The following is a 72089-nucleotide window of genomic DNA, read 5'->3' on the forward strand; positions in this document are numbered from 1 at the left end:
TGTGTGTGTGTGTGTGTGTGTGTGTGTGTGTGTGTGTGTGTGTGTGTGTGTGTGTGTGTTACGTGTTACATTCCCTCCACACTCCACACCTCACTTCATGTGAATTTCATATTTCTTTAGCTTGTGTAGTGAATTAGACATAACCTCTGTTGCCAGATTGAGCATTTAACTTCATGTATTTCATGATTATGCTTTTTTAAAATATCTGTTTTGTTAATGCTACTTAATTATAATGTAAGATTTTCCATATAGACTTTCGTTGACTTCCCAGAAATATGCTCCTTGTGTTAACCTCTCCATGTGATGTCCCTGTTTTCATAGCCAATAAAGTTTTATAATCCAAAGCTTGACATTCTTCATATTCTCCTCCTTCTTCTCCTGTTCTGCACCTGAAGTGTTTCACTCTTCTTTCACCACGTTGCACCACAATGATCCGACTCCCTGGTCAGTGCCCTGAATACTGAATTAGGGAGCTGACTGAGACTGAGACGCACCTGTAGAAAATCCATCAGAATCTGATTGGTGCATGTTTGTGAAAATATGTAATTTATTTAGAAACAACAAATAAATTATTTGCCACCCATTTTCCATTTTTCTTTCTTCTCTTTTTTTGTTATTATAATCTTAGATTATGTTCACGCTTGATGATTTATATAATAGACACAAGTGTAATTACTAAGATATAAGGTGAATATCTGTCTGAAGTAGTTTAAGTCTTTGGTACTTTTAATTGTGATGATTCTGTCTCACATTTATCAAAAACCCACCAATTCTCTATCTCAGAAAATTAGAATATGGTGACATGCAAATCGGCTAATCAACTCAAAACACCTGGAAAGGTTTTCTGAGCCATCAAAATAGTCTCTCAATTTGGTTCACTAGGCTACACAATCATGGGGAAGACTGCTAATCTGACAGTTGTGAACTTCACAAGGAATGGACTGAGGCTGGGGTCAATGCATCAAGAGCCGCCGCACACAGACGTGTCAAGGACTTTGGCTACAGCTGTCGTATTCCTCTTGTTATGCCACTCCTGAACCACAGACAATGTCAGAGGCGTCTTAGCTGGGCTAAGGTGAAGAGGAACTGGACTGTTGCCCAATGGTCCAAAGTCCTCTTTTCAGATGCAAGCAAGTTTTGTATTTCATTTGTTAATCAAGGACCTAGAGTCTGGAGGAAGGGTGGCGAAGCTCATAGCCCAAGTTGCTTGAAGTCTAGTGTTATGTTTCCACAGTCTGTGATGATTTGGTGTACAATGTCATCTGCTGGTCCACTGTGTATTTTGAAAACCAACGTCACTCAACCCTTTAAACAAGAAAAAATTTAGAGCACTTCATGCTTTCTTCTGAAGAGCAGCTTTTTAAAGATGTTGATTTTATTTCCCAGCAGGATTTGGCACCTGCCCAGACTGTCAAATGCACCAAAAGGTGGTTAAATGACCATGGTGTCGGTGTGCTTGACTGGCCATCAAACTCATCAGACCTGAACCCCATAGAGAATCTATAAGCTATTATCAAAAGGAAAATGAGAAACAAGAGACCAAAACATGCAGATGAGCTGAAGGCCATTGTCAAATAAACCTGGGCTTTCGTACCACCTCAGCAGTGCCACAGACTGATCACCTCCATGCCTCGTTGAACCGAGGCAGTAATGAAAGCAAAATGAGCCCCAACCAAGTATAGAGTACTTATACAGTAATGAACACACTTTCCAGAAGGCCAACAATTCACTAAAAATATTGTTTTTATTGGTCTTATGAATTATTCTAATTTTTTGAAATAGTGAATTGGTGTTTTTTTTTGTTAAATGTGAGCCAAAATCATCACAATTAAAAGAACCAAAGACTTAAACTACTTCAGTCTGCGTGTACTGAATATATATCTAGAATTTATATCTATCTTCTTTTCACGTGTCGCTATAAACCACTCAGCGGTAGTAAATGATGGATCTGGCAACCCTACGGTGTATAGAAGGGAAAGAGGTGTAGACTGCGGAGGAAACGGCGCGGTGACAGGACCTAAGATCTAGGTTTTTATTCTGTGAGACTCTGAAGAGACGCTGAAATTAAAACCTGATCTAGTCGCGTGTTTATCTCAACTGAATTAGAAGCAGGTGAAAGTGGAGACTTTGAGCTTTTGGAGCTGATTCAACTCCACTGCATAGAATAGACTTCTTTTTATTGTTGTTTATTTTGCTGTTGTTTTTTTTTTCCTTCTTCTTCTTCATCTTCATCGTCAGCAGCAGGATGAGTCAATGGAAACAAATCCAGCAGCTGGACATGAAGTTCCTGGAGCAGGTGGATTACTTTTATGATGATAAATTTCCCATGGAGTTGAGACAGGTGCTGGCGAACTGGATCGAAAGTCAGGACTGGTAGGATCCTAAACATACTGATAATAAACATGTCCAGGTTTTTATTGATCTAATAAGATCTTAGTCTGCTGTTGTGTTTTCGGATGCAGTCAGGACTTAAATGTGATGATCAGATTCATGTCGATCTGGTCGGTCGGAGCGGAAAAAGCGTTTGTAATGATTTTATAACACGTTTTTCTAAACAAACAAACAAACAAACAAACAAAAATTATAAATGATAAAAAATAAATGAAAATAAACGCATTTCAGACTGTATATGAGGCAACAATCTGATCTGTTTACTTTTATTTAAACTTTCTATTTTAAACGTGATGTGAGACATTTCTGAACTAAAATGTGGATACAATTTAAAGTTTCACAATATATAAGAATATGTATTTATGTCAATTTTACAATCGGTGTAGACGTAATAAATGTACAGAACAAAATGAATATGTTGCAGTATAATAAGTAGAAAATGCGCACAGAAAAACAAAACAGACAAAAAACAAAAATGACAAAACACCAAAGTGACACCGGCAAGACATTTAGCATGAAATACAACAAGAGTGTTAACAAAAGTGCAAACTTGATTCATATCCAACTTTAATTTCTATATTATTCGATAATGAAGAAAGCAGCAATACCGCCCGCGCTCGTGCCGTCCGCACTCTAGGGATTGAACTGAATTAAAAATAAACAAGGCTTAACTTGAAAAAAATTCAATTACACCATAAACTGTGTGACTGTTTCATACATTCACCTTAAAACTTTCAGCGTGAAAAATATGTTAAAAAATTGTTTTTTTAACATTGTTGCCAGGTATTTATGCCCAAACCACAAAAGCATGTTTAAATGATTTAAAATACAAATCTACATTAAGTTAAAGTTTAATTTGAACTAAAAACTAAATAAACACAGCATGGTATATTCCATTATAACACCACCGCTGAAAATGTTGCCAAACATAAACAAAAGCACATGACGGGTGACAGGGTAAGAGGGTGACAAGGGTGACAGGGCTGACAAGGGTGAAAGGGTAGACAGGATGTGAGGGTGACAGGGGTGACAAGGGTGACAGGGTGAGAGGCTGACAGGAGTGATAAGGGTGACAGGGTGGACAGGGTGAGAGGGTGACATGGGTGACAAGGGTGACAGGATGAGAGGGTGACAAGGGTGAAATGGTGACAGAGGGGACAGAATGAAATGGTGACGGGGGGACGGGGGACAGGGTGGATGAGTGAGTAAACCCAAAAGTGAGTCTCATCCTTTATTTTTAACTTAGCAACAGATAAAGCACGATGGCCAATTTTTATCTGTCTACTTCTTACACTACACAGAATACAATGAGACAGAATACAACACGGATAAAACAAATAAAATCAAGGACATAGTTAAAATAATAAGAGCATCAATCTTAGCATTGTTTGCATTTAAAATCAGATAAAAGTAAAGCGATCTTTATTGTATTTGTGGTAAACAAGCCACAATACAGTCAGTGTAAAAAAGCACAATGGTCGCGAGCTGCTTCTGCTCTAGTCATTTATTCAGTGTGAACAGATGTTAACTGTAAACCACACCAAACCCAAAGTCACCCAAAATCAGTACATATCATCTGTAAAGGATAAAGCATCTGCATGATGCTTAAACCAAAAGACACCATTAGACAAGAGAAAAAAAAAGGATCATCATTATCAACAAATCAAGACTGAAACTTGAAGTTTGACATTCTGGGTCATGTTGTTACAGAAAAATAACGAACGACGTGTTGGTGTGAAGCAGAGTTCCACATACCACATACTCTACTGTATTCTCTGAAGTGTACTTTATATAGAACTGCACACAGATCTATGACTTGCTTCATATATGGAACCCTATGTGGTTCTTCATATATAAGAACCCATATGGTTCTTTCTTTCTTCTTCTTCTTCTTCTTCTTCTTCTTCTTCTTCTTCTTCTTCTTCTTCTTCTTCTTCTATACAAAATTAGATGAACAAACACAGCACATTCATACCCAGGATACATTTATTCCATTAGCTTGTGTTATGAGTAATAGTTTCAATAACAGATTTTTTAACAGATTTTTTTATTTGAATAACCTTTTAAAATCTTTTCTGAAATGTCGATCCCACATCTCACACCGTTAAAGTAACAGCAACCATTTCACTTTACGTGTTCTTTATATAATTATAGAACCGTTTTAACATAAAAGCTAAAATTCATCATTTTCTAAGGGTTTTATTTATATAACCATTTTTTGGAGTATGGTTCAATTGAACAAGTAAAGAACCCCTAAGAGCGTCTTTTTTTAAAGACAGCAAAAACCCTTATCATTATTCCTCTTACAGCACAGCAATCTGCCAACCTTTATAAATGTATAATCACCACCTGACCAATCAGAAGCCAGAATTCACAGAGCACTGTGGTTTAAGATGCGTTTCAGTTCCGCCTTTTTTTTCCAGCCGAGGGAAATGTTTACACCGAGAACGTGAAGGCAGAAATGAGACTGATTGTTCGGTTCACAATGACATGGCAAGGCACCCTGTGGGACGTAGTTGAAACATCACCTCGAGCTTTAGATGGAAGAAACAAACAAAGTACAGCAAGTTTTTAATAAAATATATTTGAAAAACTCAACAAATCAAGCTTTCTTAAAAGAGTATGAAATATCTACAGTGACTACAGTAAAAAAAAACAACTTTAAATGAATCTAATATTTAAACGAATGAACGCATAAAATATCTAAGCTAATGTTTCAGATGTAAACAATGCTAGTTCCAGTAGCTACACTAGCCTTCAAAATTTAAAAAATAAATGAACACATGTCAAATACAGTGTATATAAATGTTGATATTTATCCAAGTGTGTGTTATGTACATGTGTGCATACACACTTGTTTCTGTTTTTAGGGAAACAGCGATGAACCATGAAGCCATGGCCATGGTGCTGTTCAACAACTTCCTGATCCAGCTAGAGAGACACTGCACTCAGGAGCCGAACTTCCTGCACAGACACAACCTGAAGAGAATATTCCAGCATATACAGGTATGAAAGAGTTCCATCTATATATATAGGAAAAGTTTCTTGTGTTCAGAATCAGGTTACGCAGCTGATTGATTTGATTCTCTCCCTATTAAATTCACCCGTGTGTAGTTTTCTTGAGAAGAAGCATGCGAGACGAAATTTCTCAATAGCAATAAAAAAAATCAGATATAGAAAATAAGGACTAAAGCATAAGGATAACAGTTGTCTTTTAGTTCATTCATAGAGTTCTCCTTATAAACATTCACTCCCTAAGTGATATCTGATCTCATTTTAAATTTTTTAAAAATAAATCCGTCAGCATGGAGTTAGTTAACTGGTTAGCTGGCTATGCTGGCTAGCTACTTCAACACAACTTATCAAGTACAGACACAAACCAATGCTAGTTTTTTTGCAAAGCAGTAACATGCTAGTAGTAAGGGTTACTAAAGCATCAAGCAATTATTACATGCGAATGACATCAAACCACTTTATTTCCCTAAAGAACCACATGCTGGGGTTTAATCTGGTGTATTGGCTGAAATTCTGCTAACTTGAGGAAATAAGACCAACGCTGAAATAGGATACACCCTTATCTCCTCTTTGAGGTTTGAGTTTCACTCTTCTGCTAGATGAAGAACTGAAATTCTGTGTTTTTTATTCAGGTTGAAAGTGACAGTCAGAGTAAATGCGGTCTTTACTCCGCTACCCGTGCTAACACACATTATTGACAATGACAAAGTACAACAGATGATATATAACTCAGCTTTACTCAGATATGCATCACATTATACATACACAAATCCAACTGCAGCGTTTTCAGTAACGATAGCAAAAGTTAAACGTGGCGTAAGACGTTTCTATGGAAACAGGATGTTTTTGACAACGCTCGTCAAACGCTGTGCTAACGCTCATCTTTAATTTGGTCAGAAATTTCTCTGGAAATGATTTACACTTGAACCAAATACACACGGTTAAGTCATGGAGAGATTTCTGATCCAACTGAACAAATGAGCAACAACAAAACGACCAGGAAAACATTCATATAAATCATTCACAGATTTATCAGAGCAGAAAAAATATTAAAATAGTTATTTCCGTCTGTGGAGCAGAAAGTTGGCGGACGATTTGACAGCCGGCATCTGATTACAAACCAAACTGACATGCAGCTCTCTGACAACTTCATCAGACTGTTCGGAAATGTGGAAGAAACAGAAGTTTGTTTAACTGGATGTGTACAAAAGGCAGCATAAGGATCGAAGATTTTTTAATGTCACAAATTATTTTGTTCTATTTTTGGCAGAAGTGAATTACAGAGTTAGATCTAATCTAATCTAATTTACATACTAATATTTTGTATTAGTGTGGAAATTAATCAAAGATGATGATGATGATGATGATTCAAACCTTCTTGCATGAATTAAGGCATGTGTTTATATTGCTGATTATTTTTACATCATAAATATACATTTTAGATGTTTCAGGTACTCATTATTCCAAAAATGGTAAATAATGCTGTTTATAGGAACAATAGTTTACGATAAAAATATTTTTTCTTTGGAAAAAAAAAATCTGCTGTAAAATACTGTGTAGAAGAGGACTTTATTACAATTAGTACAATTTAAATTGTACATTTATTGAATCTATAAATAAAGAGAAAAAAAAAGCTACTTTCATTTTTTTGTAAATACAAAAGCATTCTTCACATCAAAGTAATGAAATAATGTTAAACAAACTTCTGTGAACTTCAGGGGGTTGAAAATAATGAATTAATTACTAGCATGAGTGTATTATATGGCTAAGAAAACCTGGTGCAGAGTGAATGTTTGTTTATTTTTTTAAAGACACGCCCCTCAGGGCCCCTAACTCCTCCCACATCACTGTATGTCTGGAAACATGCCAGACAATAAGCTAAAGCAGAAGCACAACCACATACTGTGAACTACAAAGACTTTTCCAATAAATGTAGGAAAATAAAAAAAAAAAACATGGTGGTGGTATTACTTAAGCTGGAGGACTTTTATTATTCCTGGCATGGTTTTCTATTACTCCTGCATGGTGTCTATCCTGTGAGATCACCTTATCTTCCAGATTGTGTCACAACTCGGGACTTTTATCATGTCTATTTATTTAAATAATATCTACAGCTCATATACTAATCAGGGGGGCATGGTGGCTTAGTGGTTAGCAAGTTCGCCTCACACCTCCAGGGTTGGGGGTTCGATTCCCGCCTCAGCCTTGTGTGTGTGGAGTTTGCATGTTCTCCCCGAGCCTCGGGGGTTTCCTCCGGGTACTCTCGTTTCCACCCCCGGTCCAAAAACATGCATGGTAGGTTGATTGGCATCTCTGGAAAATTGTCCGTAGTGTGTGAGTGTGTGAGTGAATGAGAGTGTGTGTGTGTGTGTGTGTGCCCTGTGATGGGTTGGCACTCCGTCCAGGGTGTATCCTGCCTCGATGCCCGATGACGCCTGAGATCCCAGGAGGCACAGGCTCCCCATGGAGGCACAGGCTCCCCATGACCCGAGGTAGTTCGGATAAGCGGTAGAAAATCATCTATTTCTTCCATACACGATGCTGATTCAAACATAATGTAATATGCAAATTTACATTACAGTGATGTTTCTTTTTTAGATTGGAAAAAACCTAACATATTTATTTATATATTAAAATAAATACAAAATATAAAAAAAACACTTAAAAATTTAGAAAAAATAAAATCATATCATCTGCTTCCTTACAGTCTGTAATTATTTAAGGATAGTTAGTGCAACATAATTTTTCACAAAATATCTGTATTATTTTGTGCAGCCCCAGAATTTCCAGTGGTGAGCATTTAAAGAAATTGTTGCTGTAGTTCATTGACTAATTGTGACAGAGAACGCATGCTTTTTGGTGGAATAAATGTGTGCCTCACTAGGTTAAAAACCTTCACACCACTTCCTACACACTCTGGGGGAAGGGAGGAGGGTATTCTAGTCTTTGTTATGTTTGGTGCTATCACACACTGTAGAGGAAGTGAGACGGCAGCAAACGTGCAAAACAACTGGCCCTCTGTGCTTTGTACTGTTGTTGTATAGAGAACATGTGAGAAAGTATAGAAAAAAACAGAAGAAAATCTCTTAGTGATTCAATGAACTCTTAAGAACATCTGAAGAACCCAGTATTACATGTTCATGGAGTTCATCTTTAACTCAAACTCTAACTGAGTTCTTCAAAGGGTTCTTTAGATATTCAAGGGTTCGAAGCTTCCAAAACTGGTTGTACTTGGAATCTTCCCACATAGAGACAACTCTTATTCTTAGAAATGAACAGTTTCAACAAGTTCTTCTGTAAGGAAGAATGTGTTTTTGATAAAGTGCAAAGATAAAAAATGTGCGGAACAAGAAGCAGAGACTACAGATTCAAAGGTAATAAATATGACAACAGACACAACGACAACAACAAAAGCATGTAATGAAACACAGAAAACAGAACCTCAATAAGAGAGCTTATAAACATGTGATGTGATGTGATGTGATGGGACTGATGGGTAATCCTTCTTTACCATATTTGTGAAATTAAAAACAATGTAGAAGTGGCGGCTATACAATCAATAATTTGAATAATTTTAATTTAATTGTATTTAAACCTGCCTTTTTAACTCACTACAACGCTAAATCAATGAGAACCCTGAGCTTGTTTCTTTGCAACGAGACGGTTCCATCTGGGGTAATAGGAGACAATGACACCCGAAGTGTGTTGCTTATGTCCAGTTTATTCCGTTGTATTGTTTTGGTTGCCGTCACTGCAGAAATCCCCGCTTCACACAGATAGCATGTCGGAAATGGCGATAGGGATTTAAGTGCTGAGGTGACAATCTCAGGGTATTCCGCCATGACTTTAATCCAGAACACCGGCAGAGTTTCTAACTTTCTAACGACGTCTGTTTCCTGCTCATTTTTGCTAAATTTGTGGGTTAAATTTGAGCAAACACAATATACACGTACACCAAGCACTGTTAAACATGACAAAGTACCGGTGAACAGAGAGAAGAGCGATACACACCTTCTCTCTCCACCAAAGCTACAACACCACTGCCGCTCAGCTCCAAACGTCACCTAAACCCGGCCCGATATCATTATATTTTGCTCATGCGCGGTATTGGTGCGGCTTTAGATGACGTCTCTCAGCTCCCGGTTAACCTCTCGTCCATGGAAAGTCACACAAACCCGAGAGAAATACACCACAGTAAATAAAATGGAAATAATTTAATGTTCCTTGGGTGGCCCGGTACCATTTGGTCCACGGACCGGACCGGTCTGCGGCCCAGGGTTGGGGACCACTGCTTTAAGACACGAACCATCTTAGAATTTTATTGTCCAAATGTACAGAACATACACCGCTTCCCTTTCTGATGCCTCTGAATCTAGTCTGTTGGAGACATGATCATATATTTACTATAAATCTATACAGTAAACATCTTGTTATGTTGAGACAGTTTGAGACAGAATATTACATGGACCATGCATTTTATGAAGTTATGCTAGCAACTCTAGCTAGCAGGATTTTATTATCTAGTTAATTTTGACATAAATACATAAGTTGAAACTATAAATCTTATAAATACAAACTTCAGGCTTTACAGAAGCCACTTAACAAGAAGACTCTTCTTCAAGTCTGTTCTTACCATCTGTAGAAATCAAGGTCACCAGACTTGTGGTTTTCACACAAATTTGTGGAACCTGGTTACAGCTGAATCAGGCCTGTAAAGTCTGGTGGGTTTTTTTTTTGGCTATCTTAAAAACACCACATAGCCACCAAGATTTTGTCTTTTAAAGGAAATAACGAGAGTAAATGTAAATGAGGGGAAAGCGAGGAGGTTGTGAGAGTGTGTTGGAGTAGAACAAGGTGGAGAAGCTAGTTATCGCACAAAGAGCAGGATCACGGAATGGATTACGGTTGTACGGTTGTAAGCGATGTTGTAGATGCTGTACATCAGTAATGCGTCTGCAATACAGTTAATAGTTTATCATGGAATCCTCAGTCAAAGATGAAACATGAGTCTACCGTGTTGAACTTTTTGTGACAGATCTTTATATTTTCACACTTTTTTGAGCTGGTGTTTTGTGGAGATCTGGCAACTCCGAAACAAATCTTTAACTTTCTGCAATCGTGCCACTAATGCAATAGTTTTAAAGAATACATACATACATACATACATACATACATACATACAGTACATACATACATACATACATACAGTACATACATACATACAGTACATACATACATACACACATACCATACATACACACATACATACACACATACACACACACATACACACATACATACATACATACATACACACATGCATACATACATACATACATACATACATACATACATACATACATGCATACATACATACATACATACATACATACATACATACATACATACATACATACATACATACATACATGCATGCATACATACATACATACATACATACGCACATACATACATACATACATACATACATACATACATACATACATACATACATACATACATACATACATGCATACATACATACATACATACATACATACTCATACATACATACATACATACATACATACATACATACATACATACATACGCACATACATACATACATACATACATACATACATACATACATACATACATACATACATACTCATACATACATACATACATACATACATACATACTCATACATACATACATACATACGCACATACATACATATATACATACATACATACTCATACATACATACATACATACATACATACATACATACATACATACGCACATACATACATACATACATACATACATACATACATACATACATACATACATACATACATACGCACATACATACATACATACATACATACATACATACATACATACTCATACATACATACATACATACATACATACATACATACATACATACATACATACACACATACATATATACATACATACATACATACATACATACATACATACATACGCACATACATACATACATACATACATACATACATACATACATACATACATACATACATACACACATACATATATACATACATACACAGGCCTACTCGGTTGTGCACACCACAGAGTCACATGGCTGGTGAGAAAAATAGGTAGGGGGCTGAATAAATGGGGATTTCCCCCTAAAACCTGGGTTAAAATCTGAAAATGGATCAGTGATGAACCGATGGACGTTGAATAAACCCTGAAAATGATGTATTTAAAATATGATATATTTGTGTAAAGCTGAATTGTGACGATGTTTAAAGCTTACTATGAATAAAACTCAACTGAATTGAATTGAATCTTGTTGCCACTGTACGTGAGGTGAAACTTGGCCATAGATTGATATTTCAACAAATTATATATATATATGCATAAATGTTTGCACAACAGCTATATTGACGGAGTACAAAGATGGAGTTGAACTCTGTTACAAACCTATTTTTTTTTTGAATGAAAGATGAGATAAAGACAAGATCTTTTCTGTCCTCGTTTTACAGTAAGTTACTCGGTAACGTTATTATCTCCAGGTTATGCCTGACCTTCTATTAATTTTTAATGGTGCCAATAGTATGGAAACCATCTTTTCAGACCTTCCTTGTAATTGTGGTAGAAATGCAGCTCAGCAAAATATAAAGTTTGTGGTTTCCTGCTGTCAAGTGTTTTTTTTTTTTTCACGTGAAACCCTGAACAGCATCACAGAGGATGTTTGTCATGTATAAGCCTCCATGTTCATACGTCCCAGAGCTTCTGAAAGCAATCCGACCGTCTGTGAGCGTTTCTGATAATTTACGGGGTTCACTGAGGTCTTAAATTTGGTTCCTGAAAATCCCTGTAATTCAATATCTCACCAGACGTGATGTTTATCAGAAATGCCAGAAGGCGAGACATGAATCAGAGGTGTTTTTTTAACATGTGGGTGGATTTGGGGATTTCTCAAAACAATCTATGAAAATGAAATGTCAGGGGTTTTGCTTAGGATCACTTCGATGTTTGTAGTTGGATGTTGCACAGCCATGCTAGCCAGACAGAAAAGCGTGGGGAGACCACACGTTTATTTTTCTTTTTACTTTCATGGTCTTTTATTTGTGTCAGAAGTTTCCGTCTGCATTTTGGAAAAAAAAAAAAAGACGTTTTTTTTCTTTCCCCTGTCTGTTAATGACTTTACACTTAAATGTATTTGATTCTGCTTTTGTTTACGGATCACCTTTGAGGTGTTTAACTGCATTCCTTATTGAATAGAGTTCCTGGAACTGAGCAACAGATTATCAGGCACAACAATTTAAAGCTTAGACATCTAAAGAAGCACTCAAATGAAAACTTGTTCTGTCACATATAGGACAGTTGATATTTTGATATTAATTGTAGAATTGTGTGCGTGTTTAAGCTCAAACAATTGTGCATGTGTGTGTGTGTGTTTAAGCTCAAACAATTGTAATTGTGCATGTGTGTGTGTGTGTGTGTTTGTGTGTGTGTGTGTGTTTAAGCTCAAACAATCGTGCGTGTGTGTGTGTGTGTGTGTGTGTGTGTGTGTGTGTTTAAGCTCAAACAATTGTGTGTGTGTGTTTGAGCTCAAACAATTGTATGTGTGTGTTTACGCTCAAACAATTGGGTGTGTGTGTGTGTTTAAGCTCAAACAATTGTGCGTGTGTGTGTGTGTTTAAGCTCAAACAATTGTGTGTGTGTGTGTTTGAGCTCAAACAATTGTATGTGTGTGTGTTTACGCTCAAACAATTGTGTGTGTGTGTGTGTGTGTGTGTGTGTTTAAACTAAAATAATTGTGTGTGTTTAAGATAAAACAATTCTCTGTGTGTGTGTGTGTTTAAGCTCAAACAATTGTGTGTGTGTGTGTGTGTGTGTATGTGTGTTTAAGCTCAAACAATTGTGTGTGTGTGTGTGTGTGTGTGTGTGTGTGTGTGTGTGTGTGTGTGTGTGTGTTTAAGCTCAAACAATTGTGTGTGTGTGTGTGTTTAAGCTCAAACAATTGTGTGTGTGTTTAAGCTCAAACAATTGTGTGTGTTTAAGCTCAAACAATTGTATGTGTGTGTGTGTGTGTGTGTGTGTGTGTGTGTGTGTGTGTGTGTGTGTGTGTGTGTGTGTGTGTGTGTGTGTTTAAGCTCAAACAATTACTAATTCCATGTTATTCATTTTGTTCATCATCATAACTGGTAACTTTACTTCTCTAATCAGCCAATCAGGCTAGCACTCAGTATAGATACACCTACAGTATTAACCATATTCATCAGTCGTTGTTCACAGCAAACATCAGACCGAAGAAAAAAAAATCTCTGTGATTTTTAACCATTGCATGCTTTTTAGATGGACTGGTTTGATTAATTCAGATACTGCCACTATTGTTTCCAAACTAAACTCATTTCTGAACTAAACTAAGTTGGCTGATCCAGCCTTACATCTATAGACGTCTACGTAAACTCAGAGCTCGTTCACGGGACTTTCCCAGTATATGGGGCAAGATTTTCATCTGCTAAATGGAAGAGAAAAAAAACATCTGGATGTTGTCCAGGAAAAATCAGTAAAATCTTGTGAACACAAGCAAATTATAAATCAATACAGAAACTTTCTATTTTTGTTTTCCGGACAGCTGAAATACAAAGCCAACCCTCAGCACCTTTCAGCCGTGATCTCCAACTGTCTGAGAGAGGAGAGACGCATCATATCCGCCGCTAGCATGCAGGAGCAGGTACGAGGCAGGGAAACTCAATCATACAAGAATAATTAGGAACAGTGAATCTTATCAGCGTTCCTAAGAAAAGTGCGACGGAATATTAACACTTAACCACGTCACATCACCTGTCTTTCATGCTATCGTCAGGGTCCCTTGGAGAAGTCGATGCAAAATTCAGCAGCTTTGGAGAAGCAGAAGAACCTGGATAACAAAGTGGCGGTGATCCGTAGCAGCGTGCAGGTGAGGCCAAGGAAACATCAGACTATTTACCAAATAAAAAAGAAAGCAAATGTCAGATCAATTTATATCCGTTTTAGCAGCTCATTAAAAGCACCTAAAGTGTAAAATGATGTCTACGGGATTTACACTGTGTATGAAAAGCGGAATGTTCTGTGATTTATAAAATGTTATAAATTTCCATATTGTATAATGTACTCAGCTTCTAGACCAGGCAGTGAAGTATCTGGAGGACATGCAGGATGATTTCGACTTTCGCTACAAAACCCTCCAACTGCGAGGTGAGTGATAATATCATCTTACCCACATCAACACACTGTCATACTCTCATCACACTCCATCACACACTGTCATACTCTCATTACACACCATCACACACCTCCATACTCTCATCACACACCATAACACTGTCACACTCTCATCACACACCTCCATAATCTCATCACACACTATCACACACCTCCATACTCTCATCACACACCATCAAACAGTCATACTCTCATCACACACCATCACACACCTCCATACTCTCATCACACACCTCCATACTCTCATCACACACCATCAAACAGTCATACTCTCATCACACACTATCACACACCTCCATACTCTCATCACACACCTCCATACTCTCATCACACACCTCCATACTCTCATCACACACCTCCATACTCTCATCACACACCATCAAACAGTCATACTCTCATCACACACCATCACACACCTCCATACTCTCATCACACACCTCCATACTCTAATCACACACCATCACACACCTCCATAGGCTCATGACACACCATCACACTCTCATCACACACCATCACACACTATCACACACCTCCATACTCTCATCACAAACACACACATCATCATCGCACACTGCCATATAAATCATCTAGATCCACCAGCCCATGTTTCCTGCAGAGGTTTGTCAATATTTAATAAACACCTTTGTCTGTCTGTAGGATTAAGGGTAAAGACTGAAAACATTTATATCTAAATCTAGTCATTATATTTACATTGTTGGAGTTTGCATATCTATTCACTAAGAATTAGTACAGATTGTGCTTGCACGCATTAATGGGTGCAAAGTCATTTTCCGGTTCCGAACATAGATAGAGAAGTGAGAAGCTCTCAGCAGGTTGGATTTGACTGGATAGGTTTTGGGGGTAGGATTTTTTTTCTTTCACTGTCCTTTCGTTTCATCCTTGAACTTGTGCCTTTTTTATTCACCTTTTAATCGGTTTCATTTTGTCTGTATAGCGCTTTAAAAAATAGACGTCCCAATGCAGCTTTACAGTGATCTGGATGCAGATCTAACAAACCACAGAGGCATCCTTGACACAACATGTGGATGAAACCTTATAAAGAAAGAAAACTGTCCTGTTCTGGTTAACACCAAACAGAGGGATTATAAATCAGTGCATCTGGGGAAAAAACTATACATTACGAAGGAATAAACATACACAGAATATTGTGTGCATGAATAAGAGAGTCTTCGGATGAGCATCAGATCTTTTAATGGGACCTTTTAGAATAACAAGGAAGGAAGTGTGTAATTAGAATAATTAATTATAGTAATAATTATAATAATATCACTAGATCTGCAATTAGATCTGATTATGTGCGTCGGCTATCTGCATTTCAGATTTATATACACAATGACTATTCCACTGTACTTGTGCAGATAATATTTTTTTTGTACCTGCTTGAAATATATATATTTTTCATCTTTAAACAAAAGTTTAGATTATTATACTGTTCAAAATGTAAAAAAAACAACCCCACTAGTAGCCTGATATAAAACACCACCACCCTTAGCAGGCAGGATGAAGGACTGATTGCAGTGTGTGCATCGTTCATTTTAATAAACATGGTCTTTGCCCCCAATTTATATGTCTTTTAAACACATTCTGATGAATTTATTCGTATTCACTTGCATCCATGCTGTAGATCCAGTAGAGAGAAACTCTCAGAACATGAAGCAAGAAGTCATGACCCTTCAGGAAATACTCAACCGTCTGGACTTCAAGAGAAAGGTGAGTTTAGTGGCTTTTATTGCGTTATTTCACACGTTGACGTTCATTTAGTTCAGTTTAAGGCAAATCATCTTTTTCATTCGCCGTAAGACACAAACTCAGATGAAATGATACGTGTGGTTTTTACACCTAAACATAAACCCCTGCCCAAGCATTTCCTGTTAAATGTCAAGTCAAAATGTGCACTACTTTGTTACTCCAAATTGTAAAGCTGAGCCAATGGCAGCACAAGCCTTAAAGTCTCAGAGGAGACACCAATGACAAGGTGATTCTGCTTGCCCAAGATATTACGTGATTTCACTGACCACCTTGCAGTCATCAGAACCATTTGTATGAATGGTCAGTTTTTATTTTCTATCTTTTTTTTACTGCTAAATCATGAAAAAAAAGGTCTCTAAGAAATCCGGAGGTGACACCAGGAAGTGATGCACTGGCTCAGAGAAAACATATAATATTATTTATAAGCAGCCATGATAACATCTTGAACAAGATTTCCTTGAACCAAGGAAATAAGATTGGCAGGATAAAAGTATATAAGTGATGCAAAAACTGTTCAAAACTAATCAATATCTTTATCGCGTTAATGAACAGATGACACCATGACAAAACCCGTGACCTGGACATGCTACATGAGTGATAACACATAGTGATTAAACATACGTAAATCTCTTTATGAGGATCTCATCGGTAGATGCAACCATCGGCTAGGCAAGAAAAATGACTATAGATAAAATAAAAACCGTATAACATACTCAGTATGATCTTTTTCAGCTGCTGTTGTCATTGACAGTGAATATATAAAATATAACTTTATGTACAGCTGTAAAGAAATAAAACTACTCATGGCACAACTACTCCATCTGAGCTAGCTAGTGTACGTCATTTGGATTAAAATCTACTCGCTAACATTAATTCATTATGACATGAGACGCACATTTGTTTGTTGTCTTTGAACTTTTAAACATAAACAGAGATAAAAACGACTCCATACTTTGGTATCGATATCAGCATCGACGAGGTAACAGTTGGTCAAATCAGTATTGCTGCATCCATAATTTAATCATACAACTCTGTGATTAGTTGTTTACCCTTTATATTTTCTATACAGGAGATTTTGTCGAAAATGGGAGATGTGCTGAAGGAAATAGACAGTCTGATAGTCTCTCAGCTGATGCCGGAGCTACAGGCGTGGAAACGTCGGCAGCAGATTGCCTGCATCGGAGGCCCGGTCCTGGCCGGACTTGACCAGCTCCAGAACTGGTACTGACTTACAACATTGGTCCCACTAAACACTGATACTGCCACACACTACTAGTCCCACTAAATACTGATGCTGGTACTTCTTCATACCACTGCCCCGACTAAACACTGATACTGGTACAGCATTAAACCACTGGTCCCATTAAACACTGATATTGGTACTGCCTAACACTAATGTTCTAACACAGCACTGATACTGGTACTGCCTCAATCCTTTGGTGCCACTAAACAGTGGTATATGTACTGCCATAAATCACTGGTCCCACTAAACACTGATACTGGTACTGTCATAAACCACTGGTCCCACTAAACATTGATACTGGTACTGCCATAAACCACTGGTCCAACTCAGCAGTGATACTGGTACTGCCTCAATCCTTTGGTCCCACTAAACACTGATACTGGTACTACCTCACACCACTGGTCCCACTAAACACTGATACTGGTACTTCCTAAATCCTTTGGTCCTATTAAACAATGATACTGGTACTACCTCACACCACTGGTCCCATTAAACAATGATACTGGTACTACCTCACACCACTGGTCCCACTAAACAATGATACTGGTACTGCCTCAATCCTTTGGTCCCACTAAACAATGATACTGGTACTGCCTCAATCCTTTGGTCCCACTAAACACTGATACTGCTACTACCTCACACCACTGGTCCCACTAAACAATGATACTGGTACTGCCTAAATCCTTTGGTCCCACTAAACAATGATACTGGTACTGCCTCAATCCTTTGGTCCCACTAAACACTGATACTTGTACTGCCTCACACCACTGGTCCAAATAAACACTGATACTGGTACTGCCTAAATCCTTTGGTCCTATTAAACAATGATACTGGTACTACCTCACACCACTGGTCCCATTAAACAATGATACTGGTACTACCTCACACCACTGGTCCCACTAAACAATGATACTGGTACTGCCTCAATCCTTTGGTCCCACTAAACAATGATACTGGTACTGCCTCAATCCTTTGGTCCCACTAAACACTGATACTTGTACTGCCTCACACCACTGGTCCAAATAAACACTGATACTGGTACTGCCTCAATCCTTTGGTCCCACTAAACACTGATACTGGTACTGCCTCAATCCTTTGGTCCCACTAAACAATGATACTGGTACTATTTCACACCACTGGTCCAAATAAACACTGATACTGGTACTGCCTCACATCCCTGGTACTCAACACTGAGATAATTCTAACAGACAATTTTGATCTGTTTATTTTATTTATTTATTTATCTATTTATTTAGTATCTCACTTTTCATCAATAGAAACACGTTTTCCAGAACAAAACTGCCACTTTCATACTTGCAAGCTGCTCTGATTATCAGTGACATCTCTCTCTCTCTGCTCAGAAAATTCTGTGACTGCAAAATATACAGTATATAAAAAGCATAGTAACTTAAATCATATGCAGGTGACTCCGCCCTCCGTTCACACACAGCCTGACCACGTCCCCCTGCTGCCACATGATTGTTTACACAAGAATGCATTATCGAACATTCTGCTGGATTTAGTCTAGTAGAAGTGCCATTGGAACTTCATGTATGTATAAGTCACACCTTACTGACAACCTGCTGAATTTCACCAGATCGTAAAGTACAGCAGGTCAGGTGTGTGACATGCTTATTTTCCACTTCACACTTGATTTCATTTGTCTATGCAATACACGTTCTCTCTAACGTGCAATTGCTGTCTTAATTATTGGCCACTTTATTAGGAAAACCTGCACATTTAGGCAATCAGCCAATGCAGGCAGTTCTTTTACTAGTTCCACCAAGAAAGCACACACACACACACACACACACACACACACACACACACACACACACACACACACACACACACACACACACACACACACACACACACACACGTGATATAGCATAGCCAGTACATTTACCAGAATGTTATTGAGAGAGGAGAAGAAATCAGAGATCATGTAAGACGCCCACACAGACATGTGTTGTAGAACAAGTGAGACTCAGGAGCCCTGGAGCTACACCACCACCTTCTTCATTTCACAGTATAACTAACATCTGTCATACTGTCAAAAATCAAAGCAGAATTGAACTTGAGAGCAATGTCAGTTGAAGGCCTTTTTCCATTTTTTTCTTCTCGGTGGTCTTTGCAGGTTCACCCTGACAGCCCAGAGTCTGTTCCAGATCAAACGTCAGCTTGACAAACTGGGTGAGCTGATCGTCAAAGTGACGTACGAGAGTGATCCCATCCCTCTGCAGAGACCTCAGATGGAAGAACAAGTCAAATATCTAATATATCACCTCATCAAGAGGTAACACCACACACACCACCACCAGACTCAGACAACAGACACCACTCATTCACAGGTTGTAGTACAGAATAGAAAAACAATGGGGTCTTGTGAGTATTATGTAGAATCTAAATAAAGTACATGGAATAGAAAACGCCTTAGAGAGTCACTTTTTATATGTATTTATGCATTACAATTTTACTGACAGAAACGTCCTACTTACGTCCTATGTAATAATCTTGAAAACAGACCAATTGTATAAAGCTTTGAAGCCCAATCTGAAATATTTACAATATATTATTATTATTATTATTATTATTATTATTATTATTATTATTATTATTATTATTATTATTATTATAAGGATAGAAAAAGTATTGTACTTATAAAAGTATTAACTTATAGCAGTTGTGTATTTCTGAGATTTAAAAAAAAATTATTCTTGATGGTCAGTTTTTGTTTTCCTTGTAATACTCTCTCTCTTTCTCTTTCTCTCTCTCTTTCTCTCTATCTCTCTCCGTCTCTCTCTGTCTGTCTCTCTCATATATATATATATATATATATATATATATATATATATATATATATATATATATATATATATATATATATATATTTGTATATATATATAATCATTCTAAAATTCATAAAGGAAGTCTATAAGGATTTCTTGCTTTTTAATCTCGCTTTTTAACCTATAATGCTGGATGTATTTTTCATAACTTTTAGAATTATTATTATTATTATTATTATTATTATTATTATTATTATTATTATTATTATTATTATTGTTATTATTTGTAATATTATTTTTAGTAATAGTAGTAGCAGCAGCAGTAGTAGTAGTTTTATATTGTATAAGCAATAAAACACACATTGTTGTAGGAAAATAATGAACATCTGGAATGTGTGATGAGGCAGAGTTACTGTAAGTTTCAGTTATTACAGTCACAGCTGATTATTTTCCGATAGATTGACGTCACACTCTGAAGTGTTTTATTCCTTTCAGAAATTTGGCAAACGATTATATATCTCTATATATAGATTTAAAAATAAATGACACGTCACACTTTAATTGGTTTATCGTTACATTTTACATTGTAGAAGATTTGCAGAAGTTAAACAATATTGTTCCCGCTCTTACTTCAGTTCAATTCAATTCAATTCAAGTTAATTTGTATAGCGCTTTTTACAATAGACATTGTCTCAAAGCAGCTTTACAGAACATAAACATAGAGCAGAAGGTAAACATAAGGAATAATAAAAGAAATGAGGAATAATGATAATATAGAGGAATAATAATAGAATAGAATAATCCAGGCTTTATTATTGTTTTCTCCCTCTTGAAGTTAGTCAGTTTATAAACTGTATGTAATCAACTTTATGACAGAAAAACATAAAAGTTTTCTTAAACCTCTGAATGGTGTCATTTAAAAATATCAGTGTTGTATAAAGTACTAGAAAGCAATACTCGAGTAAAAGTACAAGTATCGTACTAGAAAAAGACTTTGGTAGAAGTGAAAGTCACTTTTAGAATATTACTCAAGTAAAAGTCTTAAAGTATCTGATATTTACTATACTTAAGTATCAAAAGTAATTTTCTGATATTTAATGTACTTAAGTATTTGAAGTAAAAGTAAAAAGTAAAATTTCAGTGATTTTCGGTAGGCATAAGAGCAGGGGCGGTTCTAGGGTTTCACCTTTAGGGGTTTTAGCCCTCAGTGAGAATTTAAAACAAGCAGAGTTTATATTATATATTATATGACTACATAGTAAGCCAAAAGTTATGGTATTATTAAATGCCAAAAGTGGACACCAAAATTTTATGCATGATGTAATGATGCCAGTCTTGAATCAGTTCATGTCTGTGTGCATTCTCTACAAACAGTGAGTCCAATGAATGCAGTCATTAATAAACACATATTCAAGACAAAGACCAAATCAATAAATGTTATTTTTATTTAGTATTGAATGGATTGTTTGCATTAATATTTTGTTTGTGCTATCAACTCTGGTAATAAGAATAGTGAAATTTCACTGCTTTTGATTGCCGTATTTGCGGCTTTCAGCCGAATAAACGCCTCCAGCTCTGACTGCGCGTGCACGCTGCGCGTACCTGTGCTTCTCCGTAGCGCGCGGACGTGCAGTGACAATCTAGGAGCAGTGATTCGCCAAACCTCCCTTATTGCAGTCACACACATTTCTTCTGATTTTATTTTGTAGTAACGAGTAACGAAGATGCATAGTGGAAATATAGCAGAGTAAAAGTATACATTTTATCTAGGAAATGTAGTGCAGTAAAAGTGAAAGTTGGCATAAATTTAAATAGCAAAGTAAAGTACAGATACGTGAAATTTCTACTTAAGTACAGTAACGAAGTATTTGTACTCCGTTACATTACAACACTGAAAAATATCATCTGATGTGAATAACATGATATTCATGTAAACGTGGGATTTTGAAGCTATGCTAATGTCAGAGCACACATCAAGTTTCAATTTAAATAAAACAAAAAAGGCTCAATAAGAATAAAAATAAATGGAGTAATGACTTTATTCCAATAATGTTTGAATCAATATAAATGTGGGAAAGAGAAGAACAAATAATAAGTAAAAAATGAAAGAACATAAAAAAATGTATATTTGAATGCAGGAGTGTATGAATATTCAGAATAAAGTGTTCACAAAAAAACAAACAAACAAACAAAAAAAAAGTGTGCAATATGTGTGGTGCAAAAAAAAAGTCCAGCAGTGCTGGGTGTTAAACGGAGATAAGTCCAGAAAACCGTCCAGGTTGAAGCTGCTTTGATAGTAAATGAATCAGCAATCAGTGATTTATTCTGACCAATCACAACTCAGAACTTATTCTATAATGCTGTAGTATTTTGGTTGATTTTTTAATAGCTGTAAAAGTAAACGAGTGTCTGTCGGTTTTCCAGTTCGTTCGTTGTGGAGAAGCAGCCGTGTATGCCTACACACCCTCAGAAACCGCTCATCATTAAAACTCAGGTGCAGTTCACCACAAAAGTCAGGTATGTATGAGTCACACCACAACAAGACAGTGATGGACAGCAGGTCAGGTCTTGGTATTTTCCACCTTTGCTTCCTGAATCCTCAGAGACGAACAATAAGAACAAAGAAACACTTGATATCATTTTCACATTTAATCAGTCAATCGTTTGGCAAAAGCTCAGTGTTTAAAATCATAACCTACTTCAGTTAATGCTCACATCAGACATCAGCACGGAGAAAAAGACTGATCTGTGACTTTAACTGTGGTATGGTTGTCGATGTTGGTGCCAGATGTGCTGCATTGAGTATTTTAGAAACTGCTGATCTTTAAAAAAAATACATCCTGTGAGAGATAAGGATTGTTGGTGAGAAGAAAACAATCATAAATCTACAGTAACTCAAATACATTTATGGCAATTGGCCAACGTCCTTATCCAGAGCAACTTATATTATGCAACTGAGCAATGGAGGGTTCAGGGCCTTGCACAGGGACCCAGCAGTGGCTTGTTTGCTGGACCTGAGATTCGAACTCACAATCTTCCAATTGGGAACCCAACACCTTAACCACTAGGCCACCACATCCCCAAATAATCACTGGTTACAACTGTGATGAGCAGAAAAGCATCTCAGCATCTGCATGATATTATTATTGTTCTGCTGCTACGTGATTGGCTGATTAGAAAAGTGCATGAATGTCTAGGTGTTCCTAATACAATGGAAGGTGAATATGTAGCATAATGTGTACAAAAAATTGCCATGAAAATGTTTAATCATGTGGCTTGTGTTCATTCATGTGACAGATTTTTTCTCCTTGTATTTTATAGACGTACTTTTTATTTATCTTTAATATCTATTGTTTTCTTCCATATATTAACGTCTATGTTCCTGGATGTTTTTCAGACTGTTGGTTAAACTACCCGAAGTGGATTATCAGCTTAAAGTGAAGACGACATTCGACAAGTGAGTTTACTTTAAATAATATTTTTACTTTATTAGGATTTATGACAGCTATAATGGAGGTTTGTGACTTGTTCATTGAGCAAACCTGAAATGTTTTTAAATTTCTGTTTTAGAAGTTGAAACCTTTGTAAATGCAAGAAAATCGTGTGGTACTTCAGTATATTTTTCAGTCATAAGTTGAATTAAATGTTTTGGTTGTATAATGGATTATATACCCAGTGGTTAAAATGTCATCTCAAACCTTTTGTATGCCCTTTAACTATAAAACGAAATTCTGCAGACCTGTTTAATCAGAATATTAAAAGTTTTTGATTTAGTTTGAACATATGATCAGACAAACAGACATATAAATGTTCTATAAAAATTTGGGTTATTATTTCCAAACAAAACAAAACAAAACAAAATGTTCCGAAACACAGAGAAGTCGATGCCGAACGTTGAGCTACCCAAATGTTTAACCCAACGTCTGAATTTTTGGTTTATTTTAAAATATTTTTATTCTTATTCCATAATAAACATCTCATTTTTAAGGCTTTACACCATTCCTGAAAATTGTTTACTTCCTGTTTATTTATTATTTTACTATTTTAACTCTTCTTATCATAAAAATGTAGCTTGTTCTCTAACCTTCAGAGGACTGATACGCATGCAGATGTTCTAATTGTATTACTTTTTCTGTTGTTTTTTCTCTCTCTGTACTCAGGGACCTCCCAGCCGGCAAAGTGTGAGTACACACTGAAACCTCAGTGAAAACTGCAACTTCCTGTTGTTTCTAGGCCAAGCCTCAATGCCTCAGTGCCTCAATGCGAATATTGCTGTGTAAAGTGCGAGTGTGTGTGTGAGAGGGGACATCTACAATACGTGGGGTTCGAGGAAAAGATCTTTGTAGAAATCTCTGAGTAATTGTTCTGTGTTGTATTTTATCGATCCCTTCGTACAGCACCAGGCAATTCTTCATCCCTACCAACAACACGAAATTGATGGATGTAGAAGAGTCGTCCAACGGATGCTTGTCTGTGGAGTTCAGACATCTGGTATTTAAGCCCTGATTTTAATTTTGTCTTTACAAGCGTTCTAACTAAATCAGAGCCGAGTGTACGGATAGGGAATGCAGAACGGGATCGGTTTTCCTGTATTATTCCTTATTTCCATCTGTTACCGTTACACCAAACACAAGTTCCTTCCTCCGCAGCTTCTCCCTGAACAATTCCTCTGAACTTCTCTCCATTTGGACTTCCTTTTCTCGTGGACATGATAGCTTAGAGCTATAAATTTGTCGTTTTTCTTTCCGACACAGGAAAGTTCTTCCGTAAATTTATAACCATCAGACCACATGAAAATTTGACAACATTTCTAAATCTGTTTATTTGGAGCCTCCTCCGTACAAGTTCCTGCGAACGACGACGACGACAAGGATAGTGCGATGGGCAAACAGGAAAGACTAGACAGACTGAAGACGTAAATCAGAAGACAATCAAAACCAGAATAACACACAATTAATGTTGGGGTGTTTATATATGTGCAGGTGTGTGTTTTTCCAAATAGAGTGACATTGAAAGACAGTATGCAGAGAACACGGTCCTGAAAAGCTGTTACTATAGAATTAATTATTTAGAACAAGCATGTTAATATAACCTGCGATTTGCAGAGCATCAGTTATAAGAAGTTAATCAGCATTCTTTTGACCAATCAGAATGCAGAATTCACCAGCACTGTGGTGCAATAGAAATAAACACAATATTTTAAAGATTGCTAGATGTTTTAATGAAAAAAAAAACCAACTCACACTTTTTTTTATAATTGACCTGTTCATCAGTAGCTATACGATGTGCTACACGACATACCAGTGAATAAGTGTAGGTGTGATATCGGAGCAGTCGGGTTCTCTGTTTAGATGCCGTAAGCTAACGTCTCTTTTCTCGACAGCAGCTGAAAGAGAAGAAATGTACAAACGGAACCAAAGGAAATGAGGTAAGAAGATTTGTGACAAGAGAATGAAAGTTGTCTTGCTGAATGTTCAGTTTTATCTTTCTGCAGCATGTCTGTGAAAGAGTTTACATTGGTGATTAATCACACAGGAAGTGCTAAAGGAAGTGTGTTTGTCCTTTTCAGGGTCCACTCACAGTAACGGAGGAGCTCCACTCGCTCAACTTCGAGGCCATGCTGTGTCTTCAAGGCCTGGATATCGACCTGGAGGTCTGTTTTAGGGCTTGTTTTACAAAACTGTGTTCATTTATAGATCAGATACCAGATCAGATGGTTGGTGAAAGTCATTCATAGCCTCATCTCTGACTGTTACAAAGCGCTGACACCAGAGCCTCATAATGGCCAAATATTTTAAGCTACAGCAACTTGCACATGTAATTTTAACAATGCTGGCATTAAGAATATTTTCGTTATTTGCTGATAGGTCTTGCTCGGTAGATTTTCTCGATGGCTGAGTTATATTTCTCTTTCCTCCAAAATTTGGTTAAACAACTGAGTATTTTAATATAAAACCCAAGCCACATTGATGTTGCTATGCGTCCTGAAGTTCATTATGGTGACCCAGTCCTAATTCCGTATGATTTAAGATGAAATGACTTTATACTAATTAAAGCTGCCACATTCCTTAGCTGACCAGGAGTCAGCAAATCTTATAATCTTGTTCAAAACCTTAGTTTTGGTGCAGAAGATAAGTTAGCTTTCCATTATCATGTCCTTTAAATTGTATGTACTGTATGTGTGTGTTTGTGAAATATCTAGACCTGCTCCCTGCCGTTGGTGGTGATCTCTAACGTCAGCCAGCTGCCTGCAGGCTGGGGGTCGGTCATGTGGTACAACCTGCTGACAGATGATCCGAAGGTGAGACACACAACACCACACACTGCAACCAGGCACCAGGAGAACCCTGATTCTGATCTTATCACACAGAGTATTTACATAGAACCGAGCTGCATGAAACAGCCACACAATTGAGGATCCACCTGCCCTAACCACTTCCCTATAACTTGAACCTTCTCTGAATACAAACGTTTTTGCAATTTAAGGCAATACTCAAACAATCCTCGCTAGATGATTCCTCATATTCTTGTATTTAGTTATTTCTAATTGCATAATTAAACCAAGAGGAAACCAAGAGACTCTGACAGAAATGAAATATTTCTGTATTGTTTAACGTGATAAAACTCCTTTTGACATTTTTCAGTATAAAAATCAAATTTAAGCACAAACATGTTCGGCATTGTGAGAGCCTGTTTTATGTTGAAGACTTGATTTGGAAAGAAAATCTGATCTGAGAAGTGTTCTTAGCTTTTGAGGAACAACTATTAAGGAAAAACAGCCTTGTCGAGATAAGCCTGTCAAGATAAGAATGCTAACATTTTACTGGAAATGAAATCTCTCTCTCTCTCTCTCTCTCTCTCTCTCTCTCTCTCACGCTCTCTCACTCTCCCTGATCTCGATGAAGAACCTGGCGTTCTTCAGTAACCCACCCAGAGCCAGCTGGAGTCAGCTCTCCGAGGTCATCAGCTGGCAATTCTCTAGCTTTGCTGGTCGTGGACTTAATAAAGAGCAGCTGAGCATGCTGGGAGATAAACTTCTTGGTCAGTCTTGCAGTTTGTTCATCAGTCAAAACTAATTACTAAATTATTAACAACCTGGGCTCCATAATAGCAGATACAAAGTAAACTAGTCATTATTAATCAATCAGGGGCATCATGGATTGGTTTAGCATGATTTATATTAAAAACCGCTCCTCATAGGAGTCAATACTCAATAGCATTAGCTAGATACTTGACTCCATTAACTATTAAAAGAGTGGCTTCCTTTCACTTTAGCAAAGTACAGATGTAAGTAAAGAAGGTTTTTGTTTTCATTGCTGCTGAATCCTCAGTGTTATCTGAGCATTTTGCACCCAGTGTGAGTAAATGTGTACATTTTCAGAGTGATACTCGATGCCAGGATTGATACTGATGCATTCCCGAGCTACTATTTGTACAAAATCTTACCTATCAGGAAGTGAGATAATGTTTAAGAATGTGTAAGAGATAACCAGACATCATGGTGTCTATTACATGGTTGTCAAAGTCCAAATAATAGAAATAGAATAAGGAGACAGCTCTATGCTCTATAGATGTATTCATTAAACAAGTTAAGAATAACATGGAATGTAATGTAAGTAAAGTCGAACGTGTCTCGACTCGTCACCCGATAAACCCAAGGTTTTGTTCTTCAGTAACGTCCTGAAGCTAAACTGCATTTCATAATCACACGCTCTGTTCTATTTATAGGTCAGAACACCTCCTATAACGACTGCCAGGTTTCTTGGTCCAAATTCTGCAAGGTACGTCCCCATGCCTGTTCCTACAGGAGCTTATAAAGTCTTTGAGGAGAAAAAAAATCACTGAGAAGAATGTGTGTTTGTACGAACAAAAATAAATAAATAAATAAATAGATAGATAGATAGATAGATAGATAGATAGATAGATAGATAGATAGATAGATAGATAGATAAATAAATAAATAAATAAATAAGGCTAAAATTTGGTACAGAGATTTTAAGCTAACAAACGCAGAGTCGCATCAATTTGAGGAAATATACGTTTAAATAAAAGCAGCTGGAGATTGTAAAGGATTTGTTTTTTTTCCTTCTGTGAAATAAATATTAATAGAAAGTTCTACATCTTCTGGTTTTTAGGAAAACATTCCAGGGAAGTCTTTCAGCTTCTGGCTGTGGCTCGACTCCATCCTGGAGCTCATTAAGAAACATTTACTTCCTGTTTGGATTGATGGGTGAGTATAATGTTCAATATAATTTGATAACAGAACGATTACTTTTTGCTTTTGGATACATTTTTTTCGAGCTGTGACATTGAACGGCTTAGTAAGGAGATGTTTATTTAATAATTATTGAAGGAGTCTCTAGTTTCAGGGCTTTCACACTCAGAGGTAAAGCTATAACATTCGGACATCTTCAGGACAGAGGAGTTTTTAATGTGATGCTTACACCATACAATTTCATATGAATGAGGTGTTACTATAGTAACAATAACCTCCTGACCAATCAGAATACATTTCTTGAGCACTGTCATATCTCTGCTTAAGTCCAGCAGGTGACATTAGTGGAAAGTGGAAGTTACCTATAAAGGTAACTTTATGTGTTGAATAATTAACCCCGCCTTGCTCTGCTGTGGGTCTGTAGATACATCATGGGGTTTGTCAGTAAGGAGATGGAGCGTGCTCTGCTGAAGGATCGGGAGTCTGGAACATTCCTTCTGCGCTTCAGTGAAAGTCACCTCGGAGGCATCACCTTCACCTGGGTGGAGCAAGAAAACGGTGAGATCTCCTACTTCCTTCTCTGCAGAAGTGCAGATCGATTTAGCTAAAAGCAGAGAAGTGAGACATGAGCAGCTTCTCGATCCCAGGTCAGATCCTGAGCCTAGATGACTCTCTGTGTCTTTGAGTTCTCCAGTTTCCCCTCAATTCATGTGACCTCAAACATGTAAGTAGGTGGATTGGCTAAATTCAATCAATATATTGATCAGTTTATCCTTCCATCCATTTATTTTCGGTAGCACTTGTACTACAAAGGGTTTCAGTGAACCTGGAGTCTATAGCATGGGATCAAGTGTTACTGATAATCGTCACTGACAATTTAGAGATGCCAATCAGCCTACAGAGCATGACTGTGGAGGAAACCACAGAACTTGGAGGAACTCACAAAGCACAAGGAGACCCTGCAAACTCCACACACACAAACAGGGCAGGGGTGGGATTTGAACCCACAAACCTGGAGGTGTGACAAAAATGTACTAATCACCAAAGCACAGTCACGTATTCCTGAAAAGCTGATGAAATTGTGTGTGTGTGTGTGTGTGTGTGTGTGTGTGTGTGTGTGTGTGTGTGTGTGTGTGTGTGTGTGTGTGTGTGTGTGTGTGTGTGAACATGTGAGTGAATGTGTCTGCCTGATGTTTGGGGTGTATTTCTGCCTTACAAGCAGCATACCTTGGATTCACTCAGTCTTCACCCACCTGTCTGTTTTTTTGTCCAAAAAAAACCCAAACAAACGTCACATGACTCAACCAGATTCTAGTCCACTCCATTAATATAAGCTGTTTGTTTCTTCAGGTGAGGCCAAGTTCATTTCTGTGGAGCCATACACCAAAAACCGCCTCAGCGCGCTTCCCATTGCTGATATCTTACGGGATTATAAGGTTATTGCGGACGGGATCGTCCCTGAGAACCCACTGAAGTTCCTTTATCCCGACATTCCTAAAGACGAAGCTTTCGGAAAACATTACAACAGTCAGCCGAACAGAGGCGAGTTTTAAATGTTGGCTGTTTCAAACATACTTTCTATGAAAAAACAACAACAATGTTTGATCTTCCTGTTTCTTTCTGCTCTTACAGTTTGTCCGTACATCCCGACTATTCTGATTCCCATCTCTCTGAAGTAAGTGAGTCTTCGGAATTAATCGGAATTAATTGTTTTATCTTAAATTCATAAAGCAAATATGTCATGAGCTGTTTGTGTGTTGATTCAGCACCACTCCTCCTCCCTGCTCCTCTCCGGAGCCACCATTATCCCCGGGAATGTCGCACATGCTCAGCCAGCACATCAGCCCATTCGAGATTGAAAGCGTTGTAAGTCTTCTTAAGTAGTTTTCTTTCTCCTTTCTCGAGAATCTTCTATTCTATTTTATTTTTATTGTTGTTTTTTTTAGTGTTAATTCCATTTTTGAAAGTTTTCTATTCAAAATATTTTTGTTATCCAAGACAATCGTAAAAAGCATTTTACTACGCATCGTTCTAATGATTGTGTTTGTGACAAATAAAATTTTTAATCGAATCTATTTTTATTATAAAATTATACATGATTTTAAATTAAACAGAATTGGAGTATTGAATTATAAAATACATCGAATTAAATTTTTTCCCCTAACATCCATCCTCTGTTTAATTTGTGGTAGCTTATTATTGGATGCGGTAGCCTAGTGGTTAAGGTGTTGGGCTACCAATCGGAAGGTTGTGAGTTCGATTCCTACATCCACCAAGCTGCCACTGCTGGGCCCCCGAGCAAGGCCCTTAAACCTCAATTGCCCAGTTGTATAAAAAAATGAGATCAAATGTAAGTCGCTCTGGATAAGCGGCATCTGCTAAATGCTGAAAATGTAATTTAGTCCTGTAAACATATTAAAAGTGTGGTGTGATGTTCATTAATAAATCGCTGACACAAGAAGAATAAGAGAAGGGGTAGGAAAATAGGAACGACGATGTGGAGACAATGTCACAGCATTGATGAGACATCATCAGCATTGTTACAATTGAATTTTGTGTATTTTTGTGTTTGTTTTGCAGATGAGTTCATTATAGATGTTCCAGCCTTCACTCTGCTCCTACACAGATGTGAAACGTGTGTGTGTGTGTGTGTGTGTGTGTGTGTGTGTGTGTGTGTGTGTGTGTGTGTTTGTGTGTGTGTGTGTGTAAGAAATCATTTATTAAAAATCATCTTTGTTCAGGCCTCCATTTCTACCTGAATGTCTTCTGTACATTTTTTGTTAAAAAAAAACTGCTGAGATAAACAGGATTAAGAAATCTTCACATAATCTAATTTGTTCTATATACAGTTATATTATACGACCCACACGGTTGATTGATAACAAGTAATACATTTAATCTGTGGCTCCTTCCACCATTCTTTAAGGCTTTAAACACATGCTATAGATGAGGAATAAGATTTCATTTTAAAGTGAGTCTATTATCAGGATACAAACAGGGTTTTCATTACCGATGTCTTTGTCATGTGTGTGATTTTCATTTTATTTCCTGTCACTTTTATTTAGCAAGAGAATGTAATATGCTGTCCACTCTATGAATGTATAATTTCTTGATTCTTTTGAGTTTTCAATAAAGTAATAAAACAACCAGGATCCTTTTGATGCATCATAAAACTCCCTAGGTTGATGTGGTGTGTTGAAGTGTGTAGCAGTTTAGAGAAGTTTTCTATATGTGAATGAAGGATAATCCCAGGATAATCCCATTAGGAATATGTAATAACCATGCTTAGACAAAAAAATGACATTGACACAGTTCATACAGTTCATTCATTCATTCATTTTCTACCGCTTATCCACACTACTCGGGTCACGGGGAGCCTGTGCCTATCTCAGGCGTCATCGGGCATCAAGGCAGGATACACCCTGCATGGAGTGCCAACCCATCACAGGGCACACACACACACACACACTCTCATTCACTCACATGCTCACACACTACGGACAATTTTCCAGAGATGCCAATCAACCTACCATGCATGTCTTTGTACCGGGGGAGGAAACCGGAGTACCCGGAGGAAACCCCCGAGGCACGGGGAGAACATGCAAACTCCACACACACAAGGTGGAGGCGGGAATCGAACCCCCAACCCTGGAGGTGTGAGGCGAACATGCTAACCACTAAGCCACCATGCCCCCCTGACTGACAGTTTATTACCATAAATATTGAGTATATAATTTGATCTGCTGTTGACATTTGAGGCAACACATTCAACAACATTTTTTAAGTGCTCAGTGGCATAGTGGTTAACATGTTTGCCATGCCAAGGCTGGTGGATTGATTCCCACACCTGAATGTGTGGAGTTTGCATGTACTGACCCATGAGCCATGTAAACCATTTGCCACACATTCACACTTGCACTGGCAGCACTGCACAGCTAATTTAGCTAGTCAGATAGAGACTAGAGACAGAATCGCATCAACTTAACTTTACTGTTATTTGCTCTTGCTGACATCAAACTTGAAGAGAACTGATTGTTGTTCTCACATTTCACTCTGATTTTATTTCCTTTTTCTCCTTTCATGGCCAGATAGCTCCGCTTCATATTGTCATCTACACAGTAAACATTAACATGTGCTGTAAAATGAGGCAGGGGGGAGGCGGGGCCTTGCGTAATTTGTGGGGCCCTACGCAACTGGCGTAGTGAGAGTATAGGGCCGATCGGCTCTGGCTATAGGGGTTTCCTCTGGATATTCTGGGTCTTTGTATATTGCACTGGCCCATTAGTTGCTCAGGAACTCTTGTTTGCTTAATTTCACTGTTGTAGGAAGGACATTATTTACATTGACATTATTTCATGCCCAGTGTAATAAAATGAGGATGAGGTTCACTTCTGAGTTTCCTCTTAAGGTCTCTTCTTCATTTCATCTCAGAGAGTTTTTCTTTGCCATTGTCACCTCCAGCTTGCTCATTAATCATAGATGTTAGAGATATATAATAACTTAATTCTAAACCTTATTTTTTTCTGTGTCTATACTTCTGTAAAGCTGTTTTGAGACACTAAAAGCACTAAACAAATAAATTGAATTGAGTCTGTGCTTGTACCCTGTGATTGTTATAGACTCCAGGCTCCCTTCAATCCTGTGTAGAAGAAACAGAAAATGGATGCATAATAACAATCAGGTAGGTGACAGACTCTTCTCACCTAGGTGAGAAGCTGTGTAGGATGGTTGCCTCGGACCTGCAGCCATTTTCCTTTGTGGACAAGATAGGAATTAGGGCATTTTAAAACAACTTAACCCCCTCATTAAATGTCATAACAGGCTATTGTAATATCTATACTAAAGAGTATTATGACATACAGCTGGTGAGTCACCTGTTTCCGTTTGCTATTGCTATCTAGCAGCTAGCTAGCTAGTTAACAATTTAACTCAGGCATCAAAGCAAGCCAGAAATGATTAGCATATTTTTACAGCATATTCTATAATACAAGAACAACAATGGTCCATGTTTGTTCCATCCATCCATCCATCCATCCATCCATCCATCCATCCATCCATCCATCCATCCATCCATCCATCCATCCATCTATCTTTTACCGCTTATCCGGGGCTGGGTCGTGGGGGCAGCAGTCTAAGCAAGGATGCCCAGACTTCCCTCTCCCCAGACACTTCCTCCAGCTCTACCGGGGGAATAGTGAGGCGTTCTCAGGCCAGCCGAGAGACATAGTCCCTCCAGCGTGTCCTAGGTCTTCCCCGGGGCCTACTCCCGGTTGGACATGCCCGGAACACCTCCCCAGAGAGGCGTCCAGGAGGCATCCGGAACAGACGCCCGAGTCACCTCAGCTGACTTCTCTCGATGTGGAGGAGCAGCGGCTCTACTCTGAGCTCCTCCCGAGTGACCGAGCTCCTCACCCTATCTCTAAGGGAGCGCCCAGCCACCCTGAGGAGGAAACTCATTTCGGCCGCCTGTATACGGGATCTTGTCCTTTCGGTCATGACCCAAAGATCATGACCATAGGTCAGGGTAGGAACGTAGATCGACTGGTAAATAGAGAGCTTTGCCTTGCGGCTCAGCCCTTTCTTCACCAAAACAGACCAGTATATCGATGGCATCACTGCAGAAGATACACCGATCCGCCTGTCGATCTCCCGCTTCATCCTTCCCTCAGCAGAGGGCCCCGGACCCCATACTCCCAGAGCACCCCCCCACAGGTCACCAAAAGGGACACAGTCGAATGCCTTCTCCAGATCCACAAAGCACATGTGAACTGGTTGGGCAAACTCCCATGAACCCTCCAGCAACCTGGCGGGGGTATAGAGATGGTCCAGTGTTCCGCGACCGGGACGAAACCCGCTTTGTTCCTCCTGAATCCGAGGTTCTACTATCGGCCGAACTCTCCTCTCCAGGACCCTGGCATAGACTTTTCCGGAGAGGCTGAGGAGTGTGATCCCCCTGTAGTTGGAACACATCCTCTGGTCCCCCTTCTTAAACAGAGGGACCACCACTCCAGTCTGCCAGTCCAGACGCACAGTCCCCAACCTCCACGCAACGTTGCAGAGGCGTGTCAACCAAGACGGCAGATCTTATCCACCCCCGGTGCCTTGCCACTGAGGAGCTTCTCAACTAACTCAGTGACCTCAGCTTGGGGGATCGACAAGTCCACAACTGAGCCCTCGGCCTCTGCTTCCTCAATGGAAGACATGTCGGTGGGGTTGAGGAGAACCTCGAAGTACTCCTTGCACCGTTCGAGGATGTCTCCAGTCGAAGTCAGCAGAGCCCCACTCTCACTGTAAACAGTGTGGTCAGGGCACTGCTTCCCCCTCCCGAGGCGCCGCCAGAATTTCTTCGAGGCCAACCGATAGTCCTTCTCCATGGCCTCACCGAACTCCTCCCAGACCCGAGTTTTTGCCTCCGCAACCACCTGGGCTGAAGCTCGCTTGGCCCTCCGGTACCTATCAGCTGCCTCCGGAGTCCCCCGAGCCAACCAGGCTTGATATGACTCCTTCTTCAGCTTGACGACCGGAGGCACCGGAGACCTTATAGCCACAGCTCCGAGCGGCCGCGTCAACAATGGAGGTGGAGAACATGGTCCACACGCACTCAATGTCTCCAACCTCCCTTGGGATCTGGTTGAAGCTCTGCCGGTGGTGGGAGTTTAAGATCTCTCTGACAGATCTCTCTGACAGATCTCTCTCCCAGCAGATGTTTGTTGCTGCTGCTAATTAAATTGAGAACAGTCTATAAAATTAGCCATTTAGGTAACCATGCAGTATTGTTCCTAATGAATGACATGTCCTTGTTAAACTCAGCCATTATTCATATTCAAAACTCAGCCATTATTCATATTCAAAAAGTCTGATCTCTGTCTCTGTAATCTTAGGATGTGTAATCATAGGCTTGATGTTGGTGCCAGATGGTTTTCAAATTTCATAAGCAGGTAGGATCTGGGCTGTTATTTTGTTTCTTGCCACTAGAGTTCCACATTGTTTCACATTTCATGTCCCTGTTCTATTTCTTCATCTTTTATTACTGGTTTTGGTTTTGTTGCTTCCGTTTGTCAGTTGTCTCATGCTACTGACCCAAGATCGAATCCTGACAGAAGAAGTCTTCAAAAAAAAAAAAACAAAAACAAACAAATTACAACAAGGTACCTGAGACCAAGCAGGTTCATAAAGGCTATTACTCATCTACCGAAAGACATTAACTGCGGGATGGCCATCAGGTGTCAGAAGGTGGTATTTCATCCTTAGGTTTTGTAATCATCCTATACCTGTAATTACAAATAACAGCCTTCTCAGATGATTGTACAGCAACTGAAGCCTTCCAGAGTACGATGTTCATAACAAAGATAAACAGGGCATATTTACCAGAAATGTTTTCTTATTTTGGAACAAAAGAGTTTGTGCCAGATTAAATGCCTCCTACAGTATAAATTTTGGGGAAAGCTCATTTTAGAGAAAATCAAATTATTTATTTATTTATTTATTTATTTATTTATTTATTTATTTATTTATTTATTTATTATTATTATTATTATTATTATTATTTTTATTATTATACTTTACAATGTAAACATTTGCAACACAACTTGCTGAAATGGCATAAATTACATTTTTCAATATTTTTTATTTTTCTGTTTTGCTTTGACTTGTAATTTACTTTTAATACTTAAATACAATAAATATCACATACTTTTAAACCTTTACTGAAGTAATATACTAAATGGTGAATTAAACTTCTACCAAAGTCATTTTATGGTAAGACACCTACAGTATATATCCACCGTTGTTCAAAAACTGTTTTCTTGAGATTTCTTGTTCATCTCTATGATTGCAAAACCACATAATCCTGGAGAAACTGCTACTTAAAGGTCACTAACTGCTTCTGTGGAATTTAACTGACTAATTTAAGAGCTTAGTTTCTTTTTGTGCTACGTGGTGAAACTGTTATGGTTAAATTGTGCCTAACAACAATTGGCCAATTGATCATGTTTTACCTCATTGTGGTCCCTCTTAACCTCCACTTTCCCTTTTACTTATCTTTTCTTCTATACTCTCATCGAACACAAATTTTTGGTATACTGAACCCCAGAGGTGTGAAAAAGGGCTGTGTTTAAGCCTGATCTTCAATATCTTCTGAGACAATCCAAGTTTACCAGCTTGGAGAATTCAGTTCTCCTGAACAGCGCCCTCTTTTGCCCTCTGCTGGTTGCTGGCGGTGTAGTGCCGCCTATTACACACTAACGCAGAAAAAAATACTCAGGTTTAAACAAGATATCTGCATAGACATTTTCATTTTTATTTTAAATAAAACGGAAATAAATGTAATTTCCAATGAGGGCAGGAATGATATCATCTATCAAACATACTTCATACTTCACATACTTTAAGCACTGCACTAAGTGGACAATAAGAATCTATTCTTATATGTAAACATGTTATTTTAAATCACCACCAGCAACAGAATTTACTTCAGGAATGTGGCTGGAATTTCCAAATAGTGAATCTTATAAAGATCAAAGTCCACTCATTCATTAATCTATTTATTTTTCGAGTTAGGATTGTGATGAATTCAGAGCCTATCCTGAGAACACTGGCAGACCCAACACACACAAACACACAGAAACACACACACACACACACACACACACACACACACACACGCACGCACGCACGCACGCACGCACGCACGCACGCACGCACGCACGCACACACACACACACACACACACACACACACACACACACACACACACACACACACACACACACACACAGAGAGAATCACATTTACTACAGTATTTACACACTAAGTCATTGTTTATGTGGTCTGAGCATTAAGCCCTGAGGAATGCCATTCCTGACTATAGAGTCTTCTAATCGGGATGTCCAATATCCAGTTACAGACAGACGCACTATTTAGATTTTCTGTCCCATCACTATTTTTAACCACTTTCTCAAACAGCTGAAATATTTTTATCATTGCTCTTTTGTTTGTCTTAGTCTCCCTGCTTGGTTTAGTTCTGTCCTTGTCTGCCTGTACTGGTCTGTTTGTGTTTTGCATTTTCGATTTATTCACTGTTGTTTGTTTACAAGTGATCTCCACAAGGTCTAATATGTCTGTGAATTTAGCAGCTTCTTCTTCTTCTTCTTCTTCTTCTTCTTCTTCTTCTTCTTCTTCTTCTTCTTCTTCTTCTTCTTCTTCTTCTTCTAAGCGATTTTGTTTAAAAAAACAACAAAAAAAAACAACAACTAAAGAACATGAGGTGACACCAGTGACCATATCTGTGTTAAACTATTCTCAAGCTGATTATTGTCACCTTGCCAGATGAATACGAGAACATCTGGAATTATTTAGGAAATCCCCTCGGTTAAACACACCAACCACACAATAGCTTTCAGCTATGTTCACTGGTACAGTGTGGTTCTAGTCTAATTCAGTCTAGTTTAATGATTGAACTTTAGTTGATAATTTCCCTTCATTTTAAGGTAGGGAAAGTTTATTCTGGTGAAAAATCATATCCCACATATGTTTCTATTGTGTTAGTTAAATATGACTGTAAAGTTATTCCAGTAAATTTACTGTTCCTGAGAATCTGCTGAAGTTTTTCTTTTCTCCAAATCTCCCCAAATGGTAAATGTTAAATTAAAGATCACTTTGTAATAGCAAAAAATCTCTCTCTCTCTCTCTCTCTCTCTCTCTCTCTCTCTCTCTCTCTCTCTCTCTCTCTCTCTCTCTCTCTCTCTCTCTCTCTGTGTGTGTGTGTGTGTGTGTGTGTGTGTGTGTGTGTGTATACAGTAAGTACAAGCTGAACAGGTTTTGCATAGCTGCTACATGTACTCTGTGCTAAGTGTAATATTACTGAATGTTTTTTGTATTCTTCATATTAATATCATTTTAATTTAACATGCTATCTGATCTGTTTCAGTAGCTTGGTGTTAGTTCAAATAAATAAATCTGAACATATAAATGCTTCTTTTACCCACAAGTCCCCAAGAGCAATGCATTCATAAAACATTAGACCAGTCAACCAAACAGTTGTAAGTTAAAGGAAAAGTAAAGGAATAAAATCTAAAACATTCTGTGTCCTGCTGTTATAAGAAAATAATCAATGATGGGGTGATGAGATGAGGTGGACCATGTGTCTTGAAGTGTGTGAGGTAAAACATAAAACGATTCTGTTTCTTCTTCACTCACATGAGATTGATGGGAAGTTGAAACTTAAAGGCTCCATATAAAATTTGCTAAAAAAAATAAAAAAATAAAAAATAAAATAATAATAAAAAAGTATAAATAATCTCAACCCTAAATTATGTACCATGGAAAAAAGAAACAGGAAGTGATATTTAAAATGTTTCCGTAAAAATTTGAGAAACTCTACATTGAATGACAGCCATTGGTTTATCCATTTATATTCACATTAAATGTTGTGAAATGTCAATTATATAATGGTTGTGAGAATGAATGAGGAAGTAGGACACGAGGTCGAGGTTCTCCTGACTCCGCCCTCCATTCACAAACCGGCTCTCAGTCACACCGCCGCCACTTCATCACTTCAGTCACTTACATTATAGCAGTTATAAACATTTGTTATCTTTCTCTCTCTGTAAATTTCGATGGCACAGAAACACAGCTTGTCATGTTACAGCTTTACCCCTGACTGATAACAAGTGCTGACACTTGACACTCCTTCCATAAAGGTTAAATAAACATCTCCTTACAAACAATAAGAAGTTTTTAGTACTTGTTTGTGTTTCCAAACATAGTTTCATTTAGTTTCATTCAGTGTAATATGTATTCTGCTGTATGTCGGTACAGTGTGGTGCAGATTTAGCACATTTTATAAGCTATATTTACATAATGTGAGTAACATGGTCTGTCTTCCAAATAACATTCTGCATATACTGTGACATTTTGTCTAGATTATAAATGTTCTAACAGTATTAGACAGTATTACACAGTATTGGACAGTCCTAACAGTATTAGACAATATTAGACTGTATTAGACAATATTATACTGTATTAGACAATATTATACAGTCCTAACAGTATTAGACAGTATTAGACAGAAATAGACAGTATTGGAAATCATTAGATAGTACTGGACATCATTAGACAGTATTAGACAGAAATAGACAGTATTGGACATCATTAGACAGTATTAGACAATATTTTACAGTATTACACAGTATTGGACATAATTAGACAGTATTAGACATCAATAGACATTGTTAGACAGTATTAGACAATATTGGGCAGTATTGGACATCAGTAGACAGTTTTGGACATCATTAGATAGAATTAGACAGTATTAGACAATATTGGACAGTATTAGACCGTATTGGACATCATTAGACAGTGCTAGACATCATTTGACAGTATTTGACAGTATTAGACAATATTGGACAGTGTTGGACATCAATAGACAGTTTTGGACATCATTATACAGTATTAGACATTATTAGACAGTATAAGAAATTACTGGACATCATTAGACAGCATTGGAAAGTATTAGACAGTATTAAACATTATTGGACAGTATTGGATAGTATCAGACAATATTAGACAGTCCTTAGAGTATTTCTACATTATTAGACAGTCCTAACAGTATTAGACATTATTAGATAGTACTGGATAGTATTAGACAGTCATTACAGTAATTCTACATTATTAGACAGTCCTAACAGTATTAGAAAGTACTAGACAGTATTAGACATTATTGGACAGTTTTAGACATTGTTAGACAATATTAGACATTATTAGACAGTATAAGACGGTATTTGACATCAATAGACAGTATTAGTCAGTATTAGACAGTATTGGACAATATTAGACAGTCCTTAAAGTATTTCTACATTATTAGACAGTCCAAACAGTATTAAACGGTATTAGACATTATTGGACAGTATTAGACAGAAATAGACAGTATTGGATATCATTAGACAGTTTTACACAGTATTAGACAGTATTGGACATCATTAGACAGTATTAGACAGTATTGGACATCATTAGACAGTATTAGACAGTATTAAACAATATTGGACATCAATAGACAGTATTGGACATTATTGGGCAGTATTGACAGCATTGGACAATATTAGACAGTCCTTAGAGTATTTCTACATTATTAGACAGTCCTAACAGTATTTGACAGTACTAGACAGTATTGGACATCATTAGACAGTATTAGACAGTATTGGACAATATTGGACAGTATTAGAGAGTATTGGATATCATTAGACAGAATTAGACATCATTACACAGTATTAGACAGTATTATGATGGAGTGATCATGTATGAGTACAGTGGAAGACATGGAGATAAAGTGACAGAATGAATTTACCTATTTGTTTTATTTAAGTACAACTTCTTTTCATAGCTGCTCATGAGTAAAGCGAGTAAAACACAGATGTCCCTCTGCGCCTGACATAAATTGTCGTAATTACAACAAAACACGAAAAAGTAGGAGAAATACAGCTCCGTGCTGATCGGTTTATTTTTACTAGGAAGTCTTCTGATTGGCACTTATTCAAGTTTCGTTCCTCCCTCGTCTCTCTCTCTCTCTCTCTCTCTCTCTCTCTCTCTCTCTCTCTCTCTCTCTCTCTCTCACACACACACACACACACACACACACACACACACACACACACACACACACACACACACACACACACACACACACCAACATTACGTGGCTCAGACTTGTTTTGCTTTTTCTCGGAAAACATACTACTGATTCTGGCTGTTCCAGCAGCTCAGCACATTCCCAACCGCAGTCTTAGCTTCTCCACACAGCGGGATTTCACACAGCTCTGTTCCACCCCTTTCACTGCTCTACATCACAACATTTAACTCATTAAGCCCAGTTTGCTCCATCAATGAACTGCTTCAAGAAGACAGGTTTTATCGTACAAATAGAAGAAATCTCCAAGGTTACACAAGTGACTGTATAGTACACAGTAACAGAAGGGAAGTGATTTATAATCACACTCACCAGTGTCACCCAGATGATGATGGGTTCCTTTATAAGTCTGGTTTCCATCAAGCCTCATATTGATCACCACAAACATCTCTGACTTGCTCATTAGGGTTTGAAAGCCATAGCCACTGTTTCCCCTGTTAAACCTGTAACAGGAAGAAACATGACAAGTTGAACAGTACATGATAATTAATCATTATGCAATTTTAAGAGCAGACTGTGACAGGATTCAGTTAAAATGAACCACTGTTTTTTTCCTTACCGCCTGCCCATTTTTGTTGGTTGTGACACTTATATTTACATTTCCACCATTTGGCAGACACTCTTATCCAGAGTGACTTACGTTATCTGTCTTTTTTAAATAAATCTTAGCAATTGAGGGTTAAGATCCTTGTTCAGGGGCCTAACAGTGGAGGCCTGGTCGACCTGGGATTGAACTCACAACCTTCCAATTAGTAAACCAACACCTACACCACTAGGTTGCCACACACCCTGTGTGCACAACCTAAATGAGTCATATGATTCTGTTTATTAGTCTTGTGTTAAAGCAACTTTACAGAACATAAACATAGAACAAAAGGTTATTATAAAGAATAATATAAAGATTAATAGGATACAAAATTCAAGATTAATATTAAATATATATTTAAATGTCTTTGTATTTATCCCCATTTAACAAATCTGAGGTGACTCAGGTGACGGTAGGGAGGAAAAACTCCCTTAGACGGTAAAGGAAGAAACCTTGACAGGAACTAGACTCAAAGGAGAACCCCATCCTCATGTGGGTGACACTGGAGGATGTGATTATAAATATACAGTCTGATAAATGTTGTATAGATGTAAAAGATCACATGCAGTTCACATCTCCCCTATAGTATCAAAGAGTCTAACTGGAGCTGGTAGATCTCTAGATGCCTCAGGATCCTCACAGATCTCTTATTATTACAATCATTATGTTTTCAGTCATAACTTTTCTTGAGGCAAAACAGCAGCTGCAACAAAATGCTTGGAATTGCACTCATATTTATCTAAGCAGTGATATCCATCTGCTCTGTCTGCAGTTTTTAGACACTTCCTAAGTTTCTAATCTCTCCTCAGTTAGGTTTTATAAACCCTCCGGAGGGAGGACGCGCACTGAAGAGAACAGCCAGAAGAACGGGGCAGGGCTAACACATGCGCATTTGACTGGAGGTAGGACGAAGCACGAGAATCCCGCCGCCAGGTCAGTAACTGATGTTTAAGTTTCAGACATAAAGACATAAGAATCGTGTTACAGAATCCTGGTGAACAGCTGGCTTGAGTCTCTACCTTTCTCTATAATATCCTGTAGAAGATCTTTAATAAGAACATTTACAGTCTTATACATTCTACACTCAGGACAGAATCCGAAGGCGTTTGTAAACAAAGGTAAGTTATTGCAGAACTGTGTGAGACCTGGTTATAAAAAGGTCCAAATTAATACATGGAATAGTTTTTTTATGATCTAGATCTCGATTTATTATTTCTTATTCTGATGACTTTAGGTCACTTATCTATATGTTTAATTATTCTTATTCTTATTCTTCTTATTATTATTCTTCTTCTTCTTATTATTATTATTATCGTTTGTGTGATTGTTGATACTTCAAAGATTGTAAAAGTTTGATTTGTTTATTTGATATTTGATTGTATTTTTGTATAATTTGATTATATATTATATTATATATTATACTTTTTCATATGAGAAAAGTGCACGCAGTTTGCTTCATTCAATATTTCCATAAACGTTTAATGCTTTGCACCCAGCTATAATTATATAAACTGCTGGAGAGGAAAAAGAAAACAGATTGCAGGAAAAGTGACTTGCATCAGAATTATTGATTTGTTTGTTTGAAGATTTTTATTTGTGTAACTGTTACTGTAAAGTGTGTTACAGTTCACAGTGGTTATTAAACTTATCATATGTGTAGCATGAAAGGTATAGAGGACTTTTATTCTCTCTCTCTCTCTCTCTCTCTCTCTCTCTCTCTCTCTCTCTCTCTCTCTCTCTCTCTCTCATAACCATTCACGTACATGGAATTTGTTCAGTAAATACTTGATGCGACATTGAAGTTTATCACCAGCTTATCATTTTATTAATCCTCTTTAATCCGGGGCTACACGTGACTTCAGTTCCCCTAATCGGGCTGAATGGTTTGATATATGACATGTCCATGTTGTGCTAACTTTTTGATTTCGCTTATTTTGGGGGCTGGGCTACACGTGATGTTGACTGGAGGCCAATACTTTTGGAATCATTGGGTTGATAGTGTGGAGTTGATAGTTACATGTATTGAGAGTCTCCTTTACCTCTACAGTCACTAGGAGAACACAGAAGAGTGTGTGAGAGATTAAAGGAATTTTAGGAATTTCCCATTCAAGTCTATGGGATTTTTTTGGTCGCTTTTTCGTCCGCTGTGTGAACTTCGTTGGTTGGATTGCTTAGAAAAGTCATACACACCTCTCCTCAATGAGCCGGTCGATTTGACACCTTATTCATGGGTCTAGGACAAAAGCTGTAGGACAAGTTACACGCCAAATTTTTGTCTGGCAAGATAATAAGAATGTTGACTTTGCAAGCACCATTAATAAAAAAAATGGCATGTCCAGAGACTGTATTTTTAAAAAATGTAAAAAAAACCTCCACAAAATTTCATTGCTTCTAACACAAACTAAATAAAGCACACTGTTACAGGGACATACAGTTAACAGAGACATCGACGATCTCCGCTTCTAAGGTTAAGTTTAGGAGACATTGGGTGGGTTTCTGAATTAGACATTATGCTGAATGCAGTGAACAGAACGGAGGGAGAAAACTTACACACAAACAAAAACAAACAAAAGAATACAATGTCAGTGAATACTAATAGGGCTTCCTTATCTTCAAGTATTTAAAGTGCAGAGTTACATATTCTGCATTTGTTAAATGTAATCCAAGCTTCATGTGGTGAGGAGGATGTGTGTGGTGTGAGCAGGCATCAGCAGAAGCTGTTCATTACTCTTGTGGTTGTATGCCTTAGAATCACTTTCCAGTCAGTCTGAGGTCGGTATCGGGGGTGAGTGAGATCTGTAACGATGCTGAGGGTTTCTGCATTGGTTACTTTGCTGTACTAGAACCAGATGCAGAGACGCCATCTATTTGGAAGACTGCTTATTATAGGAATGTACTGTTCTTATATAATGGCAAGTCTGGACAGAGCAAGTGGGATCTCCTGTAATCTAGATTGTTAGGAACTCTGTACTACGGTATGATGTGGTGGTGGTGGTGGTGGAGGGGGGGGGTGTCTGTGCTCCCTTCTCTTTCTCTTCTGAATTCAACAATTTAGTATCATCTGCTGACAATAAAGGAGAGGTTGCTGTCAGTGCACCATTCAGTGAGGGTGGCTACTTCCTCCCTGCAGGTAGTCTCACATTGAGATCGGTGATGGAGTTGAAGTCATGTACTTGGTGAGAAGGTAACAGTGGTGAAAGAACAGTTCAGTTGCGATTACACAGCTGAATAGTTTTCTGAATAAGATGGAACCAAAATATCCTTTGCTTCTGCTTTTCTTCTGCTGTTTATTAGTCATTTCGTGTTTCCAGCCCTCTGTACGTTTTATACTTTATGAAGTAATGTGGGGTCGTTACATGCAAATAAACTGTAGCTGAAAGTCGTATGTGTTCAAGCAGCACACTGGGCTAGCTGATCGATTTGTTTTGTCCACCAGTGTGTTATGTAGTATATGTGGTTTAGATTAGTGTCAAAGCTTCAGCGATAAGAGCAAATTGTCGTCCTTGAGGTGAAAAAGAAAAGCTATGAAAGTAAAAGTTGATCTATCATTTCTCAGAATCGTTCTCATCTAGTGAAGAATTCAGATAGAAAAACATAACCTTCTGGAATTTTCTGTTATGTTGCTAGTTCTATTCTGTAAATCCCCAGTGCGTGTTGTACCAGAATGAGGGTTACTCAAATGCAAATAAAATATTATACGTATATAATATTGTATATATATATATATATATATATAAATGTATATATTATACGGATTATTGACTCTGTTTGTAGATGGCGCTTTGGTATCAGCTACAACAGCTGGACTCAACATACCTGCAGCAGATCGGCCAGCTTTACGACGATGCGTTTCCCATGGAGATTCGTCAGTACCTCAGCCAGTGGATTGAAACCACTGACTGGTGAGAAATGATATGCTAGACATTATCTCTTTATCACAAGACTACATCATCTCGCATTCAGAAGAGACTTTCATGTGATGAATAACATTGTGTGTGTCGTTGGAGAACATCAGAAAGATACCTTTGAGAAGAACAATTCTGGGTTAAACCTCTATTTGTTTGTTCAGATGTTCACATCTATGGCTAGTTGACGACGTTTGATAATTAAATTAATTGTCATTATTTTGAATCAGATGTTTTATATCAGAGAAAATCTTTACTTTACTATCATCACGCAATCTCTCTGATCTTCACTATCATCACCACACTCTCTCTTTATTATCATTACAACACTCTTTTTGACCAATATAAAAATTAGTCTGACCTTGGCCATTGATTATAATCATCATTATTATTATCATCTGGCACAGGGATGGTGTGGCCCTTGATGAGTCCCTAGCGAGGCTACGTTTCCATGACCTTCTCAGTAAGCTGGATGAGCTTTATGGCCGCCTGAATCCGAGCAACAACTTCCTCCTTCAGCACAACCTCCGCAAAATACAACATAACCTACAGGTGTAGTACCTACACAGATAAACATATCCCATCAGACCAATAACTAAAAATGTCTTCTGGCATCATTAGTGTCCGTCTGTTTTACAATTACAAAACAAGAAAATGTTCATTTTTCCTTGTAGGAACACTTTCAGGAAAATCCAGTGTACATGGCTATGATTATATCCAACGCCCTGAAAGAAGAAAGAAGAATTCTGGATATGGCCATTAGAACGCAGGTACAGAGCATGTGGTCATTTATTGTACTGGTTTTATATTTAGCGATATACTGTAATGCAGCATCACTTTTTATGGTGGATTGGAGGTCTGTGAGATCTGTTAAACTGGTGCATAATGTCTGGCAGCAATAATGTTTTTGCACATCTACAGTAACTGTATATATACTCAGATTTGGTTTTATGCCAAAAAAAAACCCTGCACATTAAAAAATGCATGCTGGTTTTAAATTTAAAAAAAAGTGAAAAATAGTTTTTCCAACAAGCAATGACAATGTATGTCAGGGAGGCAGTTAGGACCAACATGTAAAATGCTGATGGAAAATCAGGACAAGAGAGGCAGTGGATAAGGAGAATGAGCACTGGGGAAGAACAACACCATGGACACAGAATAGTCTCTCAAGCACATAGAGAAAATTCACTAATAAATCCACACTAGAGGTCTTCTTGGGTCTAAAGAAATGTACTCGACCCAAAATGACCCGAATCACTTTTTAGCCGAACCCGATGTTGCATAAGTCTACAGTAAAGTAACCGCTACAGCATGGATTCAGAAATGATTGACGGGTCTGTTTCAATGAAATTAGCTTAGCTAGGGTCTGTTTGGTTAAAACACATTCATTTTAAATTACCCGAGACCTGATGCCTCTATTATTATACCCGACCCTTGTTCGAGGCACACGTGAAACTTTTAGACCCAAAACCGCTCGGGTCTCGGGTCAGACCTTGGGTTTTCGATCTCTAATCCACACGCCCAAAAGCCAAAAATGGCGTACGGCAAAAGAAATTCTGATTTATAAAACCATGCGTACGCACACCTGTAAGCAATGTTCCCTTTATAAATCACAGATCACCCGCAGATGTGCGTACATGCGTAATCACTGCGCGGGCACGAGAGTGGACCTCGTTATAATAAGCTTCCTCTGTGCTGTGTGTTTAAAAATGGGGTGAGGAGCCAGCGTCTCAGGGGTAGCCACTGTCGCCTGCAGGTTATAATTATATTAAAAACAAAATTGTTACATTTTCTAATTTTTAATATTGTTAAACTCACCAAGAAGCCAGCCATCACGTAGCTACTGCGCCTGCATTTAGTCTGTTCCCTACACTGTTATGTGTCAAGATAAAGGAATCATGTGTTGATCCAGGCCAGCGTGCCACATTGTTTGTGAGGGTCATGTTGGACTCACATATGATTTGCACATTAAAAGAATGCACATGCTTTCTGTTAACATGCGCAAATTCATTTGCAGATGGTGCCCTTACAGCAACATGAGCGCAGTCAATTGCGCCGATTACATTTGGGAAACCAGACATTGCTGCAAAATTTCATTTTAATTTCGGCCTGTTCTCGCACAGTGTAGGGGAATCTGATGTACCGACTACCCATATTAAGTATACCATTCAAAACGACAGATATTATGGCATTCAGGGATGGCTGTGATATACCAGACATATAGGGTGAGATGATAGTTTCCAATAGAATTATTTCATATACGAAAAGGTTTTAGACACAAAGTTGAGGATTACTTATAGTTTTTTATATTAATAATTTACCTGTCTGCCAATTCCCGCTGGAAACAGCCGGTTGCCAAGAACCCCAGAGTGGTAAGGACTTAAATTTGGACTGGCATGGCATGGTTCCGGCGTGTTACCCTCTCTAATACTGGACCCAATTCAACCCACATATCAAGAGCACAGCTCTGGGGAATCTAAATCGGCTTATTAGCCAGTCATCATAATGGGCCAGGAAATCATCATGGTCCCTGAAAACTCGTTCTCTCCTTATTCTCCCATTGGCATAATCGTCCAACAGTGCCATCATGAAGCATTACATACCCGGGTCACCGGAGGATTTATATGTTTCTAGCAATTAGACTGATCGTTAACACCTTGACAAAATCACAGAATTAATTTGTGGGCGAAAATTTAAGACTAAAATGTTATAGTGAACACATGCTTCTTCATGATGGTTTTGTAATGAACACCGTAATAGGTAATAGGACCGATGATGAGTAGCGATTGTGCTTCATCACTGTATTTGCAGACTTTGACATTTGATATATGTACATTAAGGAAAATATTTAGTTTTTACACTGTGTTCTGCAGTTCTCTAATAAAAAGGTATTTCATGCTATTCTGTATCACATGTAGTCACGCCATCTCCTCCTGCACAATGTGACTGTTAGGCAGCGCAGATTATTCATTCATTCATCTTCTACCGCTTATCTGAACTACTCATGTGTGGGGGGGGGGTATCCTCAGGCGTTATTGGGCATCAAGGAAGGATGCACCCTGGACGGAGTAGCGCTGATTATTATTATTATTATTATTATTATTATTATTATTATTATTATTATTATTATTTTATTTTTTAATACATTTTGAATTACGTTTGGATTTTACTAGATGTATATAGCCTAAAACAATTGATCAGCAAACAGAGCAATGCAGGGCAGACAGAAACAGGAAACCAGAAAACATCCAGGGTGAAAACCTGAAGAATAACAGACTGGAAAATGGCGGGATAAATTACTGAGTGCCAGGCAAACAGAAACGACCATATGGCAGTGAGAAAGTGTAGGCGGTGTGTTTATATACAGATGAACATAAAATGGTGAATGCCGTGAGAGCACGTTGTTCAAGATGGCTGCTGACTCGGAAGTGAAGTCATGGAGTCACAAACCTGGATGTCCGCTCTGACAATTTAAATAATAAAATATATTTCAATTGAGAAAAGAAAACCAGCTCAAAACCACATGCTTCACCTTCACCAAGACCAGCCATGTTGTTCTTTTCATTAGGATAATACAGGCTCACCTCAGGGCAACATTGTGATGGAGAAGCAGAAACAACTGGACAACCAGGTGAACGAGCTGAAGAAAAAAGTGCAGGTAAAACACGAATATAACTGAATTTTACTGAACAAATATCACTATGCAACTACAGTACATATAGTACTAGTAGACTAGGGGAGTAGTAGCCCAAGTGGTTAAAGCTGTGGGCTGTTGCTTGGAAGATCAGGGTTCAAGCCCTAGTGCCACACTGCTAATCTGCCACTATTTGGCCCTTGAGCAAGGCCCTTAAGTCTCTCTGCTCCAGGGGCACTGCATCATAGCTGGTCCTGCACACTGACCCCAACTTTCTCAGCTGGGATATAAAAATAATACTGCTGTAAAGTAGGTGTTATTTTTAAAAACACTTTTATCATCGGTCTAGATAAGGGTAAATGTAATGTAAATGTAAATGTCTGCCGAATAGCGTAAATGTAAATGTAGCCCATTCATCTGTATGCGAACTTCTCCTGTATAAAAACAAACAAACAAAAAGAAATACTGAAAAACTTTGTTCTGTAGGCAGGAACATTGACTTTCCTAATATTTGTGTGATATGTGTGTGAATAGAAATCAGAACAGGACATTAAGGCTCTGAAGGACCTACAAGACGAGCACGACTTCAAGAGGAAAACTTTACAGAGTAGAAGTAAGAGTTTGTGTTTTTAGTCTATAATCATTTGAAAATAAAGTGTATAAGGCTTTGTATAAATACAAAGTTATAATAACTTTGATCATCTAAACTGTGATGTCTCCACTGTAACAAGAAAAAAAAATCACAAACCCTTCTGCTTTACTTTATGGACCTGATTTTGAGAACCATTGTTTCATAAAAAATACATAAATACGGTATATAAAGCCTTATATTTAGGTGTTCAAGCACCAGAGTCAACTCTGACCTAATGTGTTTTATGGGTGTGGAAAAGGTTTTGTTACAGAAATAGGTTAAGGCAAACTGGAGCTTTAGGTTCTAATTGACCGAACAATGAATCTAAATAGATTTGAATGCATGAGTCATGTGATGTGATGAATCATGTATGCTTTGTGTTTTCAGTGGAGGTTCAAGTAAATGCATCTATAGCAAAAGAGATTCAGATGGAGCAGTTGAAGATCAGAGAAATATACCTTAATCTGAACAGACTGAGAGAGGTAAGCCAATGCTAAATGTGGCTGCTTACATTTCATCCGTTAATTGCCTTTATCCTTTAGCCCAGTAGCAGATAGCTCTATTTTTTGGTTCAATTTCCAAACAGCCCCTTGATGATACCTTTTTTTTGGCAAGAGCAGTGATAGAGTTGATGAGTTGTGCAGGACTTTTCTGAGTGCATTTGCATTAACTCCACAAATATGATGTGATTATATGCTTTCCAGACCACTGGTGAATGTTTTTTGAAGAATTGGGTCACAAAGGGTCTTTAAAAAGCAGGTGCACACATGTAGTTAATGCTGTCCACATGCGATCATATCATGCAGGATACATGTTAATGAACTTGCAGGTTCTTTGCTTATAGTACATTTGAAGACTAGGTTAGGTTGTAACACCAAAGAAAGCAGGAAATGCCTGCCAAAATTGTCAGCTGCCACTTCCAGACTGAGGTTTCTCCCTTGGAATAAGTCTGCACTGTGCAGTGGATCAGTCTGGAACTAGTAGTATGGTGTTGGCCTTCTGATGGGGAGATAGGATTCCAGGATCACCAAGCTGCCACTTCTGGGGCTCTTGAGCAAGTCCAGTAATGTCAATTGCTCAGGAGTCGTTCAGGATCAGGGTGTCTGCCAAAATGTGGTAAATGGAATGTAGTGCTGTTTAATAATGACCTTGAGTGTGGTCACCTTTTCCATTAGGCTCAGCTGCATCACCTCTGTAGAACCTTGACAGTATGTTTAGTTATGCAGCCACTGATTGAACTAGGCCTATTGCTGCCATGGTGATGACACCAGTCTCTTCGTGATGATGCTTCATCCCATACTCTGAGTTCTCTGCTCCTCAAGCCTGTGCTACTGTCAAGCAGTACTGGGTTCCAGGGGCTTCCTGTTTCTGACCATACTTTTCTGTGATTGGCCAACATTATAACTCTCCTGCTGGAGAGGAGTAATGCTCACCACCAGGATCCTTTGGGGCATTCCTGACATTCTCACATGGCCATTTAGGAGCTGTCTAACTTGATTCAGCCGTCTAAACCAATCCAACTTCTGCGTAACAAAAACACAGGTTTGTTGGTTAGCCATGGAACTGGCTAGGCGACAGTTCGGGTAGGAGTGACAAATCCAGCCAGTTTTGCTGCATACCGTGTGTCGCAACATACCTTGCTAACAGTATACACTTTGTCTGAACAGCAAAAGACATTAAACACTAATGCTACAGTATACCTTTATGTGTGATTTATGTGTATGTGTATCTGCAGGTAGTTGTAAAGGAGTTATTAAATACACTACAATTAGCAGATCTGATCCAGAGCACACTCATATCAGAAACGCTTCCAGAGTGGAAGCAGAGGCAACAGATAGCTTGCATTGGTGGCCCTCCAAACGCTTGCTTGGATCAATTACAGAACTGGTGAGTTTTTTTTTAACACGTACATTTACACTACAGTTTGAAAAGTTTGTAATCAACAATCATTATGCCATTGACTGTAGAATATTTGACATCTGATATCTAATATAAACCAATCACCATAGAATTTTTAAAAGGTTTCGAACCCAACGGATCATACCAGAGAGGCATAACCACTCCTGGATATGGCCAAACATGAATTTAAACCTAAACTATCTGTAGCAATAATATATATATATATATATATATATATATATATATATATATATATATATAGATATATATATATATATATATATATATATACGTATATATATATATATATATATATATATACGTATATATATATATATATATATATATATATATATATATATACGTATATATATATATATATATATATATACGTATATATATATATATATATATATATATATATATATATATATATACGTATATATATATATATATATATATATATATCTATATATATATATATATATATATATATATACTTAAATATATATTTTGTCTATCTACTCTTGCAGTTTCCATCATCTTTCTTTCTGCATACATTTGACTTACATATATACAGTAAGTAAATCAGTAAAAAAAATTGTTCTCAGGTTCACAGCAGTGGCAGAATGTTTGCAGCAGATCCGTCATCAGCTAAACACGCTGCAGGAACTGGTGCTGAACTTCACTTACAAAAACGACCCCATCGCTTTGAACATGAGCTCATTGCAGGAGCAGATGCTGTCGCTCTTCAAAAATCTCCTCATCAAGTACGTCACTTTTGAGGGTTAAACAGTCAGAGGTGGAATCTGATTAGGCTTTGTGGTCAGGTTTATACGCTACTGCAGAATGTAAATGCATGTGTTGTGTGTTTCAGTTCCATTGTGGTGGAAACGCAGCCGTGTATGCCCACGCATCCGCAGAGACCACTGGTGCTAAAGACTAGTGTCCAGTTTACAGTTAAAATCAGGTAGATTTTTGGAACAAGAATGAACTTTTGCTCATGAGAGTTTATTTAACTATAGACAGAGTCAAATAAACAGTAGGTCAAACAGCAACAATCAAAACTTAGATGAGCACAAATTAACTTTAACACAATTATCTCAACTATCTGAATCTCAGCTGAACACAACAGCTAAACACAAATGACTACAGGTTAAGTCAAGTGACCATTACAGTTAGGTCAGGTGAAAACAATGAAATTAAATGACCACAGGTATCTCAAATGTGCAACATTGTTAACTCAGATGATGACTCAACTAAAACTCTGATTAACTCAAATTAAAAACACTCAATCTCAAATGACTGCAACTCAACTCGAATGTACACCAGTGAGCTCAACTGAACACTACATTCAACTAAAATGAACAACTCAATTAACTCAAACAACAGAGTTATCTCAAAAGAACAACTCAGTTAAGTCAAATACTTAAATCAACTAATTAGATCAACTCAAATGATCACATATTTACTCAAACAAACACCACAATCAACTCAAATGTCCATATATTTACTCAAACACCACAATCAACTCAAATGATCATATATTTACTCAAACAAACACCACAGTCAACTCAAATGATCATATATTTACTCAAACAAACACCACAATCAACTCAAATGATCATACATTTACTCAAACACCACAATCAACTCAAATGATCATATATTTACTCAAACACCACAGTCAACTCAAATGATCATATATTTACTCAAACAAACACCACAATCAGCTCAAATGATCATATGTTAACTCAAACACCACAATCAACTCAAACGATCATATATTTACTCAAAAAACACCACAATCAACTCAAATGATCATATATTTACTCAAACAAACACCACAATCAACTCAAATGATCACATATTTACTCAAACAAACACCAGAGTTAACTGAGAAGCACAAAATTGAATTCAAATAACCACAGTTCTCTAATAAACATAGAGTAATTCAAATGTTCACAGGTTAACCTAACTGAACAGCACAATTATTATAAGATATAACTTTATTAAATATTAAAACTGCTTTACAGTACAAGAGAAATAAATATAATGAAATATAAATGGATTCTTCTACATTTAAATTGTATACAATAGTACAAACAAAATGTTATGGTATGATATTAATGTACATATTTTATTATTATTGTATATAATGGCACAGTCACTGTTGATCCTGTCAGGAGTTATAGAGGAGGAGTTATTTACTCAAATAACCACAAATGAGATCAAAAATACAACTTTTTGCTCTATTACCTCTACACGGAATGTCATGGTGTTGGGAAAAACCTTCAAATTTCAACAACAAGGGCAGCAATAACAACAACATTTTCCCTTTTCCTAGGCTGCTGGTCAATCTACCGGAGTTGAACTGCCAGCTAAAAGTTAAAGCATCTTTTGATAAGTATGTTTCTATGCTGAAATACTCGTTACCTATATTTATTAACTATAATTTATATTTTGTAGTTTTAATTATTGCTGTACTTTATTTTCTACTTAGGGATATAACAGAAAAGAATATGGCCAAGGGGTAAAAAGTTGCACTTTGTACTTTTTGGTAAGCTGAATAATAAATAATGAATGAATGCTAATTACTTTAATCAATGTGCAATTCAGATTCCGTAGGTTCAATATTTTAGGAACCAATATTAAAGTCATGAATATGGAGGAATCTAGTGGCTGCCTGTCTGCAGAGTTCCGGCACTTGGTATGAGTGACAGTTTTACTGATGCACTGTGGATTTAAACATTTTAATGACTGTTTCTGTGGTAAAAAGAAACAGTCATAATTAATTTCTAATACTAATGTTTTTTCCTTATTTTTTTACATACAGCTACTGAAAGAACAGAAAGCAACTGGAAGTAAAACAAATGAGGTTGGAAAAAATACACACACACACACACACACACACACACACACACACACACACACACACACACACACACACACACACACACACACACACACACACACATATAATGTGTGTGTGTGTGTGTGTGTGTGTGTGTGTGTGTATTTTGTATGTTAAAACAGATTATTTCACTTATGAAGAAAATGTAATAAATTGATTTATTTTATACTTGCTTTTATTAACATACTTTAAATCAAATCAATGTTTATTAATTAACCTTTCATGTAAAAACGATCAAAAAACATACAGGTTCACTGACTGTAGTGTGAGTTCAGTTAATTTTAACAATTATTTATTTATTTTTACACATTGCTGAATTAAAGGATTTTGCAAGTGTGGAATAAAGTACAGAAAAACTGTAATAATTCATAGGTTTTATTAAACTTGCTTTATATTTAATTCAGACCCATCACCTTGGTGTTTATGTACATTTTTCCTCTCATTAAAAAGACCTTTAGCAATAGAGTATTTGAGGATCAATATAAAAATGTAAGGGGCAAAAGTTTTTTTTTTCAATCCTTTTTCCATTTTAAAAGACTTTAAAACAATTTACTTGATTAAAGTTCAAAAATAATATAATGAAGTTATCCGGCAGTGGCTTATCTGTTTAAGTGTAGAAAGGGTGTGCGAGGGTGATTAGTTGGTTGAATATTATAAATTAAAGATAATATAAAGGTTGGTTTTTCCTCCAGTCTCCTCTTGTCATCACAGAGGAACTTCATTCCATCAGCTTTGACACTCAACTCAAGCAAGCAGATGTTTCCATCGATATAACGGTAAACACACACACACACACACACACACACACACAAATTACAGTGCATATCTAGAGTGTAGAGCACGTTGAGAATGGAGTTCACAACTCCTGTGTGTTTGTGTGTGAATGCAGACCACCTCACTTCCTGTAGTGGTAATATCTCATAACAGCCAGATGCCCAGCGCCTGGGCCTCCATCCTCTGGTATAACATGCTCTGTACTGACTATCAGGTAAGAGACATTTTCCCAGCAGGTCTGTCTGTCTGTCTGTCTGTCTGTCTGTCTCTCTCTCTCTCTCTCTCTCTCTCTCTCTCTCTCTCTCTCTCTTTCCACGAATAAAAATAAACTCTATTTCAGAACCTTGGGTTTTTCCTGAACCCTCCTTTGATGATGTGGGGAGACCTAGCAAAGGTTCTGAGCTGGCAGTTTTCCTCGATCACTAAGAGAGGTCTTAACATGGAGCAACTGAGCATGCTTGCAGATAAAATACTCGGTGAGCTACAGATACACTTACACAAAACACATACATTTCCTAAACTGGAATCCACTGCAGAAATACAAAAATATCGAAAGCTTGGGAACCTAAATAAACTGAGCGTATATCTCACGAAACGGCATTGAATCAAAGTCCAGTGACTGAGCACGTGGGAACACCGATGGCCGTTGAGAGTTGTAGCCTAATCACCATCGGCCATGTTTGTCCGCTTCGAAACCGGATTTGTGACGTTATGCGATGTGACATCAGCTGTAATTAAAATTAATTGACAGTTCAATAGCACTTGTTTTTGGTCAAATAAAAATAAGTCTGCATTTTTATGCAGATTTTAAACACTCTGGATGCTATTTCTATAAATGTCTTGATAAAAAGTTTTAATTTTTTTTTAAAAATATTTAATTTTAAATGAACAATCTCATGGAGTCATTTTAATTTGCATCTAGTATATTGATGCCTTATTTTATCCACAACGCTGCTCAATTCTGGATTCTAATTGTTCTGATCGTCATTAATCATTTAACATTAATTATCAGCAGCTCTGAAGCAAAGATTTATATAAATGCACTCGTTCTACATGACCGTTTCTATAGCAACAAATTCGGAGAGATTTCCACGGAATACACTTCAAATTTGAAAGTAAATGATTTAAGATTGATGGAGAGAGTCTCCAGTTTCTGAGCTTTGTACCATTTAGATGTAAAGCTGTAAAAAGTTTTCAAGACAAACTGTGTTGGTTTTTTTTTTATTTTTTTAATTAACTTGAATAGAGAGGGGCAAGTGAGGGAATTGTTTTGTGATAAATGGACATTGCTGTTTAGGGAAAGGGCTGCTTTTCTAGGCAAATCCTCTATACTGTAAATCAAACAGAGTATTTCATGTTCTCTCCTCATGTCCGCAGGTCCTGAGGCTCAAGAAGACCCGGAAACTCCAGTCTCCTGGAGCAAGTTCATTAAGGTGAGTGTGTTAATGCGGTAAATCCACATTCACTATAACTCTGTTAAAGTTCTGCTTTGTTTCTTTACATCTTTGTTTGTTGTACTTTCACACTGCTAAAGTTTCTAATGAAACGAAACGAAACTTATTGAGCCGATCGGCCCTATACGCACACTACGCAAGTTGCGTAGGTCCCCGCAAATTACGCAAAGCCCCGTCTCCCTGCCTCATTTTACAGCGCGTGTTAATGTTTACTGTGTAGCATGGGCAAGGCTACAATTTTTATTAATATTTTAGTCCAGCGAGTCGCCGCCGCTGTGGAGTAGCACAGGACCTGAGTGACTCGTCCATAGTCATAAACGGAGAGAAGTAGCGCCGGTTACAATGTTCTTCCACAGGACGCATGCAGTTCTGTTTATTAACTGCTAGAGCGTGAAACAAAAACAGCAGCTCGACAAATAAACTGCGTACCTGTGTAGTGCGTACGTGTGTCTATGTTGAAAAAGTTTATCGTTAATTTGATACTCATTTTAACAATTGGGAGTCATGTGCGTCTTTTCTGGTCAGTCGTCATGGAAACACAAAGCCCTGGCGTTTGGACCAGCGTGAAAATAAATGATATATCACTGTATACCACCAGTATGTGTGAAAACACTCACTCACTTTGCTGTATTTATTCATTCCTCACACACAGAGGATTTAACTCCTGAACTCCTAGCATTACTCTCTCTCTCTCTCTCTCTCTCTCTCTCTCTCTCTCTCTCTCTCTCTCTCTCTCTCTCTCTCTCTCTCTCTCTCTCTCTCTCTGTGTGTGTGTGTGTGTGTGTGTGTGTGTGGCCAGTGAGCACTGGACATACGACAGTTCCTTAAAAAATAAATAAATAAAAATAAAGACAGAATCAGGTGAGAGACTAGGGACAGTCCATAATGATCTTGTGAAAGAAATTTGTCATTTAATAAAAAGTTAAAAGCACAATAATAATAATAATAATAATAATAATAATAATAATAATAATAATCGGTGTGCCTTTTGATCATATCGTTAGCTTTAACAACCCTGAAAAGGAGCTCAGCACCCCTAAAGCTCTGACCCTAGAATTGCCCCTGCTGTGTAGATGACAATATGAAGCGAAGTTATCCAACTGGCCATGAAAAATGAAATAAAAAATGGGGACCAGTACAAAAAGTAGCGTGATAACAGTGGGGCCTAATGCAGCTTATAAAATGAATAATAGTAGTTATCTATAACTTACAGGTGCTATGCTGAAATTTGTTAGTAGAGGAGATGCTGTTAAGTGTGAATGTGTGGCAAATGGTTTACATGGCTCACGGGTCAGGTAGGAGGGCCCCTTAGCAGAATCTGTGAGCATGACAGGACGGATGACAGATTCAGACCAAACGGCTGGGTGTGGTTTAGAGAGAAACATTTCCCAAGACTATCAAAAACATCAGGATGTTCATGTACAAGTTTAGCAAAACATTAATGAAGAAAGAAATGAAACAAGCATATTATTATTATTATTATTATTATTATAAATATTATTTCTTCATGTTTCTCTTCTTTTTTAAGATCTTTCTCACGTGTCTAATGTTTATGCGTTTATTTTATTTGATCTTCTCTCTGACAATAGTTCAATTGTCCCACAAAAGCACTTCTATAAAATAATCTGACTTTATAAGGCTTTTTCAAGCTCTATGGAAGATCGATGTTTTTATTTTAGTTGAGATGAGATGTGAGACGAGGTGAGATGAAACTTTATTAATCCCTCATAGTAAGAGATGACACAGCAGTGCAAATATGAGGAGTGACCTCAAAGAAAACCTAGCATAAGAAATACACAATAAAATAAATATAAATAATAAAAATAATAGCAACAATGAAATCAAATAAACATGTACATATGCTAGAGTACTATTCATTTTAGGTAAAATTTTTTATTACAATGTTTGGACATACATAAAACCACCGAGGGCACAAACTTTTGAGCAGACTCAGGCCAAATTCATGCATATACGAATCTTTATGTAGTTTTTCTCTGTCACTCACTCACTCATTTTCTACCGCTTATCCGAACTGCCTCGGGTCACGGGGAGCCTGTGCCTATCTCAGGCGTCATCGGGCATCGAGTCAGGATACACCCTGGACAGAGTGCCAACCCATCGCAGGGCACACACACTCTCACTCACACACTACGGACAATTTTCCAGAGATGCCAATCAACCTACCATGCATGTCTTTGGACCGGGGGAGGAAACCGGAGTACCCGGAGGAAACCCCCGAGGCACGGGGAGAACATGCAAACTCCGCACACACAAGGCGGAGGCGGGAATCGAACCCCCAACCCTGGAGGTGTAAGGCTAACCATTAAGCCACTGTGCCCCCCTGTAGTTTTTCTTTACAAATTAAAAAAGTTGCCCCTTAATTGTATGTATCAATTTCTCTAAACTAGGATTCATTCATTTCGTATAATTTTTTTACATTTTTTTATTTCAGACATCATCCAATGAGAGAGGAGTTGCTTTCTGGCTGTGGCTTGATGGAATCCTGGACCTCATTAAACGATGCTTACTGAACATCTGGAATGATGGGTAAGAAAACAAGAACATAGGACAGGTTCTTACTGTATGTTGAAGCTGAATTCAGTCTGCTGTAACTGTGTAGTTTCATGTAACAGTTTGTCTGCAGATCCCAGACTAGTTAGAGTAGAGTTTCTGAAGATAACAGACTGCATGGAGTAAACCGCTTGTCTTTATGTATGTGTTCAGGTATATCATGGGCTTTATTAGTAAAGAGAAGGAGAAAATTCTGCTTCAAGACAAACGTCCAGGCACTTTCCTCCTGCGCTTCAGTGAGACATGTAAAGACGGAGGCATCACCATCACGTGGGTGGAGCAGTCCCTGAACGGTAGGGCTGGTAGCTCAGCTTGTGGAAAGTGATATACTCAAAACTTGTGGAACAAGTTTATCTGAACCCTGAACAGAAACATATTAAAATAAAAAAGAATAATTATAATAAAAAGAAAAATTCTCTTTTTAGTATCGATTCTATTTTTTTGACACGGACAGTCAGTAAAGCATTTCACTACGTTACACTGTGTCTGAACACCAGAGGGACATTCTGGCAGGCTTGTGTTATGTGCTTTTGTTTGTTTTGTGCTAAAGTTTCAGCCCCGCCCCTATCCTTAATCCGTTCTGCCTTTGCACATGTGCTCCTTGTATCTCAATGACTGTCCTCCGTATATATACCTGTTGTTATGTGCTAATGGTTTGCTGAGTCCTTGTGTTTAAACTCTGTTTTTGTTGAATTATCTCACTTGCTTTGTCTTCCACACTGTTTTTCTGTGTTTGCTGTTTTCTTAATAAATTCCCTGTAATAAAAAACTCATTCTTTTCCCTGTTGGCCGAACAACATTATACAGCTTAAACCATGTTTTAAATAACAAATTATGAGAAATACTAAAGGAGACTAAACTGGAAAACCAAAAAGACAAAGACAAAGAAAAATTGCAAACAGATGAATTTGGGAGGAGAGAAAGAGAGAGAGAATTAGAGAAAGAGAGAGAGAATGAGAGAGAGAGAGCGAGTTAGAGAGAGATAGAGAGAGGGAGAGAGAGAATGAGAGAGAGCGAGGGAGAGAGAGAATGAAAGAGAGAGAGAGGGAGAGAGAGAGAGAGAATGAGAAAAAGAGAGTTAGAGAGAGACAGCGAGAGAATGAGAGAGAGAGAGCGCCCTCTGCTGGTGTGAACTTTACACCTTTCAGGCCTCCAGCATGCTGTCCAGGTTCTTGGCAGCGTTCTCCTTATCTGCACTGATCTTCTACACATTACTGTATTTATTATTAAACCCCTGCAGCACCGTCACCACCTCGTGATGCCCGAAATGAGTGGCTTCATCCATGTGTTTGCTGTTTTCTTAATAAATTCCCTTTAATAAAAAAACTCATTCTTTTCCCTGTTGGCCGAACAACATTATACGGCTTAAACCATGCAGACACCTGACCGTCACACATTTGTTCTGTTCCCGCAAAGTCAGAACCACACAATTGTACAGAAAACACATGACCATTTGGCGTGATTAGTGATGTAATATAATCAGAATAAAGAATGTCGTAGCAGTGTATAATGACATAGAGAAGACAAACGTTTTATCAGATACATCTAACGTATTCTGTCGTGTGAAACGCAGGTCAACCTCAGACACACTCTGTGAAGCCCTACAGGAAGTGGGATTTAGTCAACCTCTCTTTTCCTGACGTCATTCGGACCTACATGTTGATGGGCACGGAGAACATTCCGGAATATCCTCTGCTCTATCTGTATCCGGACATCCCAAAAGACGTCGCGTTCGGCCACTACTACAGCAGCACTTCAGATGGTACACACACTCGATTCATCACTTTAGCCTTAATATACAGTCTGTGACGTGTTGACTTGCGCGTTATATAAAAATCAATGATCTTCACACTCTTAATGATTTCAGCTTCAGAAGACATGGACGTGGATAAACCAAATCCCCCGGATCCTTACTTGCCCAGACAGATCATTTCAGTGTCAGGGTGTGTTTAGTTAAATATAACCTCAATAATAAAAGTATATTGTATGATAAAGCAGATTTCTTTTTAAGATGGATGAATAACTGTTGCAATGCTTTCACCTCTGCAGCCCAGAAAGAAGACCTCAGGACAGAATCCTGCCTGAGAGTCCAGGATTTCAGTGTGCCGCAGAGCATTAACAAAAACAACAGCATGGATGATATGGTAATAAAAATGTACTTATACTCATTTACAACAATAAGATCTGTCCCAATGCTCTCCTGTACATCTGTTTGTACAGTAACACATCATCTGTTTAAAACACATCATCTGTTTCAGAGGATTTTGTAGATGAAACAAAATTTCACTGTATTGCTTTAACGCTGACTGATACTCAATCTGTCCTTTCAGGTTTAAAGGAAACCTACATGCTGATTTTATTTTATTTTTTTCTCTTATCAGTGTGAAAGTTTGCCGCAGTAAATCCGCAGCAGTGAATGCTTCCATCCTCGTCCTCCAGCTTTCCTGAAAAAGAAATTTAACGTGTGTGTGTGTGTGTGTGTGTGTGTGTGTGTGTGTGTGTGTGTGTGTGTGTGTGTGTGTGTTTTATGGTGAATTTTTTGAATTGCACTTTTGTAAAAAATCATTACAGTATGTACCTGGGTGAAGAGACAGACAGAATTTACCTCACAGCTTTATTTAATATTGTACATCTTAAATTAATAATATAGACTTGTAATTTGAAACGGTTAGCTCATACTCTGAATCAGGTCACGTGTTCACACACTTCATACATTGAACTCGGTTACATGTTAACACAGCTCATAGTCTAGACGCGTTCACGTGTTAACACAGCTCATAGTCTGGACCTGTTTCTTTAAATGTTGGAATTACGACTAACAATAATGTTAAATATTAAACATTTTAATTTAGTTCAGGAGAAAGTTCTGATTTACTCCTGAAAGCTTTCGAACAATTGATGGAATAATTATATAATGTATAATGAATAGGAATAAATAAATGTTCCATTCGTTATGTCCATCGCTTTAATTTTAGAAATGAATGAATTCATTTATTTTTTGAATATAACTTCTTTATTTCCAAGTGGACAACTCAGTTCTTATCTGATCGATGAAGTCGTCTTTTGGAGCTCGTGCCTTTCACTGTGATACGTTTTCTCCATGTACCTGCTATGGGGCAGTCGTTGCCTAATGGTTAGAGAGTCTGATTCGTAACCCAAAGGTTGTGGGTTCGAGTCTCGGGCCGGCCACGACTGAGGTGCCCTTGAGCAAGGCACCGAACCTCCCAACTGCTCCCAGGGCGCCGCAGCATAAATGGCTGCCCACTGCTCCGGGTGTGTTCACGGTGTGTGTGTTCACTGCTGTGTGTGTGCACTTTGGATGGGTTAAATGCAGAGAACAAATTCTGAGTATGGGTCACCATACTTAGCCGTATGTCACGTCACTTTCACTTGAAAAGCAAACGGTTTGTGTTTTATTTTTATTTGTTTATTTAAATGTAGAAATTTGGATGGTCGAAAACGTTTTAAATATCAAAATCTGAGAAATACAAAAGGAGACTGAAATGGAAAAACAAAAAGCCAAAGATAAAAATTGCAAAAAGATGAATTTGGGAGGAGAGAGACACACCACACTGAATGAAACATGTGCAGGTTATTCGTGCTTTTATAGAAATTAAAATCCGTCAGTATTCTTGATTTAATAAGTCTGGAGAAGATTACTTTAAACTCTCAGTCTGTATTTTGAGCAATTTTGTTTTTTCAGCTCAGGTATATTGCCATTTTTGCCTGACCACTTTTAAGAGCCTCCCATTTAAAATCTCTTCAACTGAATAAGAACAGGGAATAAAATTGCGCGTAAAAAGCAAGGCAACACCACCACTGAGTGTTGTGCTGTGGCTTAAAATGGCCACCCCATCCCATTCCACCCAATCAGCAGCATTACTGACATCACTGTGGGTTTCCTGAAGCATGACAACATTAATGCGCTTCTTTTTTAACAGTTCATATAGCTTTACTCTCGTTATGTTCTCTTGCTCCATTAATATTTAGACTCACAACATTGATTCCAGTCATTAAGAAAAATAAAATTGATAAACACAATAGAGGGTAAGAACCTCTCTAGTATAAAAAACACCACACATACTATTAGTCATCATCAGAGTTTTCCCTGTTCACTTTAGTGATCAGTTTCTTTAAACGAAAGATTTCTACATCAATAAATGTTCCTTCCTTTCTAAAATTTAGTTGACATTGATTTCCATTTAGTGTTTTTTAAAAAATCTTTAATGTCCTCATCACTGTAGACAACATTTAACTGTTCCTCCTGGGAATCAACGTTGGACCGGGGGAGGAAACCGGAGTACCCGGAGGAAACCATTGAGGCACGGGGAGAACATGCAAACTCCACACACACAAGGCGGAGGCGGGAATCAAACCCCCAACCCTGAAGGTGTGAGGCGAACATGCTAACCACTAAGCCACCGTGTCAACCCCAGATTTTATACACGAAAACCTTTTATTAGAATTAAAAAACTAAACTCATCTGATTAAATATTTTAATGTAATATAATCTCTTAATTCATACATGCAAGAATATAAAAACTATATCTAGACTTTTATAATATACTATATAAAAGTGTTCTAGAGCTTATGTCGATTTCCATGTTAGTCAGACAAAAAAGGAAAACACTGACACACATGTTCAGTCCAATAGTTAATGTGTGATTGTGTTTGTGTCGACTCACTTAAACTGCGAAGTCTTTTGGTGCACTCTTCATGTTGTGGCTGGGAGAGATTACTAGGGGCAGATGCTGAAGGGTAACGTAGGTGATTCTTATAGGGTAAGGCAGAGAGATGACCAGGTGCCCTTCAGAACCTTTAAATCCCCAACAGTTACCGGGGCTTATGTCCGGCTGTGTGTGTGTGTGTGTGTGTATATATACACACACACACACACACACACACACACACACACACACACACACACACACACACACACACACACACACACACACATATTATGTTATACACACATATTATATTATACTACTAATTGGGCTGTAGCTGAATGTGTAGTTGTGGCTGTTTGTGTTACCTGTAAAACAGTTTCAAGGCCTTTATTCTTGCACCAGAATTTGATGCTGACTGCAGTATCTTATTTTATGGTTCTCTGAACTGGTAAGCACACTTGCGCCCACCCACCCAATTTGCGACAGACTTCACCCTTTATGAATACTTCGCCCAGTTCAGGCATTCTCCTCTTTTTCTTGAAGATCCTGGAGAGAGAGAGAGAGAGAGAGAGAGAGAGAGAGAGAGAGAGAGAGAGAGAGAGAGAGAGAGAGAGAGAGACTTTTTACAGTCACGTGGAATAAAAATCAGAGTGACTCGATAAATAAATAGATATGAAAATAATTTCAATAAATTATGATAAATATAAGTGATGATTCATTTATCTCTGATGCAAAGCTGAGGTGGTTATCAGTGGTTAAGGTGTTGGGCTACTGATCGGAAGGTCATGGGTTCGAACCCCAGGTCCACCAAGCTGCCACTGCTGGGCCCCTGAGCAAGGCCCTTAACTCCCAGTTCAGTTGTAAGTCACTCTGGATAAGGCTGTCTGCTAAATGCCGTAAATGTAAATGAGTTCTCCTTCTGTGACAGAGCATTCTCACAACACTACACTTCTTTAAACATGTTCATATTGTGTAAAATTAAAATCAATAAAAAGTCTTGATTTATCCAATCTGTTCAAAATCCTTTAGGCATACAAGTCATGAAATTTAGTTTTTCCATCTCAGGTATGTTGCCAGTTTTGCATGACCAAAGATAAAATGAATCAGTGAATGAATGAATGAATGAATGAATGAATGAATGAATGAATCAGTGACCTGAACTTTTTTTTCTGACATATTTAAAACCAAGGATAAATCAATGAAATGTAAAATGTACATTGCCTTCCACTCTGGAAGCTTCCCTGACACTGTCACATAGTCCATCTCCCCCTTGCTAAAGGAGGGAACCTTCACACCCGTCAAGGTCACGAGCAATGTTTAGCTGTGGAAAGGGTCCCTCCTCTGCAGGACTAGTCTCTGTATACTGATAGTCCATCAGCCGAACATGCTCCGCTTTGTCAGTTGGCAAACTGTGCAGGTGGTTACATATTTCTTCATCTCAGACATCATTTTAGGCCAGAAAAAACTAAACTTTAGCCCAGCCAAGGTCTTGACTAGCCCTAGGTAACCCGCAGTTGGGTGAACATGGTAGTAGCTCATTAAAGTACCCCTAAGAGCTTCAGGTGCATACAGCTTTAAAGATTTCAAAAGGTTAGAAATTTCTAAGGCTTTAATTCAATTCAATTCAAGTTTATTTGTATAGCGCTTTTTACAATAGACATTGTCTCAAAGCAGCTTTACAGAACATAAACATAAAGCAGAAGGTAAACATAATTAATGATAAAGGAAATAACGAATAATAAAAGAAATAAGAATTAACAGAATAAAAATTCTAGATTATTATTAGATGTATATAGTTCACAGTGTGTATGTATTTATTCCCCTATGAGCAAGTCTGAGATGACTCAGGCAGCAGTGGCAAGGAAAAACTCCCTTAAATTGGTAAAGGAAGAAACCTTGAGAGGAACCGGACTCAAGGGGGAACCCATCCTCATATGGGTGACACTGGGGGTGTGATTGTAATATACAGTCAAACAAATGGTGTATTGGTGTGAGGTTTAAGGACTTCTGATCTTCTGAGTACCACAGAGTCTAACTGGAGATGTCTCAGGATTCTTAGAGTCGGCCTCGGCTCAGTGGATGTCCAAAGGCTTCGTCCCACAGAGGACGATGGGAGCTGGTACAGTGTCTGGATGCCTCGGGATGGGTACAAAGAGAAAAGCAGTGGAAAGGGATTAACATATCTGCCGTTCATAAAAATGTGCTGGTCTGATGTACTGGTGCATGATATTATGGGATGTATTATGTGTACGCCTGACTGAAGAGATGAGTTTTTAATCTACATTTAAACTGGGAAAGTGTGTCTGAGCCCCGAACACTATCAGGAAGACTATTCCAAAGTTTGGGAGCTAAATAAGAAAATGCTCTACCACCTTTAGTAGACTTAGATATTCTGGGAACTACCAAAAGCCCTGAGTTTTGTGATCTCAGAGAGCGTGAAGGATTGTAACGTGTTAGCAGACTAGTTAGATACATGGGAGCTAAACCATTAAGAGCCTTGTACGTAAGTAGCAGCAGTTTGTAGTCAATTCTATACCTAACAGGTAGCCAGTGTAGAGATGATAAAATTGGGGTTATATGGTCATACTTTCTTGTCCTAGTGAGAACTCTGGCAGCTGCATTTTGGACTAACTGTAACCTATTTATTAAAGATGCAGGACAACCACCTAGTAATGCATTACAATAGTCCAGTCTAGAGGTCATGAACGCATGAACTAGCTTCTCAGCATCAGATACAGACAGGATGTTTCTCAGCTTGGCAATGTTTCTAAGGTGGAAGAAGGCTGTTTTGGTAGTATGGGCGATATGATTTTTAAAAGACAAGTTACTGTCTAGTATAACACCGAGGTCTTTCACTGTCGAGCTACTTGTAATAGTACATCCCTCTAAATGGGAGTTAAGTTGTGAGAGTTTATGTGCACTGGTTTTTGGACCTATGAGTAGTATTTCAGTCTTATCGGAGTTTAACAATAGAAAGTTGCAGCTCATCCAGTCTTTTATCTCTCTAAGGCACCGAGTTAATTTGGACACTGTGGCTATTTCATCTGGTTTTGATGAGATATATAACTGTGTGTCATCAGCATAACAATGGAAACTAATCCCATGTCTTCTAATAATGTTCCCTAATGGAAGCATGTATATAGAGAAAAGCAGAGGTCCTAGAACTGATCCTTGAGGGACCCCATAATTAACTGGTAGTAAACTGGAGGATTCACCATTTAATTCTACAAAATGGTATCGGTCAGACAGATAGGATCTAAACCAGCTTAAAGCCTGACCATGAATACCTGTGTAATATTGTAAGCGATCTAGAAGAATGTTGTGATCTATAGTGTCGAATGCAGCACTAAGGTCAAGTAGAACTAATAGTGACATACAGTCTTGGTCCGAAGCTAAGAACAAGTCGTTTGTAACTTTAACAAGTGCAGTTTCTGTGCTATGATGGGGCCTGAAACCTGACTGAAACTCTTCAAGGATGTTGCTCCCCTGTAAGAAGGAGCTCAGTTGAACAGACACAACCTTTTCAAGTATTTTAGACATAAACGGGAGGTGTGAGATAGGTCTGTAATTTGATAGTTCATTAGGGTCTAAGTTAGGTTTTTTGATGAGTGGCCTAATAACTGCCAACTTAAAAGACTTCGGGACGTAACCTAAAGATAACGAGGAGTTAATGATATTAAGAAGAGGCTCACCAGCTTTATGTAACACTTCTTTCAGTAATTTAGTTGGGATGGGGTCTAGTGAACATGTTGTTGATTTAGCTGTAGTAATAAGTTTATCTAACTCTTCCTGTCCTGTACTTGTAAAGCTGTGTAAAGCCTTAGGTGAGATTGTGTCACTGGTTGCTCTCATATGTTGGGCGTCACCTATTTTATTCCTGATACTTTCGATTTTATCAGTGAAGAATCTCATAAAGTCCTCACTACTGAAATGTGATGGAATAGTGTGTTCAGATTTCTGATTTTTTGTTAAACTAGCCACTGTGCTAAATAAAAACCTGGGATTGTTCTGGTTATTTTCTATGAGTTTGCTCAGGTGCTCAGCCCTAGCAGCTTTTAGAGCCTGTCTATAGCTGGACATACTGTCCTTATACGCTATTCTAAACACCTCTAATTTAGTTTTTCTCCATTTCCGTTCGAGGTTACGGGTTTCTCTCTTGAGGGTGTGAGTGTGACTATTATACCATGGTGCAAGTGTTTTATCTCTAACCTTCTGTAATCTGACTGGGGCAACAGTGTCTAATGTGCTAGTGAATATAGCGTCTATGCTGTTAGTCATTGCATCTAGGTCGTTTGAGTTTGAGGGTACATTAAGAAGTCCAGACAGATCAGGCAGGTTATTTGTGAATCTGTCTTTGGTGGTCGAAATAATGGTTCTACCGAGCTTTAGTCATTACACAGTACAACAGGCCATCCTTAACGGAATATTGAGAGCATCGGCCATGTCAATGTTCTGTTGGAGTGCAGCCTGCATTTTATGGAGCAGATCACCTGTGATTGGATCAACAACATGCACTTTTCTGACATGACATCGATCTGTGAGAGTCACTGAAGATGGTGTATGGTATTACGACCTGGTCAAGGTCAGACCGTAACATACAGGTAAAAATAAAAATAACTATAAAAATAGGAAAAGAGAAATAAAAAAATGTGGCACGACACAGTTCCGCTTCTTGGTTCATAATACATGTCCTTCCCTCACTCCCTATCTACCCAAAAACAATAATAAACAGAATAATCAAAACTGGCACAGACTTCCTACAAACCATCGAACAGGGTGTATTTACAACATCTACATAAAAGCATATACAACAGAGCAGGAAATACAAAATGGCTAGGCCAGCACAAGCTCTATAACAAACGGTAATTCATACAATGATGTAACACAGCACGCAAACCACAGAACACAACAGGGTGCTGGTTCAGAGAACTTGTTTGAAGTTGGCGAGCTTTCTAAGATCTGGTTTGCCTTTCCATGGGCTAGAGAGCCATCACAGAGCTGTCTTACATCACTGTATACAACATTATACAGCAACATTAGCATAGCAGCAGCAAACACAAACACAAAATCAACAAAGGTAGATGTTGCTTTACTGTTAATGCTCATGGCTTTGCAAACCTACATTAGCATCCAAACGCGACGAATCCTAATTTAAAATGGTTTAAAAATTGCGCTAACAACGTTCTCTTTTGGTTCTTTTGGTTTGGTTCTTAAGTCTAGACCAGCAATGTTTTGGTGCTACTTAAGAACCACTTTTCCTGGTTCAGAGCCAGTACTCAGTGTTGTGCTGCTTGAGATGTTTTCGCCATCTGGAAAGTCTCCCAGTCAGGAAGTCCAGGATCCAGTTGCCTAGGGAGGTGTTCAGTGCCGCATCGTTCGTGGAGTGGTTTAAACGATATGCAAACTGTAGGGTGTCCAGTGATGGTGCTAAATGGGTCTTGATTTGCCTCATGACAAGCTTCTCAAAGCACTTAATTACAATGGTTGTGTGTGTGACAGGACGATAGTCATTGAATGTTGTCTGGTCCAGTAGCCTTCCGTGGGTTAACTCTGCATAGAGTTCTCCTTACATCAGCCGTGGAAAACAGAGTACCTGATCGTTGGGGAGAGGGATGCTCTTCCTTGCCATTACGTTGTTCTGCACCTCAAACCGAGCGTAGAAGTCATTCAGTGCATCCGGGAGGGAGGCATCAAGATCACAGGCAGGTGAAGCTGTCTTGTAGTTCGGGATCGCCTGTATGCCCTGCCACATTCGCCGGGTGTCTACGCTGTCCTGGAAGTGGCTGTGGATTGTTTGGGCATGTGCACGCTTTGCTTCTCTGATGGCTCGGGACAGTTTGGCCCTTACTGTTCTTAGGGCCGCGCTGTCCCCTTTTCTGAAGTCTAGGTCTCTAGTCTTCAGCAGCACATGCATGCACTTTAGCAGTCACCCACGGCTTCTGGTTTGAGCGTGTGGTTATGGTCTTGGATACGGTCATGTCATCAATGCACTTGCCAATGTAGCTGGTCACTGATGCCATGTACTCCTCTCTGATGGAGTCGCCAATGGTTGCAGCCTATTTATTGGTAAAATTAGAACAAGCATAGCTCAGAAACTTGTACATTAAGATTGACCAAAGGTGATTTGTATATCATGATTTGAACCGATAAAAGCTGTTAATTTGGATAGTTAATTTTATTTTTGTTTTCCATTTCGTGACCCTTTGGAGGGCTGATTCTCTGTCTCAAATATACTTTTTGGGAATAAAAGAACCCCATTGTATTTGTTGGTCCTGTGCATCATTTCCAGTGGCCACAAATTTGGTACCAGTAGTGGGGTATTCCAAGAGACTTTAGAGAATTGAGTTTTTATTTTGCAATAAGTCAGTAAGTACTACAATAGTGGTGAAGACCAGACAGAGGATTCCTGGAGGCTAGGAAAAGGGACCAGTTCTAGGAGGGGGTCCGGGATGCCTCTCTGAGGAGAGAGCTGCGCAAGTTTGTAAGAGACCACCCTAGGAGTACAATAATAGATGTTCGAGAGGAGGCACAACTGTGGTCCTTAGAAGAGTCTCCAGCAGGTTTGAAGACCAGTAAATCTGGGTGTAGTGTAATTGTGGCACAGTGTTCAGCACTTAGGGTACCAGAATCTAAGGGTGTCACTCTTGAAGATGTCCTAGAGGTAGTAGCTGAGCAAGGTAAAGCAATTAGTGAATTGACGCATGCGGTAAAGAACCTGGCTGTGCGAAGCAGTAACACCAGAGCAGAAACCTATAGGCCTAAAGTACCCCCAAAATTTACAGATGATGGACAACCAATAGGATCTGTTGTCAGATTTGCTGGGCATGTAGCAAAGAATTGCCCTCAGAAACGAAGTGTTAGAGCCACCAATCCTATGCCTGCTGAAATTCAGGGAAACAGGAACCCCCGGTTGTTGTGAGTCAGGCAATTAGGGGGTGACATACAGACTTGCCAGCGTCCTGTGATCAGTGGTTGCAACGGGCTGTTGGAACGTGTCCAGTGGTCGGGCTTGTGATTGTGTGTCAATACACAGGCCTTACTGGACACAGGCAGTCAGGTAAGCACCATTGCTGAGCAGTTCTTTCGAGACTATTTATGTGGTAAAGATAATGACATGCTTTCTATGGCTGGTCTGTTAAAGCTTACAGCTGCTAACGGGCTTGACATACCCTACCTCGGATATATAGAGCTGGAGGTGGAGGCAATGGGTATTAAGATGACTGACTGTGGCTTTTTAGTGGTGAAAAACATTTCCAGCCCAAGGAATACTGTACCTTGTATTGTAGGTATGAACATAATTTGTCAGTGTAAACAGCTGGTCCAAGCTGAATTTGAAACCACTTTAGGGGGAAAGTTGGATTCTGACTGGAGACATGTTTTCCAGCAGGCACAGACTTGTATTGTAGATAGGAAATCTGTTCTACGGGTAGCAGGGAAATGGCCAGAACGAATGAGTCCGTGGTGACAATCACAGACACAGGGTTCAATAGAGGTGATGGCAGCCATATGTCACTCGAACCTCTCAGCACTCCGCTGCCAGGTGACTTGGTAGTCGTACCCACACTGGTTGACCTAAACAGCCCTTGTATACCAATTAAAACTGTGAATCTTTCTTAGGAGAATGTGTGGCTGTCACCTAGGACCCAGCTGGGCATCCTGTCGAA

The 72089-nt window shown here is 38.3% G+C and overlaps 2 protein-coding genes across 7 annotated transcripts; both read left to right on the top strand.

Annotated features, from left to right (window-relative positions):
• Nucleotides 1–1961: 1961 nt before the first annotated feature.
• Nucleotides 1962–31857, top strand: stat4 (signal transducer and activator of transcription 4). 4 transcript variants are annotated; one of them, XM_047814473.1, is made up of 24 exons: nucleotides 1962–2112; nucleotides 2242–2373; nucleotides 5262–5397; nucleotides 14057–14155; nucleotides 14288–14380; nucleotides 14580–14658; nucleotides 16331–16416; nucleotides 17525–17676; nucleotides 19839–19997; nucleotides 22915–23007; nucleotides 23888–23947; nucleotides 24651–24671; nucleotides 24888–24981; nucleotides 25874–25918; nucleotides 26060–26143; nucleotides 26693–26791; nucleotides 27396–27531; nucleotides 28219–28271; nucleotides 28626–28720; nucleotides 29130–29263; nucleotides 30056–30247; nucleotides 30338–30380; nucleotides 30472–30571; nucleotides 31286–31857. In XM_047814473.1, the coding sequence occupies exons 2-24, from the start codon at nucleotides 2246–2248 to the stop codon at nucleotides 31298–31300; spliced, it is 2196 nt and encodes a 731-aa protein (XP_047670429.1). In that variant the 5' UTR covers nucleotides 1962–2112; nucleotides 2242–2245; the 3' UTR covers nucleotides 31301–31857. The 4 variants fall into 4 exon arrangements, with proteins under 4 accessions (XP_047670429.1, XP_047670431.1, XP_047670433.1 ...); XM_047814475.1 differs by having other exon boundaries at nucleotides 1975–2112; nucleotides 2239–2373; XM_047814476.1 differs by having other exon boundaries at nucleotides 2006–2108.
• A 10972-nt stretch (nucleotides 31858–42829) lies between these two features.
• stat1b (signal transducer and activator of transcription 1b) lies at nucleotides 42830–62709 on the top strand. 3 transcript variants are annotated; one of them, XM_027168828.2, is made up of 24 exons: nucleotides 42830–42906; nucleotides 45748–45875; nucleotides 46286–46430; nucleotides 46553–46648; nucleotides 49447–49536; nucleotides 50047–50125; nucleotides 50531–50625; nucleotides 51879–52030; nucleotides 52654–52812; nucleotides 52920–53012; nucleotides 54390–54449; nucleotides 54546–54575; nucleotides 54662–54752; nucleotides 54879–54920; nucleotides 55649–55732; nucleotides 55846–55944; nucleotides 56071–56206; nucleotides 57108–57163; nucleotides 59637–59731; nucleotides 59909–60048; nucleotides 61329–61517; nucleotides 61623–61698; nucleotides 61805–61899; nucleotides 62137–62709. In XM_027168828.2, the coding sequence occupies exons 2-23, from the start codon at nucleotides 45748–45750 to the stop codon at nucleotides 61872–61874; spliced, it is 2205 nt and encodes a 734-aa protein (XP_027024629.2). In that variant the 5' UTR covers nucleotides 42830–42906; the 3' UTR covers nucleotides 61875–61899; nucleotides 62137–62709. The 3 variants fall into 3 exon arrangements, with proteins under 3 accessions (XP_027024629.2, XP_027024554.2, XP_027024478.2); XM_027168753.2 differs by lacking the exon at nucleotides 42830–42906 and adding an exon at nucleotides 42913–43091 and having other exon boundaries at nucleotides 62086–62709; XM_027168677.2 differs by lacking the exon at nucleotides 42830–42906 and adding an exon at nucleotides 42913–43091.
• The last annotated feature ends 9380 nt before the right edge of the window (nucleotides 62710–72089 follow it).

This window comes from Tachysurus fulvidraco, chromosome 6, assembly GCF_022655615.1.
Source record: "Tachysurus fulvidraco isolate hzauxx_2018 chromosome 6, HZAU_PFXX_2.0, whole genome shotgun sequence".
NCBI lineage: Eukaryota > Metazoa > Chordata > Actinopteri > Siluriformes > Bagridae > Tachysurus > Tachysurus fulvidraco.

Excerpts from the sequence above, each read along its gene's own strand:
- stat1b (XM_027168828.2), top strand. The coding sequence starts at position 45,748 with ATGGCGCTTTGGTATCAGCTACAACAGCTGGACTCAACATACCTGCAG. Across the intron at positions 52,813-52,919 it reads TTCAAAAATCTCCTCATCAA|TTCCATTGTGGTGGAAACGC; the intron begins GTACGTCACTTT and ends TGTGTGTTTCAG. Across the intron at positions 55,945-56,070 it reads TGCTCTGTACTGACTATCAG|AACCTTGGGTTTTTCCTGAA; the intron begins GTAAGAGACATT and ends ACTCTATTTCAG.
- stat4 (XM_047814473.1), top strand. The coding sequence starts at position 2,246 with ATGAGTCAATGGAAACAAATCCAGCAGCTGGACATGAAGTTCCTGGAG. Across the intron at positions 14,659-16,330 it reads CAAAACCCTCCAACTGCGAG|ATCCAGTAGAGAGAAACTCT; the intron begins GTGAGTGATAAT and ends TCCATGCTGTAG. Across the intron at positions 25,919-26,059 it reads ACGGAACCAAAGGAAATGAG|GGTCCACTCACAGTAACGGA; the intron begins GTAAGAAGATTT and ends TGTCCTTTTCAG.